Source organism: Giraffa tippelskirchi, chromosome 9 (genome assembly GCF_054371585.1).
Source record: "Giraffa tippelskirchi isolate mGirTip1 chromosome 9, T2T-mGirTip1v1.2.pri, whole genome shotgun sequence".
In the NCBI taxonomy this organism is placed as follows: domain Eukaryota; kingdom Metazoa; phylum Chordata; class Mammalia; order Artiodactyla; family Giraffidae; genus Giraffa; species Giraffa tippelskirchi.
The window spans coordinates 86,390,808-86,462,896 of record NC_137283.1 but is presented as its reverse complement, the minus strand read 5'-3'; the positions used below and the strand labels follow the sequence as shown (position 1 = coordinate 86,462,896).

General features: G+C 37.9%; 1 long non-coding RNA gene across 1 annotated transcript; it reads left to right on the top strand.

Moving 5' to 3' along the window:
* The first annotated feature begins 21,615 nt into the window (after positions 1-21,615).
* On the top strand, positions 21,616-63,036 carry LOC145521098 (uncharacterized). Its single transcript, XR_014065106.1, has 5 exons — positions 21,616-21,810; positions 22,757-22,831; positions 24,310-24,410; positions 59,268-59,366; positions 60,277-63,036. It is a non-coding gene; the product is annotated as an uncharacterized LOC145521098 (long non-coding RNA).
* Positions 63,037-72,089: the final 9,053 nt, after the last annotated feature.

Genomic DNA, 72,089 nt, shown 5'->3' with positions numbered 1-72,089 from the left:
AGCTGCTATTAATTCTGTATACACTCTCCCTGGTAAATCTTGTCTATCCCCAGTTCTTTCAAGTGATATTCATATGCTCATGTATCCTAAATTTGGAGCTCCAGTTCAGACCTTTATTATTGAAGTCACCTTAACATTGGACAGCTTCAAAGCCATTGCTGTCAAAGCCACTTCACATACAAGTACTTACGATTAAAGTCTTATCTTTCCGCCTCCTCCCCCAAACATCTATTCCAGTATTATATATCCTGGGAATCAGCAGATCATCCATTGTGTTATTCAAATGAGAAGCCAGAGGTATTCCTTGATTCTACCTCAGTACTAGCAATTTTTCTCTATCTCTGCCACCACACAAAACTAGGTAGGCATCTATTCTCATAAGGAACATTCAAAGAGCCTACCAGTTGGTTTCCTATTTTTCTCTGTCTCCAGTCTGTTTTCCAAATAGCAGCTTAAGTGATCTTTTGAAGCTGAGTATTACTGCCTCAGTCATGTCCTACTCTTTGTGACCCCATGGACTGTAGCCCGTCAGGCTCCTCTGTCCATGGGATTCTCCAGGTAAGAATACTGGAGTGGGTTGCCATTCCTTTCACCAGGGGGTCTTCCCAATTCAGGGATTGAACCCAGGTCTCTTGCATTCAGACAGATTGATTACCATCTGAGCCACCAGGGAAGCCCTTTGAAGATGAAATCAGATCATATTACCCCTGCTTAAAATTCTTCCTTGGCTTCTCATTGTACTGAGAACAATATCCAACCTTTAGGGTGACCTAAACATCCCGAGTGTTTCTTCCACTTAATCTCCCTTGTCTACCCTGTTGACTGTACACAAGCTTAATTGGCCTCATTGCAGTTCATCACACACGTCCCTTCCCATTTTAGAAGCATGCACTGTTCCTTTTGCTGGTATGCTCTCCCGTCAAATCCTCAAAAGACTTCTCATGAGTTCAGTCTGACTTTAAATATTACATCCTCAAAGCACCATTTGTTCTGTTCTCCCTTACTAATTTTACATTTAGCATTCATCTGTTTGTACTCACACGCTTAGATGACTATTAACTCTTTCCCTCCCTAGACTTAAGATCTGTGTCTGTCTCATATATCCCTACCTGCATGAGTGATCAGTTGCTAAGTAGTGTCCGACCCTTTGCAACCTCAAGGACGGTGGCCCTCCAGGCTCCTCTGTCCGTGGGATCTCCCAGGCAAGAATACGGAGTGGGTTGCCATTTCTTTCTCCAATATCACTATCTACATAGTGTCAAACATAGTGTCTCACCCAAAGCAGATGGCTCACAAGTGTTTGTTGATTGATGAATGTAAGATGAGACAGTTAACGGTATTCAGGAGAAGTATCACACATCTATGAAAAATTTCCATTGCTTTGCAAAAAGAGTGGCTCATTAGAATAGCTATTTAATGCCTTTTATAAAAACTGTCGTTCAATTGACAAAATATAATCACTTGAAAAGCACAGAGGAAGAAAATCAAGACACACATTTCAGATCCCATTAGTAGCTGTTTGATGAATTATTTCCAGAGTTACTCTGTTCTCCTAGCCATCTGCTTTAGATGATAAATGAGCAAAGACTACTTCGGACTGAAGACTACTTCCTGTGGCCTCTGAAAATAGGGCCAAAATTATTAGGGCATGTGTAAGGGTAACCCTTCTTTACCCCATTCTCCTTCCCACTCTCGCCTTCTTTTCTCAAATCTAGCTGAGGCAAAGAAACACTCTTCCATTGTTTGTAACAGTAGAGTATGCTCATCGGCCAGAAACCCAGAGTCCACAATTGAGCAGGTGCCTGTCTAAAGGTACTATATTCCTTATAGCACACTTCACTTAGTAAAACTACAGAACATGCAATCAGAGGGTCTATACATTAGGTGTTCAGCACCAGGTTCCTGCAGTCCTGTGTTTCGGCCTCTCTGACATTCTCCTAGTGGCTCAAGTTTGAAGAGTTAGACTTATTATTACCATTCTCTCTCCTTTAGTTGTTATAGCTAATGAATCCCCAAGTCTCTCTGAAATAATATTCAAGTGTGTTTTCATTTACAAGACATTTCTGATGTGTGGTTTAGAACAAGGAGGATTTCATTAAGAGAGGAGAAAAAATGATAGAAAACACATTTGAATATTATTTCAAAGAGACTTGGGGATTCATTAGGTATAACAGCTAAAGGAGAGAGAATGGTAATGATGAGTCTAACTCTTCAAGCTTGAGCCCCTAGGAGAATGTCAGAGAGGCTGAAACACAGGACTGTAGGAACCTAATGCTGAACACCTAATGTATACTTAATATAGACCCTTTGATTGCATGTTCTGTAGTTTTACTAAGTGAAGTGAAGGTTGCTCAGTCATGTCCAACTCTTTTCAACCCCATGGATGATACAGCCCATAGAATTCTCGAGGCCAGAATACTGGAGTGGGTAGTCTTTCCCTTCTCCAGGGGATCTTCTCAACCCAAGGATTGAACCCAGGTCTCCCACATTGTAGGCGGATTCTTTACCAGCCGAGTCACAAGGGAAGTGCTTAGTTTTACTAAGGTGATGTTGTACTCTTCTCTAGTTGTTACATGGGGAAGGAAAGTCAGGGACATAAATAGTGGTGCCCCAAATGAACTCTTAATGTAGGAAGCAAAAATGAACCTGAGTGTCAGGACAGAGGAAAATTTTTCTGCTTTAGGCACCACATCAAAATTACATTCATGGGGAAAAAATTCAGTTCAGTTCAGTCGCTCAGTCGTGTCCGACTCTCTGCGACCCCATGAATTGCAGCACGCCAGGCCTCTCTGTCCATCACCAACTCCCGGAGTCTACCCAAACCCATGTTCATCGAGTCGGTGATGCCATCCAACCATCTCATCCTCTGTCGTCCCCTTCTCCTCCCGCCCCCAATCCTACCCAGCATTAGGGTCTTTTCCAATGAGTCAACCCTTCGCATGAGGTGGCCAAAGTATTGGAGCTTCAGCTTCAACATCAGACCTTCCAATGAACACCCAGGATTGATCTCTTTTAGGATGGATTGATTGGATCTCCTTGCAGTCCAAGGGACTCTCAAGAGTCTTCTCCAACACCACAGTTCAAAAGCATCAATTCTGCGGCGCTCAGCTTTCTTCACCGTCCAACTCTCACATTCATACATGACCACTGGAAAAACCATAGCTTTGACTAGACGGACTTTGGGGAAAAAATTACATTCCTCTTATTCAAGGAATAAGAGGAAGTTCCACTGCCATGGATCTTTACTAAATGCAATGATATCATGTGGCTTATCCTGATGAAAATTGAGTTTCACTAAATATGCACTTTAGGGGAAAAACTTAAAAACAAAACTATTTGACAAAATGTGAAGAGCCTTTCTTGTCAGAGTGTTATAATCTAGTTTTTAGATTTAGCTGAATGTCATAAGAAAACCAAAAAAACAGTCTACTGATATTAGCAGCAATGGCAGGAAGCTCAAATCATGAGAAATGAGTTTCTCTCTTTATTGTAGCTTTAGGAATTAACACTGACATATCCATTTTTCTGTATTACTTCAACATCTGGCTTACAGGAAACATCATGATTTGTCAGTGCTGCCAGCAGACACAGCTCATCAGTAATTTAAAACTGGTGAAGGAGAAACTTTGAAATATCACAAGGGTCTTCCACTTTCAATAATGCCTCTCATGACTTCTAAAACCAACTTTTCTTTTATGCTTTATTGTATGAAACATATAGATTCATGTGAGATATGCTTATGCTGTTACAAAATGCATTTTTATTATGTGTAATCTACAGTTGAATTCATAGATTAATTCATGTCTCAAAGATCTCTGTGTCTCAAGTGACTTGGATTCCATTCTTGGAATTTATTACATTTCTCTTAGCTTAATCCCTAAACTTTTGGCAATTGTGTGCTCCCCCTTTGCAAGTATTGGAAGACCAAATCACCAAGAAACTTTTTTTTTTGTAATTTCATTTTTTAAAGTTTTTATTGAAGTATAGTTTCTTTATAATGTTGTATTAGTTTCTACTGTACAGCAAACTTAATCAGCTATATGTATACATATATCCCCTCTTTTTTGGATTTCTTTCCCATTTTGGTCACCAAAAAGCATTGAGTAGAGTTCCCTGAGCTATACAGTAGGTTCTCATTAGTTTTTTATTTTATACATAGTACCAACAGTGTATATATGTCAATCCCAATCTCCCAATTCATTCCACCTACCCCCTATTTCCACCAAAGATGTTTTAAAGTCCAAGATTATATTGAACTCTATGTAAATCCTTGGCAATGGCAGTAGGTTATTCTCTGCAATTCCTTCCCACCAACTTGGCTTTTGTTTCTGAAATAATTGGTGTGGTCTTAGAATTCATTTAGAAATCAGGTGACCATAGGTTCTCAGTTTGTTCTAGAAGTCTATCCATATATGTCCTGTCTGGAGTCCTGTTTAGTTAGTGATTTTCTTTTTTTTTCTTCTCAAAAGTGTCCCTGCTTGGGTAATAAGACATATATGGTCACTCTATTGGTAGCTGAGTAGGTGAAGATAGAACCCTTGCTGAATTCTCTTCTTCCCAAATCTGCATCTCTTGTGTTGCCTTCTTTCAAATGTATTGTTTTAAAATCTCTGTTCCTTCTCTTTGTCAGAAGCTGGGAGCCAGATACACTGAAGTTGGGGTTACTTAGGCCTGAGAATTAAATTGGAAAGTTCTCAGCCAAGGCAACCAGTGAAGTGAAAAATGAAGAAAAAAGAACTAAAGTTGTACAGGAAAGCTAAGATACATAGAGTCAACAGCGGAGTGTTGAAGACATAGAAAACCAAAACTCTAGCTGAAATTAGAGTCAGTAATCCAGAATTTGGTCCTAGAGAGGAAAACAAATGCAAAACAGATGGCAATTTTCATGGTCTTTGGCTAGAAGTAATGTTATACTTGAGGCATCTTTTTAAATGACTCTGACAGTGTGTCACTCAGGGCTTCATTTTTACTTAAAAGGTGGGAATGTTTGAGGGATGTTTGTCTTAAATGAATCATTTCCCTGGTAATTTCAAGTCTTCTTTACAAGCCTACAGGCTTTTTTTCTTGTAAACCTTTCTCAGTGGGCCTCATTTTCCAAAGTCTTCTTCTGTATGTTTATTTAAGCTAAAATTTAGTTTAACACCTTTGTTATATTTTTTAGTTATCCTCAGACAGAGAATATAGTCGTCAGAACTAAGAATAAAAAAATTCTACTTAGATGGCACTAGTGGTAAAGAACCTGCCTGCCAATGCAGGAGACATAAGAGACACGAGCTCGATCCCTGGGTTGGGAAGATCCCCTGGAGAAGGGCATGGCAACCTACTCCAGTATTCAAGCCTGGAGAATCCCATGAACTGAGGAGTCTGGCAGGATACAGTCCATAGAGTTGCAAAGAGTCGGACACGACTGAAACAACTTAGCACATGTACACATGCTCTTATAGAAGTCCTTCTCATTTTGATGTTCATTGTGGGTCAATGAACATGATTATTATCTAAATCTATTGACCTATCCTGCCTTCACCACTCCATGTCATATTTCTAGTCTCGCTTGGTCTTAGCTCACCTATACAAGGTCCTGGAACTTGTAACACGGAAGGATGTGAGGAACTGTTTCTGAATGCCTCCACTGTCCTCGGTATATTTCTTGGCTTTCATAATTACTCCCCCAAACTTCAGTTTTCTTCCTTTCTCCTTTATTTCTTTTTGAAATATTTTTTAGAATTCTAGATTGAATATTTTTCAACCTCATATTGTTTAGGTTAGCTAGAATTAAAAATTATCTCCTATGAGTATAAAACAAGGGTCAGGGTTTGTATACAGCCATCGTGCTTTCTTTTAGCTTCTTTGCCTGCACTATAAGCATGCTTTCCTTGATCACTTATGCAGATTTTCTCCGTTTTGTTTCCTTCACGAACATCCAGTACTTAGAGAATACTCTTAAAGTATATAAGGTATTTTCAGTGGGTACAGATTTTTGATGGCTAGTTTTATTTCTAACTCCTCCCATAAATAAATATAAGTGCTAGAACTTTTACATAAGCTCTCTCAACCTCTACCCAACCAACAAATAATTACTCCTCTCCCAGACAATAGAACTGTTTTCTGAGTTTTGTTACAATGAAAACTATAACTGAATTTTTGAGATTAGCTTTGAAAGCATGGTTTTATCTGAAGCATAAATGCAACGTTGTACCTAGAATATAAAAATAATCCAGCAGCTGGAATGAGAAAGATCTTTACATAAATATCCTATTGGCTTAAAATATATAAACTTTCTAACTCAGATTCTAAACCTTCATTCTACTGAATTTCAATAATGATATGGTTCAGTAGAGCGTGGTGAGCTCACTAAACTCTTTCTCAAGATGTATTACAAATAGAATTTATGAAATTTAGAATTCCTATTTCTATACGATGTTTTTGTAACCAACATTTAACATAATTTGTTTGTACAAGGACTAGTTGAAAGTGCAAGTATAATTTCTCAGTCAATGGGAGTAAACACAAGAAAATACAAATTTCGACTAATTGGTATTCTTATTGGTTAAAGTGTCACAGAAAATTGTGTAATATTTGTCTTCTACACATACTGTGTTTATAAACCAACTTGAGGACAAACAATAAGCTGGATATGGTCGTTTGATAGCTTGAAAATTTACCAGGCCTCTATCATGAAAGTGACCCAAATCTACCCTGAAGACAGAACTTATTTTGCTATTTATTAAACATATAACTTAATCACTATTTCTGCCTATTTATTAGTTAATTCAGCAAGTAGAGAATAAAGAAAAAAAATTGATTTCTCTGTTCTCTGCAGTGTTTTGGCAAATGTCAATTTAGTTGCCATAAGAAAAGGAAAATTTTTATTTTGTGTCCAGCTGAAAGATCTGATCAAGGTTAATGGTCGAGGAAATATTAACTCAAAATGGATTAAAGACTTAAAACTGGAAACCATAAAACCTTGAAGAAAACAGGGAAAACTTCTTAAGACTGATCTTCACAATGATTTCTTGGATATGATACCAATGCAAAACTAGATGAAAAGGACTACTTCAGATGTAAAGATTCCACACAGCAAAAGAAATAATAACATGAAAAGACAATCTATAGATGGGGGAAATAAATTTGCAAATCATATAACTGGCTAGGAATTAATTTTCAAAATACATAAGGACCTCATGCAACTCAAAAGCAAAAAAAAAAAAAAAACAAAAACCCAAAAACAAATAACCTGATCTAAAATAAAAAGGAAAAGGACTTATATAGATATTTTTCCAAAGAAAACACACCAAACCCACAGATATTAGAGAACATCACTAAACATCAGTTCAGTTCAGTTTAGTCTCTCAATTGTGTCTGACTCTTATCGACCCCATGAATCGCAGCATGCCAGGCCTCCCTGTCCATCACCAACCCCTGGAGTTTACTCAAACTCATGTCCATTGAGTCAGTGATGCCATCCAACCATCTCATCCTCTGTCGTCCCCTTCTCCTCCTTTCCTCAATCTTTCACAGCATCAGGGTCTTTTCCATTGAGTCAGTTCTTCGCATGAGGTGGCCAAAGTATTGGAGTTTCAGCTTCATCATCAGACCTTCCAATGAATATTCAGGACTGATTTCCTTTAGGATGGACTGGTTGGACCTCCTTGTAGTCCAAGGGATTCTCAAGAGTCTTCACCGACACCACAGTTCAAAAGCATCAATTCTTCGGTGCTCAGCTTTCTTTATAGTCCAACTCTCACATCCATACATGACCACTGGAAAAACCATAGCCTTGACTAGACAGACCTTTGTTGGCGAAGTAATGTCTCTGCTTTTTAATATGCTGTCTAGGTTGGTCATAGTTTTTCTTCCAAGGAGGAAGCATCTTTTAATTTCATGGCTGCAGTTACCATCTGCAGTGATTTTGGAGCCCCCCAAAATAAAGTCTGTCACTGTTTCCACTGTTTCCCCATCTGTTTGCCATGAAGTGATAGGCCACATGCCACGATCTTAGTTTTCTGAATGTTGAGCTTTAAGCAAACTTTTTCACTAAACATCAGGGAAATGCAAATCAAGACCAAGTGTAGTATCGTCTCACACCTATTAGGATAGCTATTATCAAGAGAGCAATATGAAAGAAATATTGATGAGGTTATGGAGATGTTAGAATTTTTGTGCAGTATCGATGAGAATGTGAAATGGTGCAGCCACTTGAAGAACAGTGTGGATGTTCTAAAAAAAGTTAGAAATAAAATTACCATGTGATCCAGCAATGCCACTTCTGGATATATACTCAGAAAAATTGAAGTCAAGATCTTGAAGAGGTATCTGTATTCCTATGTTTATTATAGCATTATTCACAATAGCCAAGATATGGAAATAATCCAAATGTCCATTGACAAATGCATGGATATGAAAAATGGAATTTATTTAACCTTAAAAGAGAAGGAAATCATGCCATTTATAATAATATGGATTGACCTGGAAGACATTCGCTAAATGAATTAAATCAGTTACAGAAGGGCAATTACTGAATGATTCTGCTTATATGAGGCATCTAAAATGGTCAGACCTATAGAAATAGACAATAGAGTGATGATTAACAGAGGATGGAGGGAGAGAGGTAAGGGAATTGTTTTTCAGTGGTTGTAAAGTTATAGGATACAAGATGGTAAGTTCCTGAAATCTGCTGTACAATATAGTGCTTGTAGTCAGCAATAAGGTTAAACTTTTAAGAGGATGGATATTGTTTTAAATGTCCTTACCAAAACAAAACAAATAAACAAACTTGGAGGAAACTTGGAGTTGATATATATATTTGTTACCTTGGTTATGATAACACAAGTGTATACATATGCCCAAACTCACCAAAAGGGCTTCCCTTGTGGCTCATCTGGTAAAGAATCTGCCTGCAATGTGGGAGACCTGGGTTCGATCCCTGGGTTGGGAAGAACCCCTGGAGAAGGGAAAGGCTACCCACTCCAGTATTCTGGCCTAGAGAATTCCCATGGACTCTATAGTCCATGGGGTCACAAAGAGTTGGACACGACTGAACAACATTCTCTTTCACCAAATTGAGTATATTAATTATGTGCAGTTTTTAGTATATTTCAATAAAGCTGGGGGTAGGGGAGAAAAGGTCAAGGGAAGTTGCAAATGCTTGGAAAGAAAGGGTTATTTGCCTAAATAAGTGGCATAATTAATTGTATTTTTTTGAAGATTGGCATACTTCTCTCTGCGACACTGTGAACTGTAGCCTGCCAGGCTCCTCTTTCTATGGGATTCTCCAGGCAAGAATACTGGAGTAAGTTGCCATGCCCTCCTCCAAGGGATCTTACCAACACAGGGACAGAACCTGCATCTCCTGTGACTCCTGCATTGCAGGTGGATTCTATGCTGCTGAGCCACCACGGAAGCCTTGCTTCTTACATAGGTTAGTTTAAGTGCTTAAACTATACATTCAATGAGCTATTAAATGATAAAACATTATCTGTCCTTTATATGAGACCGTAAGTAAATGTTACTTGCTCAGTCATGTCTGACTCTTTGCGACTCCCTGAACTCTAGCCTGCCAGGCTCCTCTGTCAATGCAACTTTCCAGGCAAGAATACTGGAGTGAGTAGACATTCCCTTCTTCAGGGGATCTTCCTGACCTAGGGACTGAACCCAGGTCTCCTGACTGCAGGCAGATTATTACTGTCTAAGCCACCAGGGAAGCCCCATATGAGACTATAGGTAAAAATGATTGGAAGATTATTAAAGTGAAAGAAAATCTTAAAAGGTCATATAGAATCTTTTGGACTTTCACTCTCCACTGAAGCACAAGAATATGTATGATCTTAAACTGCCTTCTGGACTTGGAGAGCAGATGCCTTCTTGACAAAAATTCATGCCTTTATTGAAAGGTATTCCTAACCTTCTGCTTTACCATTTTCAGGATCATAATATAGAAAGTATTGAAAGATTTTCAGAATAATGTTTGTTTTGCTAATTATATATGGAGAGCAAGGTTTAAGACAAATTTTTCAGGAAGAACTTAATAAAAGGAAATGTTAGATTCAGTTACATCCATTTGCTGAATACAGCTAAAGGAGTAATTTTAACTGGTCATTAGTTTGAATTGCTCAAGGGCTGCTCTTCATCGAAATAATGAATCTTCAAAATTAATCCTTTGTCCTCTCCACCTCCCACCCCGTGATCATAAAGTCCTTTTGATAGAAGCTGGATAAGGATGTCTTGTTGTGAATACTAATTAACATATTAAGTTGTCAAATATTCACTTCATGTAGAAAGATTTCATTATTATTGTCATTATCTGCTTAATCTCAATTTAAATTAAAGATACTTTTCTCATCCTTTGAAAAAAAAATCCAGATGATTAACTTAGAGTTCATTGACTAAGTCAAAAATTAAAACAAAACGAAACAAAAAAACTATTACAGAATAGTATTAGCCTCTCAAAATAAATAAAATCCTACCGGAAAAAAAAAAAGAGATCTCAGTATTTCTAAACTAAAAACAGTACTTACTGAAACATAGCCATTAGAGCATATCAGGGGCTTTTCTGATAGTTCAGTTGGTAAAGAATCCACCCGCAGTGCAGGAGACCCCGGTTCAATTCCTGGGATGGGAAGATCCACTGGAGAAGGGATAGGCTACCCACTACAGTATTCTTGGGCTTCCTTTGTGGCTCAGCTAGTAAAGAATTCGCCCGCAATGCGGGAGACCTGGGTTTGATCCCTGGGTTGGGAAGATCTCCTGGAGTTAGGGAAAGTCTACCCACTCCAGTATTCTGGCCTGGAGAATTCCATGGACTATACAGTCCATGGAGTTGCAAAGAGCTGGACATTTCTGAGCAAGCTGACTTTCATTTCAGAGTGTATCAGAGGTTGGGTTCTTTTCATTGTGTTGAATATAATTAGTGTGTGTGTGCTCAGTCTTCCTTTATTTTAATAATATTAAATGTGGAACACAGTCATCAAAATCAAGTTTCAGATGTGATGCCTCTAATGCATTTATTTACAATATGAAAATTGTTATCTGCTGAGACTTTCATGTATGTTCATTTTGTGTTATATATATTTGCTAGAAAAATGGGGGAATGTAGCACCCTGAATTTATACATCCTGCCTCCAAAAATTTATATCACGAATTTTTAACAAAATGAAGCTGATGTCTGCATTTTATAAGCCAATGAGTCTGGAAAAATCACAAGTCGTTAATTAGAATTTTCAGTCTGAGTTTTAGACTATCACTTTGAATTATGTGGTGTTAATACAAATTTTTCGTCCTTATTAGATTATTAGCCTCAGTAACTTTAATTTAATAACAGGTAAATTGCTTGGTAGTGCCACACAGATGTTTAATGCTCTTGTATAAATTCATGCTAACAATTTTTATTAATTGAATCATTTTGGTTTTTTTATAAATCACGTAAAGAAATGCTTGGGCAAGTAGAGAGAACAGATTTAGAGACAGGAAGCAAACAGGTAGGATAAGAAGAATTTAAGTGTTTGCAGTGAGATACTTCAGGGATGGGAATGATGGTTTATAGTACATTGTTATAAAAAGGTCCAAAAGAGAAAGTACACAATGAAAACTTAAACTTGTAAATAACTGTTCAAAATGATTAGGGCATACGTTAGGGTGAATAAGCATTTGATAGAAAAAGTTTGTAATTAGTTAATTTTTAATTTTTGGCTGGGCTGGGTCTTCCCTGCTGCACGTGGGCTTTCTCTAGTTGTGAGTGGGGGCTACTCTTTGTTGTGGTACATGGGTGTCTTCCTCTGTTGCAGAGCATGGGCTCTAGGTACATGGACTTCGGCAGTGTGGCACGCAGGGTTAGTTGCTCCGTGGCATATGAGATCCTCCCAGGTCAGGCAGTGAACCTCTGTCCTGAGCATTGGCTCAACCACTGACCACCAGGGAAGTCCTGATGGACAAAGCTTTATGCCAGTAAAAATGCATATGTTTGGAGAACAATCCAATCCAAACACATGAGGAATTCTCTGGTGTCTGTGCTTACCATCTTCATTAGTTTTCCAAGGCTGCCATAGCAAAGTATCACAAGCTGGCTAGCTTAAAAGAACAGAAATTAATATTCTGAAAACCAGAAGTCGAAGACCAAGATTTCAGCAGAGTTGGTTCATTCTGAGGCCTCTGAGAGAGAATTGGTTCCATACCTTTCTCCTAGTTTCTTGTGAGGGCCAGCAATCTTTGGAGTTCTTTGACGTATAGTTGCATTGCTACAATCTCAGATGGCCTCCAACTGGTATTCTCTGTTTCTTCACACAAGCAGCTCAACACGACTGGGAAAATCACTTGTTCCATACAGATGAACTCCTAAATTCATGATGAAATGTAAAGAGGTCTTTAGTGCTACCCATCAATCCTACCACTTTCCTCTAATCAGCTCACTTTTCCACTTTTCTTGACACTTAATTCACACTTTCTCCTCTGTCCTCAAATCTCCAACTCCACTTCTACTCCCTGTCTCTCACTTAATAACTTTGTTATTTCACTGAAAAACCAAATGCAGAGAAAAGGAAGTTCCATCTCCTATCACTCCATCCAATTACGTACTTTTTCATTGTTCTACTTTTCATAAGCTTTATCTTTATTTTTATTAGAAATATTATATGTACAAGTTGAAAGCCTATTTGAATAAGAGAAAAAAGTCTCCAAAGCAAGAAATCCTTCTTAAGAATATATAAGTGGGACCTCCCTGCTGGTCCAGTGGTTAAGATTTTGCCTTCTGATGCAGGGGTGTGGGTTCAATCTTGGGTGGGGAACTATGATCCCACATGCCTTGTGGTCAAAATCAAAGCATAAAACAGAAACAATATTGTAAAAAGTTTAATAAAGACTTTAAAAATGGTCCACATCAAAAAAAAATATGTGAGTGATATCTTAAAATATCCTTTGACCTCAAATATGCAAATAATATTAAGACATTACTTTTCTTGGAGCTGTGCTACAAGGAAAGTGGTTAAAATATAGACTTGTAGTTATCATAATTTTGGTAAGGGACAAGTCTAAGTAAGGGGATACTAAGCCATGAAGGAGGACTAGAGAAATCTCAGATGTTGCCTTCCTTTCCATCCTTAATATGATATGAACCATTTTTTTTCATAAAAAACAAATTTTATAATCATGTCTTTGTCTCTTACATATCTCTGCGCATGGTGATGTTGGGTCATAGTGGTTTGAGAGGCAAGGCTTGGGAATCAGAGCTGTAGATTTAGTTTCTGCTCCACCAGTTAACCCAGATGACCGGCAGAAAGTCCCCTAATTTCTCATATTCAGTTAACACACCTAAAAGTTGAGATACTAACAGAACTTACTAGGGTAGTGATGTCCACAAGAAGTCTCCAGACTCTCCTGTTCCCCAGGAAGACATGGATCCAACAATACACAGAGCAATTCCTTTTGTGAGAAATCCAGATACCAGTAAATAGACTCCAGCAGCTGCACCCCATTTGAGTGCAAAGCCAGCCAGATCAAAGGCAATAGGAAAATGTGTGGCAATTGCTTACCGTAGTACCTCTCCCCAGCTCAATGCAGTGTGGTCACAAGAAAAATCTCAGCTTCTTGCATCTTGCTGTATAGGGAAGGGGAAGACTGAAATATACATCAAGCTTGCAAACATTTTAAGGGGTTGCTGAGGGACTGGTTTTTATCTTGCCTGAATCTAAATGCTGACAGGAAAGGGCAACAAATTTTGGGTCACAGAGAACAAATTTGGACAAACACACACTCTCTTGCCATAGTCACCTCCCACAGTGCAGCATGGAGCAAGTAGAAGAAACCCTGAACTTGCAGCTTCTCCCTGGGGAGGGAAAGTGTTGGATCATGTATTTAACGTTCTAATTTTTTGAGGAAAGTGAAAGTGAAAGTTGCTCAGTTGTGTCCGACTCTTTGCGACCCCATGGACTATATAATCCATTGAATTCTCCAGGCCAGAACATCGGAGTGAGTAGCCTTTCCCTTCTCCAGGGGATCTTCCCAACCCAGGGAATTTTTTGAGGGGGCTACCCCAAAGGGACTGGTTTGTGTCTCCCCTGTGTTTGAATCCTGATGAAACTTGGCATAATCTAGATGCTTCAGAGCTGCTGAGAATGAAAGCTGGCTGAATATTTTGCTGTTACTCTAGTGGACGATATACCTTGGCAGTGTCCCCCTCAGAAAGGGATTGAAGAATGGTGCAAACATTAAACTTTCAAGGATGTCAGTGGTCTGTCTAAGGGATCGGTTTCTGTCCTGCCTGACTTGGAGCGCTGGATGGAATCTGGCTGCTGGAGACAAGAGAGCAGAGTGGTTTGAGGCAGTTACGGAGAACCTGCAGTATCACAGACCCCAGAGTGAGCAAGAGCTGTGAGCTCCAGAAAACAAAAACACCAAATCCCTCTAAATAGGGATGTGAAATCACTTTTTCTTAACATAGGTGTTTATTGCTATGAACTTTCCTCTTAGAACTTCTTTTCCTGCATCTCATAAGTTGTGGTGTGTTGTATTTCCATTTTCATGGGTCTCAAAATATTTTTTGATTCTCTTTTGATTTCTTTTTTGACCCTTTGGTTGTTCAGAAACATATTGTTTAATCTTCACATATTTGTGAATTGTCCAGTTTTCTTCTTGAAATTGATTTCTAGCTTCATACCATTGTGGTTGGAAAATATACCTGATCTGATTTCAATGTTTTAAAATTTATTGACCTGTTTTGTGGCCCAATACATAATTTGTCATGGGTAGAACTTGAGAGAAATATTTATTCTATTGCTTTGGGTGGATTGTTTTGTACATGTCTGTTGAGTTCATTTGGTTTATAGTGTAATTCAAGTCTGCTGTTTCCTTATTAATTTTCTGTCTGGATAATAGATCCATTGATACAAGTAGGGTATTAAAATCTCTTACTATTATTGCATTTCTATCTGTTTTTCCCTATATGCTATATATATTTAGTGCTCCAATGTTGGATGCATGTATATTTACATTTGTCTAATCATCTTGAAGAATTAGCTCCTTTATCATTATATAGTACCCTTTCAGGGATCACAGCCTTGTTGTGGTGAAGGGGCTTGTGTGATTCACTGAAGCTATGAGCCTTGCCATGAAGGGCCACCCAAGATGAATGGGTCATAGTGAAGAGTCCTAAGAAAACATGGTTCATGGGACAAGGAAATGGTAACTCACTCCATGGATAGTATGAAAAGGCAAAATGATATGACACTGAAGGATGAGCTCCCCAGGTTGGAAGGTATCCATTATGGTACTGAGGAAAAGCAGAGGGCAGTAAGAATGAAGTGACAGGGCCAAAGTGGGAACAATGTTCAGCTGTGGATGTGTCTAGTGGTGAAAGTAAAGTTCGATGCTGTAAAGAACAGCATTACATAGGAAAATGGAATGCTAGGTCCATGAATCAAAGTAAATTGGATGTGGTCAAACAAGAGATGGCAAGAGTGAACATCGATATCTTAGGAATCAGTGAACTAAAATGGATAGGAATGGGCAAATTCAATTCAGATGACCATTATATCTACTACTGTGGGCAAGAATTCCTTAGAAGAAATGGAGTAGCCCTCATAGTCAACAGAAGAGTCTAAAATGCAGTACTTGGGTGCAATCTCAAAAACAACAGAATGATCTTGGTCCATTTCCAAGGCAGATTATTCAATAGTACAGTAATCAAAGTTTATGCCTCAACCACTGACTCCAGAGAAGCTGAAGGTGCCAGTTCTTTGAAGACCTAAAACACCTTCTGAAATAATACCAAAAGAAGATGTCCTTTTCATCATAGGGGATTGGAAATCAGAAGTCAGAAGTCAAGAGATACTCACATAACAGGCAAGTGTTGCCTTGGAGTACAAAATGAAACAAGGCAAAAGCTAACAGAGTTTGTCAAGAGAACATGGTGATCTTACCAAACACATTTTTCCAAAGATACAAGAATTGATTCTACAAATGGACATCACCAGATGATCAATACCAAAATCAGGTTGATTATGTTCCTTGCAGCCAGAGATGGAGGAGCTCTATACAGTCAGTAAAAATAAGACCCGGAGCTGACTGTGCCTTAGATCATGAGCTCTTTATTGCAAAATTCTGGCTTAAATTGAAGAAAGTATGGAAAACCATTAGGCCATTAAGGTATGACTTAAATCAAATCCCTTATGATTATACAGTGCAAGTGATGAATAGATTCAAGGCATTAGAACTGGAAGATAGAGTACCTGAAGAACTATGGACAAGTTCATAACATTGTACAGGAGGCAGTGACCAAAACCATCCCAAAGAAAAAGAAATGTAATAAGGCAGATCCCTGAGGAGGCATTATAAATAACTGAGGACAGAAGAGAAGCAAACTACAAGGGAGAAAGGGAAAGATATACCAAAATGAATGCAGAGTTACAGAGAATAGCAAGGAGGGATAAGAAGACATTTTTAAGTGGACAGTGCAAAGAAATAGAGGGAAAAAATAGAATGGGAAAGATTAGAGATCTGTTCAAGAAAATTGGAGATATCAAGGGAACATTTCATGCAAAGATGAACACAATAAAGGACAGAAATGGCAAGGACCTAACAGAAGCAGAAGAGATTAAGAAGAGGTTGCAAGAATACACAGAAGAACTGTACAAAAAAGGTCTTAATGACCCAGATAACCTCGATGGTATAATCACTCACCTAGAGCTGGACATCCTGGGTTGTGAGCCTTCAAGTGGGCCTTAGAAAGCATTACTATGAATGAAGCTAATAGAAAGAGTGGACTTTCAGCTAAGCTATTTAAAATCCTAAAAGATGATGCTATGAAAGTGCTGCATTCAATATGTCAGCCAATCTGGAAAACTCAGCAGTGTCCATATAACTGGAAAAGGTCAGTTTTCATTCCAATCCCAAAGAAGGTCAATGCCAAAGAATATTCAAACTACTATAAAATTGCACTAATTTTACATGTTAGCAAGGTTATGCTTAAAATCCTTCAAGCTAGGCTTCAGCAGTACGTGAGGCGGGAACTTCCAGATGTACAAACTGGGTTTTGAAGAGGCAGAGGAATCAGAGTTCAAATTTCCGTCATTTGTTGGATCATGGGGAAAACAAAGGAATTCCAGAAAAACATTTACTTCTGCTTCATTGAGTATTCTCAAACCTTTGACTATGTGGATCACAAAATCTGTGGAGAATTCTTAAAGAGATGGGAATACCAGAGCACCTTGCCTGTCTCCTGGGAAACCTGTATGCAGATCAAGAAACAACAGTTGGAACCAAACATGAAAAAACTGACTTTTTCACAATTTGGAAAAGAGTACAACAAGGCTGTATAATGTCACCCTTCTTATTTAACTTATATGTAGAATATGTCATGTGAAATGCCAGGCTGGATGAATCACAGGCTGAAATTAAGATCGCCAGGAGAAATATCAACAACTTCAGATATGCAGATGATACCACTCTAATAGAAAAAAAGCAAAGAGGAACTAATGAGCCTCTTGATGAAGGTAAAAGAGGAGAGTAAAAAAAATCTGGCTTAAAACTCAATATTCAAAGAACTAAGATCGTGACATCTGGTCCCATCACTTCATGGAGAATAGAAGGGGAAAAAGTGGAAGCAGTGAGAGTTTTTGTTTTCTTGAGCTCCAAAATCACTGCAAATGGAGCAGCCATGAAATTAAAAGATGCTTGAGCTTTGGAAGAAAAGCTATGACAAACCTAGACAGCATATTAAAAACAGAGACATCACGTTGCTGACAAAGGTCTGTATAGTCAAAGATATTTTATCAGTAGTCACATATGGATGGTAGAATTGGACCATAAAGAAAGCTGAGCACCAAAGAACTGATACTTTCAAAGTGTGGTGCTGGAGAAGACTCTTGAGAGTCCCTTGGACTGCAAGGAGATCTAACCCATCAACCCTAAAGGAGATCAGTCCTGGGTGTTCATTGGAAGGACTGATGCTGAAGCTGAAACTCCAATACTTTGGCCACCTGATGCGAAGAACCGACTCATTGGGAAAGACCCTGATCCTGGGAAAAACTGAAAGCCAAAGAGGAAGAGAGCAGTGGAGGATGAAATGGTTAGATGGCATCACCGACTCAGTGGACATCAATTTGAGCAAACTCCAGGTGATCCTGAAGGACAGAAGAGCCTGGTGTGCTACAGTCCATGTGGTCACAAAGAGTAAGACATGACTCTTTTATATATATTTATATAAATATGTTTATATATATTTGGGCTATAGTTATTTCTAATACTTCATCTTTTAACTTTTATACTAGAGCTAAATATGATTCACATACCACAATTTTGGTATTAAAAATTCTGAATTTGACTATATATTTAAATTTACCAGTGAATTTTATAATTTTGTATGTTTTCATGTTGTTACATCATTTTGTCTCAACTTAAGGAATTCCCTTTAGCATTTCCTCTAAGTCTAATGTAGTGATGTGAACACTTTCAGCTTCTGCTTGTCTTGGATGTCTGTTTTATCCTTAATTTTTGAAGGACAGCTCTGCCAGATATAGTATTCTTTGTTGTATTTTCTTGTTTGAGCACTTTGAAGGCATTTTTCATTCCCTCCTGTCTTCTAAGTTTTCTCCTGAGTACACTGATAGCCTACTAGAGTTTCTGTGTATATGATTAATCTCTTTTCTCTTGTAGTTTTCAAAATTCTCCTTTGACTTCTGCAAATTTGAATATAAGCTATCTCTGGGTAATCTTTTGGTAGATATTTCTTTGGGTCCTTTGAGCTTCATATACCTAGATGTCCATATCTCATCTAAGATTTGGGAAGTTTTTAGCCTTTATGTCTTTAAATAAGCTTTATTCCCCTTTTCTCTCTCTCTCTTCACTTTCTGGAATTCTCATAATACATATACTTATCTATTCATCTATGTCCTACAGGTCCCATATGGTTTCTTTATCATTTCACCCCCTTTTGTTCATCTGACTAATATAAAATACCCTGTTTTCAAGTTCACTTTGATCATTCTGCATGATCAAGTCTGTTGTTGAAGATTTCTACTGATATTTTGTTATTATTTTATTTATTTATTTATTTTAGTTCTGTTATAATCTTCAGTTCTGGGATTCCTATTTGGCTTTTTTGCATGGGTTCCTGGTTTTTTTAATCAAATTTCTTATTCTATTCATGAATTGCTTCCTGATTTCATTCAGTTGTCTGTCTGTGTTCTCTTGTATCTTGTGTAGTGTCTTTAAGATGATTGTTTTGAATTTTTTATCAGCCATATCATATCATAGATCTCCATTTCTTTGGGATAAATTACTAGAGCTTTGTTAGTTTTTCTTAGGGTTGATATGTTTGTGAGATTCTCCATGATCTGTGTAGTGTTTTGTTGATGTCTGTGAATTTGAAGAAGCAAACACCTCTTCCAATTTTTTACAGACTGATTTTGGCAGTAAAGATTTTCTACTAACAGATATTATCTTAAGGATCACAGTTGAGCAAGGTTGGAGCTGGGTCAGGTGACAGTGCTAGGTCTACAGTGGAGTTCACAGTTCGTGGGCCTGTTGATTAGATGGGATAAATCCTGTTTGCTCCCTATGTAGACAGGACTACCTCTAGCAGCTGCATCAGTAGGGTTGGTGCTGGAACAAGAGTTCACTTCAGGGTCCACATGAGGTAGACTATTAACAGATGCTCAGATGGGTGTGGTGCCCTTTGTATCCATGGAGGGCTTTTAACAGGTCTGTGGATGGTGCCCAGGTATAAGGAATCAGCACTGGAACATAGCTGAGAGTGGCTGGAAGCAACCCAGAAAGCTGTTTCAGGTTCTGTAGCTATGACTGAGGTCTACGTTTCTCCTGATGGGAGCATGGATGGGCATGCCTTCTGCTGGGTTCCTCAATGGGCAGGACTGCCTTTGAGCCACAGCTGAGTCAGGATGGTTCACAGAGCTGTTTCAAGGTCCATATTTGGAATATGACCAGTGGAATGCCTCCAGGGGCTTGAGTGGGAATTTATCCTTCTGGGTCCAAAATGGACAGAACCACTCTTGGGCAGTGACTAGAAGGTGTTGGAGCTAGGTTATGGGACTGCCTCAAAATCGGTAATCAGAACAAGTTTACCAGGCCTACTTGGGGGGACACAGACAGGCATATCTCCTGGTGGACTCTTTATTTGCAAGAGTGTCCTTAGTCCTTGGCTGAGAGTGACTGGAGCCTAGTTACAGGACCATTTCAGGATCTGCAGTTGAACTGAGATTAAAAGGACTCTTTAATAATTTCCATTGATTGATGTGTCTGTTTCCATGCAACACTATACTGCTTTGATTATTGTAGCTTCGTAGTATGGTTTGAAATCAAGGTGAATGATATCTTTAAATTTGTTTTTCTTTCTCAAGTATGTTTAGCTTTCAAGGTCTTTTGTGGCTCCATCCAAATTTTAGGATTCTTTTGTTCTATTTCTATGACAAATATGATTGGGATTTTGGTAAGGTTTGCAATGAATCTGTAAATTGCTTTAGGGTATATGGCCATTTTTACAATGTTAATTTTTCCAATCCATGAGCACAAAGTATTTTTCCATTTATTTGTTTCTTCTTTGATTTCTTTCAATAATGTCTTACGGTGTACAGGGTTTTCACACCCTTGGTTAAATTTATTAATAGGTATTTTATTTTTTTTGGAAGTGTTAATGGGGATTGCTTTTTTAATCAGATTGACCTCTCAAGATTTTTCACATCCTAAACAAGCACCGCAAACCTCAGTGGGGATTTTGGAATGATGCATTTTACAATCACATTTGATCTAGAGCTTCTTTTCATTAAGCCTTTAATGGTACCACTGGGCAGGATGAGTCCACTGGGAAACTTTGGTGTAGAAACACTGTCAATAAACAATGATGGCAGCTAGCAACATAAGTACCAAGACATGACTCAGTTTATAGTATGGTTTATCAGTTTCTGAAATATAGAGTGCTTGCAATATTTGAGGCATTTCTGGCCTGACTTATTTCCCAAGTGTTTCACTCACTAAGATCCACTATCTTCAGCCTTCTTACTGTTATTATGTGGTCTGATATCTCTTTGGGCTTTCCTGGTGGCTCAGACAGTAAAGAATCTGCCTGCAACACAGGACACACGGCTACGATCCCTTCGTGAATAAGATCCCCTGGAGAAGGGAATAGCTACCCGCTCCCTCAATGCTGAAGAATATCAAGACTTATGATCATCAGAAACCCTGAACAGTTTATGATGCGGGTAAAGGAAAATAATCTACAGGATTATTATATTTTCACCTAGTAAAATTACTGAAATGTCACTATGACAAAGACTGTCATCTTAAAACATATGCTTCCCCCCACCCAAGGATTTTATATCTATAATATACTTCATTCAAAAGCACTGAAAATAAATGATGGTTACTTTGCAGTTGGTAGTAGATTTTGTTAAGGAGGTACCCATACCTCCTTTTAGGATGAAGTGCTCATTTTCTGAATTGCCAGATTGCATTAACAGCTCACTGCTGAGGGCCTCCTCAGCAATTGTCCTTGGCAACAGTGAGCAGCCTCTCCCCAGAGGGCAATCCACACCCAGTGAATAGTGTTGCAGGATACAAAGGCCAGGCCCTACCTCAATTCTGGGCAACTCTAAAGACCAGTCTAGTTCAAATCTCCTTGTGAATTGAGCTGAGGCCTTTATTACAAGTTCATCATGATTTAACCTCTTCCTTTGTCCAACTGTGTTTCCTGCATTCTTCTTACAGGTGTTGGTCCTGCTCAGTAAACTTCCCGTACACAAATCTGGATCTCATAGACTGTTTTCTGATGGACCTGACTTAGGGCATACTTTTTTCCACAAGAATCTAGAAGTATGTAGAAGTATGGACCTGAGCCTGTATCTATTAATATTTGAGTCTATTGAGGCTGATATCTGTAGTCTAAATATCTAAAAGTGGTATCCACCTGAATTGTAGCAAAAAAAATGTTGTATACACATAGTCATCATGACCTTCCATAGGAAACTGAACTTTGCTCAAATTGTGAGTCATTTTCAGTCATTCAATACTAGTCCTAAACCAGCTGTGGAGAAGAAGTGAAACTAGCTTGACTCCTTCAATGTGGCCTGCATTTCTAAATGAAACATTTGGACATTTAGAATCTGCCAAATTCTTTACCACCTATCAGGTTAAGTCTAGAGCTATAAATCTAGAGAGATTCTAGAGAGATTCTTCTGGTTTTGAGAAACAATGCTACATAGAGAAGGGCTATACTTGAGAAAATGAGGTAATTTTAGTGAAAAGGAAGTGAATTAGAGTTGAGGGGAGGAAATGGGATCATTTGACTTTAAATAGTAACTCCTGGGTTATAATAATCACCTCCTTTCCCACCTCTTCTTTTGTTTACCTGACATGATTATGTGTCAGACACAGTGTATTTTTATCTAGCCCTGTGAGGTAGGCTTTTTACCCCCATTTAAAGATGAACAAACTAATGTTCACAAAATCAAGTACGTCAAAGTCACCTAGCTATTCCTAAAACTACATTCTTTCCATTATATGTGCATAATGGAAAATGTGTTTTGTGCCCCTTTGATCAAAAGAATTAACTATTATTTGTATTCAAAAAGTTTCAATGGTTTAATCCAACAGAATTGTGAACTACTCTCAACACACTAGTTAGGTTGAATTTTGTCTAAGGTATCTATAAGCAGATAATTTCATATTTGGAGCTATAACTAAGAGGAGTAATGGCAAAAGCAATAAAAATTTCAAAGGGAATTTTTACCCTTTTAATGAAAACTTTTTTTCCCTGTAGAGTACCTAAGCATCTTGGAAAGAAAAATGCAAGTGCTCATAGAATGCATTTACTTGTAAATGGAAAAGAAAAAAGGTACCATAATTATACCATTAGATATAATGAAAACACTATTTATCAAGTTGATTATTCAAGATTAGTTAAATTAAATTGGCTACCACAGTCACTGAGTTTTTTGTTGGTCATTATTTTTAGAGTTGAGAGGTTTGGAAAAACTCAGAATTATTGTGAAAACTATTTCTCTAGAGTTAGAATATAACTGCCTATGGGAATAGAAGGAAAACTCTATTATTATCTCATCTCTACATCATTTCTAGGGCTATCTCAGGGGAGAAAAAGAGTTGTATCAAAAGAGAATGAAGAAAGTAGAAATTTAAGAAATATAACTGTTCCCTTGATATGTACAATGAAGCCAATCAGAATTTAAGATAAAGTTTTAAAAAAACTCAGGCTTACACATATTCAGTCTAGGATGAATTTGGAATTGTAAATTAGGCTTATTTTATGCTGATGCATTTTATAGAAGTAACTATATTAAATATTAATGCTATTGCTAAATTAGGTAGTAAAATTAGCAAAATGGAAATCAGGAAAACTGAAGATGTTTATCACTGAATCACTGATTTTTAAATATAATGTAAATATTATGTAAGTTTACATGAACTTTATAATGATAGGATAATCTTAAAAGTATACCTAGATTTAATAATTCAACAGGATAATTAATATTATTTATGGTATACATTTTTAAATATGCTGAAATAAGGGATATCTTGGCAGTGTAGCAGCAGAATCTCAATAATCATAGACTGGGATAAGTCAGCAAGAACATTTCAGTAAAATGGATTTTCCATTTTCACATTTTAATATGGTTGTAATTAAGAAATAGGATACTGATAAACCCATTTTGAAAAGAGATTTGAAAGTATTAGTAAATTTGAAAGTATTAGTAAATTTTTAGTGAATTTAGTAATTTAGTAAATTTGAAAGTATTAGTAAATTTTTGTTATATTTTAAATGCACTAATAAAGAGACTAGTCAAAGGAAACCGATGGTAGTCTCTCAGTAAAATAAATCCATTTAAGATGTGAAAATTACTTTATGAAATTATGTTTAACTTTTCCTATAAATTAACTTAAAATGAAGCATACTATTTGATTATGATAATTTCTTGGAAGTTTTCAATGATTAATGTGTGCACAGATGAGTAAAAACGTTGCTATTTTATACATTAATATTGCAATGACTCTATCAGATATTTTCATTCAAACATATAATAGGTACAACTTTTTTCCTCTGAGAATAAGAATAAGCATTCCAATGTGATAAGGTTTTATTTTTCATGTTACCTACAGTGATGGTGATTGACTTATAGTTGACATTCTCTGAAACATGCTTATTTCAGCCATTGCTCTGGAAATTATGCTTTGTGGATGCAGTTGCTTGCCAGTATAATTAATTATTTGTTGACTAATGATTCAAAAGCAATTTTTTTTTTTTAATGTTCCTCATTCAGTTTCAAACTAATAAAGTCATAGTTACTTACTTAACAGGTTACTTTCAAATGTCAGCTCTAACAACAAGGGAAAAGATAGAATTTGGTTGCATGGAAACCATGAAGAACTAAAATGAACTTGAGATACAACCCATTTTGGTATAATTTTGTTTCTTTATTCTTTAACAGTAAAAATAATATATGTTGCATTCAGTGTATATATTGAATAGTTTAAATATACTTCATTTTAAATTTTTTTAAACTTTATTTTATTACTAATTCATTTGGATAGAATGGCAGAAAAAAAATAAGAAACATCGTTTTTCTCACTTATCAGAATGAGAATGGAATCTCATTTTATTCTAAAAAATATCTATGGCTTAGAGCATAATATTGGGTATTATTTGAGTAAATCTTTAAATAAGACAAAAAGTTTTCTCAGACCCCTTTCCTCTTTAAGAGATATTATGCAGATCATGTTTTTTTTTAAAGGAAGAAACTAATAAAAATCCATTTGCATAACTGCCTGCAAAAGCAAGCTGTAAGTACTGACTGCAGAAGTATTAGCTTGTGGTGGCAGGCATGAACTCTCCTCCCATGGAATCTTCCAAGAGAAGCACAGAACCTGGAAGGAGAGAAATGGGCCTTTACCTAACAAATCATAGGAAGATTGAACGAGTAGAGAATTAGGTTTTTCAAATCATTTTTCCTGCTAAAATTTCACGCTGTCTCCAGAGCAACTCTGTGATTTAATCAGGACAGCTTTTTTTTTTTAACACTGATGTTACATATTTCTCTTTCATCTCTAATAATCTTGTCGTGCTTATGATCATCACCTTGGCTCAAGACTGCGTTACTCTGCACACTGGTCATGGGAATGTGATCCTTTCTGGGGCTACATGTTATGATCTTTCCTCATTGCTCTCACAGCAATCTTAACCGAGGGCACTGAGTATGGCTTCCATTTTCTTCAAAATATTTACTAATCTTGTTGTCATTTGCATATTTGCAAAGTTATTTATGTGCTTTTGATACACATTCTGATTTACTAAGTGTTATAGTTTAAAATATTCAAAATTCACTAGATCCATTGGTTGCCTGTGCAAATGAGGCCAAGAAAAGGAACAAAGAAATATAGATTATTTAAAGAAACAAAACATAATGTAATATTTTATTAAAAAATCATTATAAGAGCATTTCATATTTAATGAAGGGCTTGCCAGCATATCTCTAGTTAAAGAAATTTAGAAGTAAAATATTCAGTAATGAAAAGATTGTTTTAGAATGTTGGTTTACAGGTCTTGACCTGCTAAAGAAATTCACACAACATTTTAATGAATTATAACTGATAAAATGTGAACAATGATATATAGAGTTAAATGAAATGGAACAGATTACATGGGAGATAGGGTTAAACTTCACATAAAAGACATCTGGAGACAAAGTCATTATCAAGTAATTATGTAGTACATTATGTTTCTTTATCTTTGCCAGTGGGAAAACTCTCTGTTTCCTGATTAGCTTTAAACTTTGTTAAAAAAACTTTCAATAAAGTTAATAAGTCCATCAAAAACAGATATGATATACCAGAAGAATGAGGATGGATTTATTAATTATCCTAATTCAACTTTTGTAAGTTTCAACCTCCACAGTTAATTTGGTTCCTGCATGATTTTACAATTTGAAAACATAAAGAAACTGATCTGTCAGTGCCTTAGCCAAGGATTTTGCATTTCTAAGGCCTGGCAATGATTCTCATTCATTCTCTCTCCCTCTCTCTGCCTCCCCCTTCCCCACATATCTTACACATTATATAAATTTTTATAATATTTCACAGTTGGGGAAGAGTGAACCTGAGAAAGCCAAATGCTAGGATCAGTGATTTCAATTATACGTATATTCACCAGGATCCTCATTCAGCAGGATCCTTACTCATATTCCTCCTTATTTCCCCAACTACAATCACCCTCAGATATCTGTTAGCCGATGCGGATCCAATTGTTCGTTTTCTTTAATTCCATTCCCAAGCTGTGAAGTAGTGCTCAACAAATTTCCAAGCTAAGCCAATAAACTTCCCAAAGACTTTGTGCTTTCTAACTCCATTGGGAAGATCCCCTGGAGAAGGAAATGGAAACCCACTCCAGTATTCTTGCCTGGGAAATCCCACAGACAGAATAGCCTGGTAGGCTACAGTCCATGGGGTCCAAGAGTCGGACACGACTTAGCAACTAAAGCAACTCCATTCGAAGCACCCCCCATGCTTGTTCATGGTCTCTTCATTTGTTTCTAGTTATTTTTTTTTGGGGGGGGAACATACTCAGTAGCTTTTCCAAAATTCATTCTTCTTATCAATGGTGTACTTCACCTTTTCAATGCCGCCAAGAAGAAAATATAACCATCAGACAGGACTAGTTCCTGATTTTGCCCCTGTACTTATATATGGCATCATCCATTTTGGCCTCCTTTTCTGCTCTTGAAATAAGAGGGGTTGATTGTCCCTTCCCAGTTTAATCTTTCTACCCCTAGGAAATGTGGTAGATAAAATACTGGTCCTCGACAAATGTTGATATCTTAATATCTGGCACTTGTGAATATATTACCTCATATGGCAAGAGAGTCCCTTCATGGATCACAGCCTTGTCATGGTGAAGGGGCTTCTGTAACTCAGTGAAGCTATGAGCCACGTCTTGCAGGGCCACCCAAGACAGATGGGTCATACTAAAGTGTTCTGACAAAATGTGGTCCACTGGAAGAATGAAAGGCAAACCACTAGAGTTTTTTTTTGCCACGAGAACCTCATGAGCAGTATGAAAGGCGAAAAGATATGACACCAGAGGATGAACCTCCCAGGTGGGAAGGTGTCCACTATGCCACTGGGCAAGAGCAGAAATGGCACTCAATCGTGGATGAGTCTGGTGGTGAAAGTAAGTCTGATGCTGTAAAAAAAAATATTACATAAGAACCTGGAATGTTAGGTCCATGAATAAAGGTAAATTGGACATGGTCAAACAAGAGATGGCAAGCGTGAACATCGACATCTTAGGAATCAGTGGACTTAAATGGACAGGAACGGGCAAATTTAATTCAGATGACTGTTATTATCTACTACTTCCCTTGTGGCTCAGCCAGGAGAAGCAATGCAGGAGACCCGGGTTCGATCCCTGGGTTGGGAAGATCCCCTGGAGAAGGAAATGGCAACCCACTCCATTATTCTTGCCTGGAAAATCCCATAGACAGAGGAGCCTGACAGGATACAGTTCATGGGATTGCAAAGAGTCGGACATGACTGAGCGACTTCACTTCACTTCACTTCACGGTGGGTAAGAATTGTTTAGAAGAAATGGAGTCTTAACAAAGAGTCTGAAATGCGGTACTTGGGTGCAGTCTCAAAAAATGACAGAATGATCTCTGTTTGTTTCCAAGTCAAACTATTCAACATCACAGTAATCCAAATCTATGCACTAAACACTGATGCCAAAGAAGCCAAAGTTGAGCAGTTCTATGAAGACCTACAAGACCTTCTAGAACTAACAGCAAAAAAAAGATGTCCTTTTCATCATAGGGAATTGGAATGCAAAAGTAGGAAGCCAAGAGATACCTGGAGTAACAGGCAAGTTTGGCCTTGGAGCACAAAATGAAGCAGGGAAAAGGCTGACAGAGTTTTGTCAGGGAACACACTGGTCATAGCAAACACCCTTTTCCAACAACACAACAACGACTCTACACCTGGACATCACCAAATGGTCAGTACTGAAATGAAATTGATTGTATTCTTTACAGCTGAAGTTGGAGAAGCTCTATACAGTTAGCAAAAATAAGACCTGGAGCTGACTGATATTCAGATCATGAACTCCTTATTGCAAAATTCAGGCTCAAATTGAAGAAAGTAGGGAAAACCACTAGGCCATTCAGTTCAGTTCAGTTCAGTCGCTCAGTCATATCTGACTCTTTGCGACCCCATGAACCACAGCACACCAGGCCTCCCTGTCCATCACCAACTCCCTGAATCCACCCAAACCCATGTCCATCGAGTCGGTGATGCCATCCAGCCATCTCATCCTCTGTCATCCCCTTCTCCTCCTGCCCTCAATCTTTCCCAGCATCAGGGTCTTTCCAGATGAGTCAGCTCTTCACATCAGGTGGCCAAAGTATTGGAGTTTCAGCTTCAACATCAGTCCTTCCAATGAACACCCAGGACTGATCTCCTTTAGGATGGACTGGTTGGATCTCCTTGCAGTCCAAGGGACTCTCAAGAGTCTTCTCCAACACCACAGTTCAGCAGCATCAATTCTTTGGCACTCAGCTTTCCTTATAGTCCAACTCTCATGTCCACACATGACCACTGGAAAAACCATAGCCTTGACTAGATGGACCTTTGTTGGCAAAGTAATGTCTCTGCTTTTTAATACTCTTTCTAGGTTGGTCATAGCTTTCCTTCCAAGGAGTAAGCATCTTTTAATTTCATGGCTGCAGTCACCATCTGCAGTGACTTTGGAACCCAGAAGAATAAAATCAGCCACTGTTTCCACTGTTTCCCCATCTATTTTCCATGAAGTGATGGGACCAGATGCCATGATCTTAGTTTTCTGAATGTTGATCTTTTAGCCAACTTTTTCACTCTCCTCTTTCACTTTCATCAAGAGGCTCTTTTTTAGTTCTTCTTCACTTTCTGCCATAAGGGTGGTGTCATCTGCATATCTGAGGTTATTGATATATTGATATATTTGAATAAACCTTGGGTGATGCCATCTACTGTCATTGTTTTACCACTTATAAATGAACAACTTCTAGTCAGCCAGTCCCAACTTTACTCTTGAATTTCAGATATACTTATTTACTAGACATTTCTGCCTGAATTTTGTTGGGATCCCAAACATTATTTAAATAGAGAGATCTTTTTCATTTTCACTGTCTTATAGAAGAAATGGGGATCACATTTAACCCCCTCATAGTACTTTTCATTCCATTGTGCTTGGTTGAGTCTATTTTACTAACATCAACCAAATTAATCTTTGTACCCCCAAATTTCTACACATTAGAAAGATCATCTCATATTTTCTCTAAAAGATTTTAAAACCTCCTAATTTGTCATTCTGCCACAGACTTTTTACACTTTCAAATGCATCTTTATTCTGAACCATCATTCCTAAAGAGAACTCTGATGATGTCTTTGCTTTGTTTAAATATTTCTTCTAGATTCTTGTTGGCAAAATAAAGTACACATTTCTTAACATCGTCTCTAAAGTCTGTTTTGTACCTCTAGCTAACTTTCCAACCTCCTTCCTCTCCATCTCAGATACTGTGGGCTCCAAATTCAGAGAGTTGCTCCTTATTCAGTATATCTGCTTGGTTCTTTTTAAATTATGTCTTTGTACACAGTCTTTAAAAAAAATTTCTTCTTGCCTAGTTGTTAAGAGCAAACATGCCCTTTTCTTTTAATCTTTTGTCAAGTAGCCAGAATTAGTCACTAATGTATGTTTCCAGATTTCTCCGTTCCTATCTATATAATAGCACTTATTGCATTGCATTAATTAATAAGTATTTATTAGTTTTTGCATTTTGTCTGACTTGTCATTGAATTATTTAAGGACAGTCTGTGTCTCATGTTTATAAGAGACCTAGTACCTAGCACCATGCTTGTGTGTGCTTGCGTACTCAGTCGTGTCTGACTCTTTGCAACCCCAAGGACTGTGGGCCACCAGACTCCTCTGTCCATGGAATTTTCCAGGCAAGAATAAGGCAATGGGTTGCCATTTCCTGCTCCAAGGGGTCTTTCTGACCCAGGGATGTAACCCGTGTTTTGCATGTCCTTCATTGGCAGATGGATTCTTTACCACTTGGGAAGCCCCCATGCTTGACAGATGAGAAACAGTAAGTATAGCTTGGACTAGTGAACATCATAAACTGGTGTAAAGAAAAGATCATATAATGATTTTCTGAAAACAGTCAGAAAGTCTTCAAGTAAAACTAGGGGAAGTTGTTGTCAATGGTAAAAATGTTGCCTGCCACGTCACCAAACAAAAGATGTTGCAGCCATTAAGCCGACACATCACAGCTGTCCCTACTGTGAGCCCTGAGGGAACTCAGGATAGAAATAGGATGCCTGCCATCAAGCCATCAGTCACCACAGCCATCCCCACAGTGGTGCACCCAGGATGAGAAAGCACAGGATACTGGCCCCGGATTGCTTAGGTGCACATTGAAGGGATGATATCAGGGACCCCAGACTCTTATATCTTCCCATTCATAGACAAGTGCTAAATTCCTTCAGCTATCTAGTTTTTGTTTGTTTGCTTGTTTGTTTATTAACAGTAACCTTTTGTTCTGAGCACCTGGTCTTTGTCGCAAAAGTTCCCATGTTTCCTGGCTCTATCCTTACCTCTTCGGAGCAGTTCCTCAAAACTATCTGAGAGGCTTCCTCCCTGGCTTAAAGTCCTTAGAAAATCACCAAATAAAACATAACGCTCAACTTTTAGGATGCTCTTTTTTTTTTTTTTCTTCAGCTGACACTGAAAGAAGTGATTATCAAAGGAAGCATATTTGGGTTGATATGGTCATGGAAACAATAGTTCAAAGATTTGATGTTCCTTATGAGGAAGGTCCACTGCTTTTCCTTAGGTGGCACACACAGATGAATAGGATGGTATCTGTGCTTTCAAGAGATTACAGTCTGTAAAGAAAAACAGTTATGTGAGCAGTTTGGCGGAATAAGGGAATATAAAAGCTATGATAGGTGTGTATGCTGGATACTAGGATTGTACAAAATGGGTGCAGTGAGTTCTTTATGAGGTTAGATAAGACTTCCTAGAATAAGTAATTAAATAACAAAAGTAACATTTTTGAGGGAAAAAGGCAAATATTAATATCAGAAATTGTATTAATACACTGTCAAATGGACAATGCTTTAAATAGAAACTTGGTTTTTGCACTCGTCCTGTAAGCCAGTTAAACACCTTATATTCATGTACATTCATATATTCAAAAGCTGTATTCTGATTGAAAATTTTGCTTATTACTAATTGGTGTATCTCACTGATTTTATTAAGCAACCATACTGAATTTATATGAGTGGAGAAATCAAAATATTTTATTACAAACACTGATCTAATTATGGTGGAAAGAGATCAAAGTACAGAGTCAGGTGAAGGGATAGAGCTCATGTTGGGCCGGGCATCATTTCACAGAAAGTTCAAACTTTGTTCTTATTCCCATGTTCTTTAAAAATGTGATCAAAGGCATTTAGGTCTCTAAAGCCACACAGTTTGAAACTTACCTCATAGAACAGACTCTGAAAAGTCTATGGGGACAGAATAATAACACCAGTCAATTATTGCCCTAAATTAAACAAATATCTCTGATAACAATCATTAAAATTCATGCAGATCATTAATTTAATAACTTTACTCTGTAGCTTAGTCCCACTGAGAGAAAATTAAGTTACATGCTAACAGTATTTTTAATAGCTATTTGTTTCAATTTTGATACACAATGAGGCTAAGATGTCCACATGCATTTGATATTGAATTTTTTCCCCAGAAGAATACACGTGCTTAAGGAGAAAAGTAATCATGATACATGATGAAGATCAGATTGTTTTGTTTTGAACTTTACTATGTCTGGTTAAGACAAATTCCCAAAACGTATTTGTATTCTTTGTTAGGATTGTCTTAGCGGTTATTAGGATTTTTTACATTAATATTAACTTCATAATCAGCTGGTGAAGTTTCTTTGAAACTTTTAAGTTTCTTATTGAAATTACATTTAATCTATACATTAATTTAAGAGAACTGAAATTTTATGTCAGTTGATGAACATGGTATCTATTTGTCTCTGTTGTCTCAATAAGCTTTTAAATTTTTCTGCAGAAAAGTCTTATATAGTTTTTTGTTAAATTTATTCCTAGCTATCTATTTGTATTGTTGTTATTGTTATTACTGTAAGTGGTATCTTAACTTTCTTCATTCTCACCCTTGAAAAACCTGCCTAAGAATTTTCTAGCATCATTATTTTAATTATATTAAGGACTGAAATTAAGCATTAACTGACCAGAGAAAACATCAATAGTGCTGTATACACATGATATAATATTGTATGTAATTTAAAGTAGGTAGAGAACAGTTTACACAAGAACACAACTGAATCTTAGGAACAAAATGCTTTTTGGAGGAAAAAAAAGAATTTCAGAGGGCTGCATATATGCAAAAAGAAACCAATTGAGTGCTAATAATGCCTTAGCAATATTCATATATATGTTAGATATGTTTCAATAACCAGAATTATAAGCTCAAAATTCATGATAGGATTTTTACATTTCAGGGTAGTAAAATGGAAGATAGGTAGGATTAGGGAAGAACAAAAAGCACTTTCAGAAGGAGAGGTAATAGTCTGATCTCAAACTTGGATGGTGGTTCATGTGTGTCCGTGAACTATGAACTTACCTGACCACCTTACTTGCCTCCCGAAAAATCTGTATGCAGGTCAAGAAGCAACAGTTAGAACTGGACATGGAACAACAGACTGGTTCCTAAATGGGAAAGGAATACATCAAGGCTATATATTATCATCCTGCTTACTTAACTTTTATGCGAAATGCTGGGCTGGATGAAGCACAAGCTGGAAGGACAAGTTGGTAGAAACATCAATAATCTCAGATACACAGATGACATCACCCTTATGGTAGAAAGTGAAGAAGAATTAAAGAGCCTCTTGATGAAAGTGAAAGAGGAGAGCGAAAAAGCTGACTTAAAACTCAACATTCAGAAAACTAAGATCATGGCATCCGGTCTTATCACTTCGTGGCAAATGGATGGGGAAACAGTGGAAACAGTGGCTGACTTTATTTTTCTGGGCTCCAAAATCACTGCAGATGGTGACTGCAGCCATGAAATTAAAAGACTCTTGCTCCTTGGAAGAAAATCTATGACCAACCTAGACAGCATATTAACAAGCAGAAACATTACTTTGCTGACAAAGTTCCATCTAGTCAAGGCTATGGTTTTTCCAGTAGTCATGTATGGATGTGAGAGTTGGATTATAAAGAAAACTGAGCACCAAAAAATTGATGCTTTTGAAGTGTGGTGTTGGAAAAGACTCTTGAGAGTCCCTTGGACTGCAAGGAGATCCAACAAGTCCATCCTAAAGGAGATCAGTCCTGAATATTCATTGGAAGGACTGATGCTGAAGCTGAAACTCCAATACTTTGGCCACCTGATGCAAAGAACTGACTCGTTGGAAAAGTCCCTGATGGTGGGAAAGATTGAAGGTGGGAGGAGAAGGGGATGACAGAGGATGAGATTGTTGGATGGCATCACTGACTCAATGGACATGAGTTTGAGCAAGCTCCGGGAGTTGGTGATGGACAGGGAGGCCTGGCATGCTGCAGTCCATGGGGTCTCAAAGAATCGGACACGACTGAATGACTGAATGGAACTAAATTCATGTATGTCCACTTTATTATTACACTTTAATAAGTTTCATATATCTTACATCCATTATTTTGTATGCGTTAAATAATGGTTCGGTTCAGTTCAGTTCAGTCTCTCAGTCGCGTCCGACTCTGTCCGGACACAACCAAAGTGATTTACCATGCATTCGTGCAATGGCCTATCTTTCCTTTCTTTTTCCTTTAGCCATTACTTATATGTTGGTAAATGACTCAAGGTCTAGTCTTTTTCTTTCTTTAATTTTTGCTTCCGAATAAACCTTCAGTTCAGTTCAGTCGCTCAGTCGTGTCCGACTCTTTGAGACCCCATGAATCACAGCACGCCAGGCCTCCCTGTCTATCACCAACTCCCGGAGTTTACCCAAACCCATGTCTATCGAGTCGGTGATGCCATCCAATCATTTCATTCTCTGTTGTCCCCTTCTCCTCCTGCCCCCAATCCTTCCCAGCATCAGGGTCTTTTTCAGTGAGTCAGCTCTTCGCATGAGGTGGTCGAAGTATTGGAGTTTCAGCTTCAACATCAGTCCTTCCAAAGAACACCCAGGACTGACCTCCTTTAGGATGGACTGGTTGGATCTCCTTGCAATCCAAGGGACTCTCAAGAGTCTTCTCCAACACCACAGTTCAAAAGCATCAATCCTTAGGTGCTCACCTTTCTTTATAGTCCAACTCTCACATCCATACATGACCACTAAAAAAACCATAGCCTTGACTAGATGGAACTTTGTTGGCAAAGTAATGTCTCTGCTTTTTAATATGCTCTCTAGGTTGGTCATAACCTTCCTTCCAAGGAGTAAGAGTCTTTTAATTTCATGGCTGCAGTCACCATCTGCAGTGATTTTGGAGCCCAGAAAAATAAAGTCAGCCACTGTTTCCACTGTTTCCCCATCTATCTGCCATGAAATGATGGGACTGGATGCCATGATCTTAGTTTTCTGAATGTTGAGCTTTAAGCCAACTTTTTCACTCTCCTCTTTCACTTTCATCAAGAGTTAGTTCTTCTTCACTTTCTGCCATAAGGGTGGTGTCTTCTGCATATCCGAGGTTACTGATATTTCTCACAGCAATCTTGATCCCAGCTTGTGTTTCATCCAGCCCAGCATTTCTCATGAGGTACTTTGCATATAAGTTAAATAAGCAGGGTGACAATATACAGCCTTGACGTACTCCTTTTCCTATTTGGAACCAGTCTGTTGTTCCATGTCCAGTTCTAACTGTTGCTTCCTAACCTGCATACAGGTTTCTCAAAAGGCAGGTCAGGTGGTCTGGTATGCCTATCTCTTTCAGAATTTTCCACAGTTTATTGTGATCCACACAGTCAAAGGCTTTGGCATAGTCAATAAAGCAAAAATAGATGTTTTTCTGGAACTCTGTTGCTTTTTTGATGATTTTTCGGATGTTGGCAATTTGATCTCTGGTTCCTCTGCCTTTTCTAAAAGCAGCTTGAGCATCTGGAAGTTCATGGTTCACGTATTGCCGAAGTCTGGCTTGGAGAATTTTGAGCATTACTTTACTAGCATGTGAGATGAGTGCAATTGTGCGGTAGTTAGAATTCACAAATAAATAACAGATCATTAAGAATTACTGTAAGTCCTTATAGTATTAACTTCTAAACCCCTTATACAAGATTTGTGAACACCAAATCCTTGGAAAGAGGCTTTTATGAGCTTTTTATGTAGCCCTAGACATAATAAGAAATGTGTTTTTTAATATATTAAATTGAGTCTGTGATTGAAAATATGATACTCTTCGAAACAGAATATGACAGTATATTATTAGAATATCAATATTATAATATTACTTTCTTCATGTCTTTACAAAGCTATCATTTTTTCCAATGAGGTGTACTCTGACTACTTTATTTATTACTGTAAACTTCTTTCCCTATCCCCTAACCCTTATCTTCTTTTTCTTTCTTCTTATTCATAACACTTAACATCTTTGATCAGTCTGTTTAGTTTGCTTATGATATTTAGTGTTTAGTATATATTTCCTCTCACTAGAAGGCAAGCTAGCTTCTGAAATTGTCAACTATGCACCACTTCTCCTGGTATTTTTGTCTTGGTGTAGTACTTACCCATTTTGAATCATGGGTGGCCTTTGCGACAGACTGAATACTGTAGAAGTGGTTTTGTATGATTCCCAAGATTAGGCCATAAAAGAATTTCAATTTTTAACTTGCCCTCTCTCGGATCATTTACTCTGGGGAAATCCATCTGTCATATAATGGGACATTCAAATAACCTTGTTGGAAGAGTCACATGGGGATGAACCGAGACTTCCTGCCAGCAAACAAAAACAACTTGCCAGCCATTTAAATGATTCACTTTGAGAGTAGATTTTTCCAGCCCCAGTCATGCCTTCAGATGATGCATCTGGCCCGCATTTTGACCACAACCTTAAGAGAGATGCTTAAGCAGAATCACCCAGGGCACCTGTAAATATTAGACCCACAAGGAACTACGAGAAATGACAATGGCCTATTTTTTAAGCCAGAAAATTGTGGTTTAAAAATAAAGCCATAAATGTAATTATAAAATCCTCTGTTAAAACCTCAGAAAGATATAAGATAGTAACTCAAAGAACCATTCAGTTAAACAGCTGGGCTTTGTTCTCACAGCTTCCACATAACCTGAAGGTAGAAAGCATGCTATCTTGAAGATGCTTATTGGCGTAGCTTTGTCAAATGAAATGAACCCCAATAAGATTCATAAGAGAGCAAAGCAATTTTGTGAGTCATATAGACAGAAACACTGCTAGCTTGATCTGTAAAGGGCAGAGACAGTAAGAATAAAAAGAGAAATTTGAATCTTCAGTCATTTTACATACATGAAGCAAACATAAAAATTACTCAGCTTTGAACACAAGCTGCATTTTCTGACAAGGAAGAATGATTGGAAAGGCAGAACTAAGGAACCAGAGTATGGAGCAAAGAATCTGGCCTTCAGTCCTAATGAAGGACTGACAACATGCCTTGTGGAATTTCAGAATTGCTGTGGGCCAGTGAAACTTACATGCCTCCTATTGTTTGAATTTCTCAATGAGAAAGCCTATAGTGTTTATCCTTTGCCTCTCCAAAAATTGTTTGCTGGGAGTGTGGGGTATAGATACCTTGTCTATTTAGTTCACAGGTCTTCATATTGAGAACTTAGAACCAGATTCAAGGAGTTTTATTTGCACTTGATCTGATTTAGATGGTAAATTTGGGTCTTTTACTGATGCTATAAGGTATTGAGATTTTTGAGGGGTTTGGGAGGAAATGATCATTTTGTATATGGGAGGAATGTGAATTGTTGTAAGCCACGGGGCAAACTGAGATGTTTAGTCTACAAATTTGCTCACAATATTATTCATATTCTAGTAATCATGTCTTGTGGAATCCCACCCAAACTGAATCATGGCTAGCCTATGTAATCATTGTTGATGTTCAGTAACTCATTCATGTCCGACTCTTTGCGATCCCATGGACTGCAACATGCCAGGCTTCCCTGTCCATCACTATCTCCTATGACTTTCCTCAAACTCATGTCCATTGAGTCAGTGATGCCATCCAACCATCTCATCCTCTGTCACCCCCTTCTTCTCTTGCCTTCAATCTTTCCCAGCATCATGGTCTTTTCCAGTGAGTCATTTCTTCCCATCAGGTGGCCAAAGAATTGAAACTTCAGCTTCAGCATCAGTCCTTCCAATGAATATTCAGGACTGATTTCCTTTAGAATTGACTGGTTGGATCTCCTTGCTGTCCAAGGGACTCTCAAGAGTCTTCTCCAGCATTACAGTTAGAAAGTGTCAATTCTTCAGCACTCAGTTTTCTTTATAGTCCAACTCTCACATCCATACATGACTACTGGAAAAACCATAGCTTTGACTAGACAGACCTTTGTCAGCATAGTGATGTCTCTGCTTTTTAATATGCTTTCTAGGTTTGTCATAGGTTTTCTTCCAAGGAGCAAGCGTCTTTTAATTTCATGGTTGGAGTCACCATCTGTAGTGACTTTTGTGCCCCCCAAAATAAAATCTGCCACTGTTTCCACTTTTCCCCCATCTATTTGCCATGAAGTAATGGGAAAAGGTGCCATGATCTTTGTTTTTTGAATGCTGAGTTTTAAGCGAGCTTTTTAACTCTCCTCTTTCACCCTCATCAAGAGGCTCTTCAGTTCCTCTTTGCTTTATTAAAGCAACGAATGGTTTTATGACTTCTGATGTAGGCAAGCAACTTTGTTTGCCAATTTTAATCTCAGGTTCTTGTTACATAGCAGACATTCAATAGAATTTTACTTAAAATAAAAAATAAACACTGATGACATATATTTTGTTCACAATAATAGATTATTTTGAAATAGTTTCTACTTTGTTACTCTTTATTCATTCTATCTGTGAATTTTAGTCATTGTCCATTGGCAGTAAGAGAACTTTAAAGTACTTTTACCTTCAGGGAGGAGACAAACAGCTCTTTTGATGATACAGACTGATGATCATGTCTGTATCATTGGTATAACTTACTTTCTAATATACAATCATCTCTTCTATTTTCAGCTACCACTTGTATGTATCTATCTCCTACATTTACTGCAACTGAAGCTTTCTGTTTTATTTAATTACCTTACTTAACTATGTGCTAATTAGATACAGACTCTTGTTAAATACACAACTGCATTATGATACAGCTACTACCCCTGCCGGCCAACTATTGAGCATTTTCTATGTGTTGTTTATTGTCATATTTAATCCTTAAAATTCTAGGAGTTCCATACTAAGAAATGGAGGAAAATGGGACCTAAAGAAGTTTGAAAGATTGACAATAAGAGGTAGAATGTGAACAAAGGCAATTAGACTCCAAACACTATGTTCAATGAACATCAATTCACTGTGCTATCCTGCCTTCGATTTTGAATCTAACACCTAATTTCAGATGGATGACCTTTAAATGCATGAATCCAAGAAAAATCTCTGAGGCATACTTCTTGAAGAAGTAATTATCTTTCACATCCTTTGGCATGTTATTAAGAAGAAACTTTGACTTTAAAATAGAATACCCGTCTTTTAAATAGAATGCCTACTAATATTTTATAAAAATGCAGATATTTTAATATTACATACAATCGATGACAAAAAGTAATCCTGATGTGCCAATTAGCTCTGAATAAATTTCTCTTTTTTTACTCATAAATATATATCAAGAGAGTTTAGCTTTTATGGAGATACCACTTTACTTGGGTAGTAGCCAATTTTAATAATGTTGCCATTGATCAGAAGCACAGGTCAAACCAGGCCTTTGCTATATTGCTATGGGGCCAGGAAGAGAAAATTTCTAAAATCCTTCACTAACAGAAGCTTTTATTAAACCCAGTCAACAAAATGTGTTTTAGCATGCAAATTAAAAAAATTAAACAAACAGTAAAGCCAGTCTTGACTTCCAAATGGCTGGTCATTGAACTTGGTTAGTTTAGCTTATATGTCTAGACTTAATAGGCAGTACGATTTATTGAGAAAAACAATTGAGCAGACTCATCTGATTTCATTGCTAGTTTTCTATAGAAAAATAGGTATATTCACTAAATTAAGACTTAATAACTGCCATATTAGAAGTACAAAACAAGGCAAAACAAAATTTCAAAGACAACACAAAAAAAGATTCTTTTGTATGCTTCATGTCTCACACAGGTCTATGGGAATTGTGGGGATTTCTGATTGACAAAGTCACTCAGTGACCCAGGTTGATGGAGACTATACCTCCTGTAGATGCAACATTTGGACACAAGAGAAGAGGGATTCAGAAGGCACAGTAGTGTTACCTGCTTGGACTCATTAGAAAACACATGGCACTAGTACAAAGGAAACATAGAGATATACGTGCATCACCCATCAACTAACTTCAACTAGATTCTGGGCACAGTCAGTGCCACATTGTAGCTCTGAAACAATCTCAGTCTATCTCAAGCTCACGTGTGCTCCTATGGAGTTTTCAAGTTGGAGTCTGGTGTAGTCTATGTAGGTCTTCTCCGTAATTAAGGAACCAAGCTCTAATTTTTGTTTTAGGTTTTTCCTTAATTAGGGAGAAGACCTACATAGACTACACCAGACTCCTACTTGAAAACCCCATAGGACAGCACTATGGCACTGTCCAATAACTTTTCCTTCTTCTCCCAAATAGAAAACAGAGAACTCCTCTTTGAGACAACCCAAGATTCCAACAAGCCACTAAGTCAAATTCCAATCTGTAATCTCCAAGAGACATAGTGTTGCATTATGAGTCATCTTGAGCTGGAGATGTATGAACTAAAAAGACATGTTACCTACTCACTGCTCACCTCAGATTACAAAGATGGAACGGGAACAGGATAAATGTAATAAACAGTCCCACTTGGAAAAAGAAGACTGTAAAGCAGCCACTGATCTGTAAGAAATTCCGGAGGCCCATTTGACAGACGTTTTAAGACCTCCTACCCTGAGGTGGCAGAGGTTCTTTGATTAAGTTTCTTATTCTGCTCTGGAAGACTTCTTATATCTATTGTTCTCCCCACTGTTTGGCTCTGCCATCTGTTTCTTTTGTTCTATTGTTCTTGGCTTAGCTGAAGCAGGAATTGAAAACTATGTCCAATTAAAAGCTTTCTTAACTCATTCCTCCTCATAATTTTGAGGATACACAGCGCTTTCTTGCTTGCTTATTTAGTCTGGAATAATCCAATGTATTTATTTACCAAAGTTATGGTAAGCATTCCATTGAAAATTTGGTAACTGAAAGTTGCTTAGTCATGTCTGACTCTTTGTGACCCCATAGACTGTAGCCCACCAGGCTCCTTTGTCCATGGAATTACCCAGGCAAGAATGCTGGAATGGGTAGCCTTTCCCTTCTCCAGGGATATTCCCTACCCAGAAATTCAACCGGGTCTCCTGCATTGCAGGTGACTTGCAGGAAAATTCAGTAAGCATCAGATTTATTTGTTTTCAGTTAATTCCATGAGTCTGGATTCTGCTTTATTGTTTTGTTTTCTTCTTCCAGGTGTTTCTCCTCAAATGTTAGAAGCTGTCTTGAGGTTCTCCAGAACATATCTGTCATCTGCACCTGTAATATAATCTTTTCCCTCTTTCATTTTATCCAGTAGAAAATATATACATACTGGCCTTTGTCTCTAAGCCAATTTTAATCCATTCTCTTAATGTTTGAGTCTGTTGGTTTTTTCAATCATACAAGGCCCGAATTTCTGATTGCAAGATGACTGATTCTCCCTGTGGTAATCACTTTCTTAAAATTTACTGTTGAACATAGCCAATGGCAAATAGCATACATTGTTTCCCTGTAACTACTGCTGATCGCAAATTGGCTCACATACACAGAAGGTAAGAAGAAACTGAAGAAAGAGACAGACCAGATTGGCAGGTGGCAGTTTAACAAGGAGGGCTTCCCTCATAGCTCAGTTGGTAAATCATCTGCCTGCAATGAAGACGACCAGGGTTCAATTCCTGGGTCGGGAAGATCCCCTAGAGAAGGAAATGGCAACCCGCTCCAGTATTCTTGCCTGGAGAATCCCATGGACAGAGGAGCCTGACAGGCTACAGTCTATAGGATCACAAGAGTCGGACACGGCTTAGCGACTAAACCACCATCACCAGTTTAATAAGCAAGGGAACTTATAAGTCTTGTTTTGGGCAGCTGCAAGACGGGTAGATCTCTGAACCCACCTGCAGAATCTTAAAGTTTAAGATAAACGCTGTGACTGGGTTCAGTCATATATTCCACATAGATGATCTCAACAACACAGTGCTCTTTCAAGGCTGTGTCCTTAAAAATGGCTTCCACTGTGGGAACAGTGGGCAAAACATACATTCCAAGGACTGGGGGAGATGGAGTGAGGAACCTTTGACTGGCCAGATCCTGCTCATGTCTTTTAGATGAACTCCTCTGACAGCTACAAGTTCAGTAGTACATCATCTTTTTCTTACTTTATCAGCATTGCAAATATATAGCCTCTGGGTAATCATATCTTCCATCTTTATAGCTCCTGATGTTGGTTACTTTGCCTATGACCACAGGTCAGTGTAGAATAGTCTACGCCTTGTTACGCCAGGAACACATTTCATGTTATATGTATATAGAATGTAGATGAGATGAACTTTTAGGTCCTCCTAGCTAAACAAGGGGAGAAGGCAATGGCACCCCACTCCAATACTCTTGCCTGGAAAATCCCATGGACGGAGGAGCCTGGTAGGCTGTAGTCTATGGGGTCGCTAAGAGTCGGACACGACTGAGCGACTTTACTTTCAGTTTTCACTTTCATACATTGGAGAAGGAAATGGAAACCCACTCCAATGTTCTTTACTGGAGAATCCCAGGGACAGGGAAGCCTGGTGGGCTGCAATCTATGGGGTCGCACAGAGTCGGACACAACTGAAGCGCCTTAGCAGCAGCAGCAGCAGCTGAACAAGGACTATGCTAAACTATGACTCTGTGCTTAAACAGTAATTTATGCTTTAACCATTTCCTTAATAGATAATAGCTTCAGAATATTAGGGGAAACATGATTTGTCCAATACAGATACCTATTCCATTTTAGAGCAATGAAAACTTCTCTCCCTGCCCTCTGCCGAAAATATCTCTCACAATTCTATTACATACTTAAGCATTTACTCCAATATTTAGACTGCACAGAAAGAGATGGGAGTACCAGACCACCTGACCTGCCTCCTGAGAAATCTGTATGCAGGTCAAGAAGCAACAGTTAGAACTGGACATGGAACAACAGACTGATTCCAAATAGGGAAAGGAGTACATCAAAGCCTTATATTGTCACCCTGCTTATTTAACTTACATGCAGAGTACATCATGAAAAATGCCAGGCTGGATGAAGCACAAGCTGGAATCAAAGTTGCCGGGAAAAATATCAATAACCTCAGATACGCAGATGACACCACCCTTATGGCAGAAAGCAAAGAACTAAAGAGCCTCTTGATGAAAGTGAAAGAGGAGAGTGAAAAAGTTGGCTTAAAACTCAACATTCAGAAATCTAAGATCATGGCATCTGGTCCAATCACTTCACAGAAAATAGATGGGGAAACAATGACAGACTTTATTTTCTTGGGCTCCAAAATCACTGCTGATGGTGATTGCAGCCATGAAATTAAAAGACTCTTACTCCTTGGAAGGAAAGTTATGATCAACCTAGACAGCATATTAAAAAGCAGAGACATTACTTTACCAACAAAGGTCCATCTAGTCAAAGCTATGGTTTCTCCAGTAGCCAAGTGTGGATGTGAGAATTGGACTATCAAGAAAGCTGAGTGCGGAAGAATTGATGCTTTTGAACTGTGGTGTTGGAGAAGACTCTTGAGAGTCCCTTGGACTGCAAGGAGATCCAACCAGTCCATCCTGAAGGAAATCAGTCCTGAATGTTCATGGGAAGGACTGATGCTGAAGCTGACACTCCATTATTTTGGCCACCTGATGTGAAGAACTGACTCATTGGAAAAGACCCTGATGCTGGGAAAGATTGAAGGCAGGAGGAGAAGGGGACGACAGAGGATGAGATGGTTGGATGGCATCACCGACTCGACGCACATGGGTTTGGGTGGACTCTGGGAGTTGGTGATGGAGAGGAAAGCCTGGCATGCTGCAGTCCATGGGGTTGCAAAGAGTCAGACACAACTGAGCGACTGAACTGAATTGACATTTCTAACATGTATTGCTTATGCAGACAGTGAAGCAGGTTAGATTAAGAGCAAATGAAACAAAATGGCCAACTATTTTCCCCACATTTTTGAAAAAAATGCAAGTAGCAGCCAATATAATAGAATTTTTATGAATTCAGGGACTATAATTTCTTCATTAAACCTCTGGGTTATGTTTACATTTTAATCAAAATTGTTCAGTTGAGGAAAGAGTAAGATTGATTGCCACTGTTATAAGAAATGCTAATTTAAATATCCTTTATTTTTTTCCTGATGTTATATTGATATTAAAGAACATTTTCTCAGTTAAAATGCAACATTTTGTTTTTCTCTACAGAATTCAGACATTCATTTTGTATTCTGTAGCTGGTGTCTTAAACTATATTTACTTTGTCTGTCTTGTGGTGGTAAAATTTTTTCTGTGTAGTTTAAAAGTGTTTGGAGATTAAAGTGGGAAGGAAGGGAAACTTGCCTGCTAATGTTTTATGCAGTTTGTACAACTTTGGTTCGGTAACAAAGAAGGCAATTTCCAATTGATTGTGTGTGTGTTTGTGTGTGTGTGTATGTGTGTGTGTGTGTGTGAGTGAGAGAGAAAGGCTGAAATATTACCTACAAGTAAACAATATTCATTTCTAAATGAGTAAGAACAGAATATAAGTGAAATATTTTTTCTGGACATGGGACACATGGCTGTTATGAGTCATACTATTATTTGTTTAAAAATATTTTTAAAACATAGAAATTCCTGTGTACAGTTTTGTAAGTCATATGGAAAATTTGAAGAATTACTTTATTAAAGGGAAAGTCCAAGATAGTGGATGTGTTTATCATCTACAGAATAAAGTCCAGATAACTCAGAAGGATGCGTTCTGGCTACCTCCCTCCCCAACCCCATTTCCAGCTTCTCATGAGACTCAGACCTCTGTGCTGGCATTACTAAATTGTTTGCATGTCCAACAAAATGCCACATTTCATCAGAATGCCATCATGTCTGTCTGGAACTGGTTTTCGTCTTTTTTTGTGTAATGTGGGAAGCATGTTCATTACATTATGCATATTCATTCAGTTTATTGTCATATATGTATCAGTGTGATTGTTTGGTCCATGACTGTTTCCCCAAGTAGACTGTGAACTCTCTGTCATCAAGGACATCACTGAGTCCCTGCATGTGCTATGATACTTTCCACATGATTTTGTTGTTGTTCAGTTGCTATATACAGTCTGACTCCTTGTGACTGCATGGGCTGCAGGAAGCAGGCTCCCCTAGACAGAGGAGTCCCCTGTCTCCTGGAGTTTGCCCAGATTTATGTCCATTGCGTTGACGATGCTATCTAACCATCTCATCCTCTGCACCCCTGCTTCTCCTTTCGACTTCAGTCTTTCCCAGCCTCAGGGTCTTTTCCAATGCATCTTCCCTGGTGGCTCAGCTGGTAAAGATTCTGCCTGCAATGTGGGAGACTTGGGTTCAGTCCCTGGGTTGGGGAGAGCCTCTGGAGAAGGGAACAGCTACCCACTCCAGTATTCTGGCCTGGAGAATTCCATGGACTTTTAGTGTGTCTGTATTTAAACTTTCACTTTACATCAGGTGACCAAAGTATTGGAGCTTCAGCTTCAGCATCAGTGAATATTCAGGGTTAATTTCCTTTAGGATTAACTGGCTTGGTCTCCCTGCAATTCAAGGGACTCTCAAAAGTCTTCTCCAGCACCACAATTTGAAAGCATCAATTCTTCAGTGAACAGCTTCTTTATGGTCCAACTCTCACATCAGTACATGATGACTGGAAAAACAAAACAAAACATAGCTTTGATTATATGGACCTTTGTCAGAAAAGAGATATCTCTGCTTTTTAATATTCTGTCTAGGTTTGTCACAACTTTTTTTCCAAGGAGCAAATGTCTTTTAATTTCATGGCTGCAGTCACCATCTGCAGTGATTTCAGAGGCCAGGAAAATAAAATCTGACACTGTTTCCACTTTTCCCCCATCTATTTGCCATGAAATGATGGGACTAGATGCCATCATCTCAGTTGTTTGAATTTTGAATTTCAAGTCAGTTTTTGCACTCTCTTCTTTCACCCTTGTCGAAAGGGTCTTTAGTTCCTATTCACTTTCTGCCATTAGAGTGATATCATCTGCATGTCTAGATTGTTGATATTTCTCCTGGTAATCTTGACTCCAGCTTGTGACTCATCCAGCCTGGCATTTCCCATGTATAAAATTTAAATAAGCAAGGTGACAATATAGAGCCTTGACGTATTCCTTTCCCAATTTGGAACCAGTCCTTTGTTCCATATCTTAACTGTTGTTCCATGTTCTAACTGTTTCTTCTTGACCTGCATACAGGTTTCTCAGGAGACAGGAAAAGCGGTCTGATATTTTCATCTCTTTAAGAATTTTCCAGTTTGTTTAAGCACCCAGTAATTGTCTAAAGATCAAAAGAATGAACTTCTTTTGTTATCTGTCTTTGAGTATAGGCAATGAAGCTTTTAAATGAAGATTACTATGAGATAGTTGTCAGTCTTTGAGGGATCTTTTCCTAGTGTTTTGTTTTTTGCTTTTCCAAATAAACGGGAGAGACAGCATTGTTTATTGAATAGTCACTATGTGAAAAATATTGAACTATGTTTGCACAGATGCATGATGATTAGTTTTACCTTTTCTTTTGGGAAAATTACAGTTCAAACTGACTAGAATTAAAAACATGAAAAATACAGAAGATAAACATAATTTTCCAAAGACTGAATTTGTCTTAATGCTAAGACTAGTAATTCAATTACTTAATGCTTACACTAGTAACTCAGAATGGTTTTTTTCCATTGGGTTTTGACTCTATTTTTCATTCCCTAAAAGCATTTTATGGTACCTATGTGGAATGGTTTACTCTAAAGATTAATTGGGAAATGTAGCTTCATTTCTGCCTCATTCAATGAGTGAGAAATCCAAAACATGTAGCAATGATGAGGAAAGAATATAGCGGAAAAACAGTCACCAGGAGAGCTTCAGAAGATAATTACCCCTGATTCTAGATGGATCTCCTGCCAAGTCAAGCCTCACCATATCTTTCCTCTCCTTCTCACCTTCTACAGGATAGCAGGTCCAATATCAGCACTTACTGTCACCTTAGTGCTACTTTGTGAACTGATTTTTATTTTCTTATCTGAATATTCCTTCAGTGAAAGTGAAAAAAAAAGGTAGGTAGAAAATGGTGAGTGAAAATGAAGACTTTGACCACTTTCCCCCAACTATGCCCATAATTGCAGTTTTGCAAAATTTGACCAAGGATTACTGATCCTTTCCAGTGTTGGATAGTATGATTTGTTCAAAAACAAATATTTTTAGAGTAACTGCTAAATACTGGAACTATTCTAGGGAATGGAGTTGTAGCATTGTCAATCAATCATTCCTACCTTCACAGAGATTACATTGCAGTAGAGAATCTTGAGAATTGTAACAGTGGGGGCTTCCCTGGTGGCTCAGTGGTAAACAGTTCACCTACCAATGCAGGAGACATGGGTTTGATCCCTGGGTCAGGAAGATCCCCTGGAGAAGGAAACGGCAGCTCACTTCAATATTCTTGCTTGCGAAATCCCATGGACAGAGGAGCTTGGCCGGCTAGTCCATGGGGTTGCAAAGAGTGGGACATGACATAGTGACTAAACAACAACAGAGAATCTTACTTTCCATCATCTACTTTTCACATTGCTGTAAAACTTACTTTTCATGTAACACCCACTCTTACGTATGCTTTGCAGCAAACTTCTATAGTAGCCTGGTGGGCACAAGAGGACCTAAAAAGTTTAGCCTCTACTACCTCTCTAACTTTATATCAGTTTTTTGAAAATAATACAAATTTATTTCATAGTTCTGTAGTTACAAATTCCAGGTTAGCTCAGTTACTTTCTTTGCTCTGGATTTCACAAGATTGAAATCAAGATGTCAGTCACCTTGGGCTCTCTTCCAGGCTCAGTGTCCAAGCTCATTCAGGTTGCTGGCTTCAGTCAGTTCCTTGGGGTTGTAGGATTGAGGTGCCTGTTCCTTGCTCACTGTCAATCGATGATGCCCTTAACTTCTATAGCCACATGCCTTGCTTTCTGACCCCCTCAAAACCAACAATATGGGATTGAGGTCTTCTCATGAATTGAATTTTTCTGATTTCCCCCTCTTTCTTCATCTAGCCATAATTCTCAGCCTTTAAGGATTCATGTGATTAGATCAGGCTCACCCAGATAACCCCAGAGAATCATTTTACTTTAAGGTCAATAACTTGGTTTTTTAGCAAAACGTTTTTCCTTGCAATTTAACACATTTCTGTGTTCTGGGTATGAGGTAATGGATATTTTGGGGGCCATTATTCTAACTACTACAAACTTCAATATGGTTATAATCTATTCTTCCTCCTTACACTCCTATTGTCCCTCATAAAAATGTTCTTTCAGACACTATAAATCTCTAATCAGGTTAAATAAACTTCTTATAATGATTAAGAGTCTGTCTCTCTCTTTTTTAACTCCCATACTCTACATTCTTTTAATTTGTATATCTCCTATATATGTTTCCTCCACGTCTCAGATAGAAGTACTTTCTTTATGGAGTCTATAGTAACTCTCCTGGATCTTTCATAATAACTTTGAGCCTTATCTAAGCATATGTATTATAATTACCTTCTAAATTACCTCTTTCAGTAGGACAGTGGTTCTGTATTGTAGAAGAGGAAATTATCTAAGTCTAGCACTCAGCCCAGTGCCTGAAATAAATTAGTCAAGAACTATTCGTTGAATAAAAATATGACTAAGTACTATTTTGTAACCCCGTATTTATTTATTTCTTGAATTGGTTTTAAATTCCATAAGGAAATGATTTCTTCTTAAGTGTTTGCTGCCTACCAGTGTTTACAACTGTAGTAGTTCAATAAAAATTTTGACTGGTTGAGTGCAGCCAACAGAACCCTTGATTCTTCACGGAATAATCAAATAGTAAATCAACTGTCATCAATTTATAGACCATGTTAATTAGTAAAATTATAAATCAAACATTATGAATGTTTGTTTAGAGTCTGTGAAACTAAATTCAACTCATCTAGAGTGTTTATGGGCTTTCCTGGTGGCGCAGTGGTAAAGAATCCACCTGCCAATGCAGCATTTGATCAATGCAGGTTTGATGCCTGGGTTGGGAAGATTCCCTGGAGAAGGAAATGGTTACTTCACTGCAGTATTCTTACCTGGAAAATCCTATGGACAGAAGTGCCTGGCGGGCTACAGTCCAAGGAGTCACAGAAGTGTCAGACACAACTTAGCAACTAAACGACTACAGTACAAGAGAGTTTATAGGCTTAAGCTTCCACTTTATTATTAACTCAACTCTTTGCTTCTGGGTGTAACTTTTATTTCCTTCCAGTTAGTAAGTCTGTTTCTATTCAGATTTGTTACACTTTCAGTCATTTGTTATAAATTTGTACTCACATTTCCTTGCAGAAAGGATTTTAAGTTGGCTCACTTGTTTTATCTGAGTTAAAATGTCAAGCAATGCACAATGGATTCATTCAATTATAGAGTTCTGTCTCAACCAAATTGCTCACATCTCACACTACATGTTTTGTGGTTCTTGGAGTTACTCTATTTATTTATAGAGTAAACTTTCTGTTATTCTGCTTGAACTTAACTTTAACTAATACCTCCGTATGTTTGTTAGTTACAGTTATTAAAGCCATCAATAATTCTGCATTTACTCTGAACGACTAACAAAATGAGAATTTTGCATAATCAATATTTATTATGTCTGTATTATATCTACTTGGTGAAAATTAGAGAGCCATATAGTATGCAGGTTATGTGAACTCTAGATTAATAAAACTCTGTACTTAAATTGCACTAGTGGCAAAGAATCCACCTGCCAATGCAAGAGACACAAGAGGTGAAGTTTTGATTCCTGGTTCAGGAAGATTCCCTGGAGGAGGAAATGGCAACCCACTCCAGTATTCTTGCCTAAAAACCTCCATGGACAGAGGAGCTTGATGGGCTACAGTCCATGGGGTCACAAAGAGTCAGACACGGCTGAGTGGCTGAACACACATACTTAAATAGCATACCTCATTTGCTAGTTATATGGGATAGCAGAGTTTGCTATGTGCATTTTTTAAAAAAATAGTGTCATTGGGTCATTTTAATGGCTCTTCCTATTTATCAGAAATTCTACCTTCAATGCCTCCAGATTTAGTAAGAAGAAACTGCTCACACTGAATTCAGAATACAAGCATCCTTAGAGATGGCTCATATTTTCTTCCTGCTTGGCCACTGTGTGCTCATTGCCTCAGGAATGGCACCCAGTAGCAGAAAGGAAAGGGAAATGAGAGTCTTTCAAGGGGTCTGTTTCACTAGCCCAGTAGGAATGGAAATAGTGCAGAAAATAACTGAGAATTAAGGGGAAAATATCATGGGTAAGAGCTGAGCTTCCTCATATCTAGCCTAGGCAACATTTTACCCTTTGGGGGAGGGAGAGACATTAGGAGGCACACATTTTGGTGGATCTGAGGGAGTTTTCTATGCTCTGCCCCTGGATCAAACTCCAAGAGGGGTCAAATGACAGGAATCTGAGGTTGCTGAGAGCAAAGAGTTCCTGGGTAGAGGTCCCGTAAGCTATGAGACCTCAGTGGAAAAAAAAGGCCTGTAAGGGAGATTTCCTAGGGTTCACCGGCCCACTGTGGCTGAGAACAGAACAGTGATTTCATCTAACCCTGAAGAGAATGGAAATGGGCAACAGCCCCTGGACTAGAGACAGTCACGTGGATATGAAGAAATGAGGTGTTACAGCCAGCAAGGAGGACTAGCTCACAGGGACGCACATTTACAAGCCAGTGAGAGTAATTTCAAGACAATTTTTGGCCAGCTTACATCAAGTTTCTGATGAATCCTGTGACTGACAGTGTCTGTGTCCCTCCCAAATACATGTGTTGAACCCTAACCCCCAATGTGATAGTGTTTGGAGGAGGAGCCTTTGGGAAGTGATTGATTCACGAAGGCAGAAAACACTCATAAGTGGGATTAGTTCCCTTATATATTGGAAAAAAAAAGCCCAGAGAGCTCCCACACTCTTTCTGCCTTGTCAGCATACAGCCATTTATGAACCATGAGACAGGTTTTCACCAGACTCCAAATCTGCTGGAAGGATGATCTTGGACTTTCCTACCTCCAGAGCTGTGAAATATAAATTTCTGTTGTTTACAAGCCATCCATTCCACGGCATTTTGTTATAGCTCAAATGGACTATAGCTTAATTCAAATGGACTAAGACACACTTCCATATCATGCCTTCTCCCAAATCACACCACACCACACACACACACACACACACACACACACACACACACACACACACAGACATACTCTTCAGGACTTGATCTATGTGAGACTTTCAAAGTTTAGATGCAACCTTGGGAGCATTAAGAGGGGAATATACAAATACACTGAGGCCAAATTTTCACTTATCCAGTGGCATAGAAATTAAGTTGATTTAAAATAAACTAATACATAATATTATATTTCTAAACACAATACATCTGAAGACTTTGATTTTTACTCCCTGTATTTAAAAAATGTTATCCAAAGGGCTTATGTAATGTGTTCAATGCTATGCTGCAGAGTAGAGTCTGGCAAGAATCTAAATGTCTGACTTTCATTTTAATACTTTTTCCCCAACTGACACAATTGCTAACTGTGAAGGTTGAGTTTAGTTTTTAACTGTAATATAGCCAACTCTTTGATACTTGTAGAGTGACTGTCTGCTCTTAGTCTCATGTGTACTGAATATTTTTAATCTTAGTTTATGCATCTAATATTAAAAGTCCGATCTACTGACAGTCCATTTTAGAATAGAGCCAAGAATACAGAGCTTCCCAGCTGGCTCAATGGTAAAGAATCCACCTTCCAGTGTAGGAGCCACAGGAGATGTGAGTTCAATCCCTGGTTTGGGAAGATCTTCTGGAGAAGGCAATGGCAACCTACTTTAGTATTTTTGCCTGGAGAATCTCCTGGACAGAGGAGCCAAGCAGGCTACAGTCCATAGGATCATAAAGAGTTGGACATGACTGAGTGATTGAACATACCAGAATACAGTCTACATTTAATATTTACTTTTCTAGATGTAACCAGAGAAGTAGAGCGGATACTTGACTTCATTAAGCTGATAGTTATATATGTCTATTTATAAAAAACATTGCTAACCTGTTAGCTTTTTGTTTCCATTTGTACTTTGTGGTTTATTTTCTCAGGATAAGTTACCAGTCAGTAGGACATACATGGCTACCACAGGATGTGAAGAGAGATCCTTTCTCATTAAGCTACCTGGACTTTTGTTGGCCGGGAAAAATGTAGCTCCAGATAACTGCTTCAGTGAAAGATTCCTGCTCTCAAAGATCTGTGTCCTGTTATGACCGTTCTACAGTGTTCCCAGAAAGTTTAATTGGAACTTGATACCATGTGCGGCAGGTCTGAAGTTGTTATATTGGTTTCAGATTATTTTGATAACAAGAAAGGCAGAACATTAAAAAAAAAAGACAAAACCTACTGTTTTCATTTCCATTAAGGATATTGTTCAGAAGAGTTCTTCCTACATTTAAATTATTACCTGAATGGGTTAGATTTTGAAGTATTTGGAGGCAGAGAAGAGTGATTCCATAGGGATCACAGCTCAAAATAAAAACCATAAACTCCTTGACAGCTAAGGTGAAACTGTGCCTGGAATTTCTAAGGCGTATTCAGTTATCACTTGTACTCACCCATATAGCATTCAGTCTCTTCCTTTAAACTCGCAAAGCCAGATTTCTTGGCTTTCTTCTAATGTGGATTTCTCTTGACATCTGACAAAATTAACAGTACAGTATACAGGCTGTCACGGGCTTCCCTAGTGGCTCCGTGGTCAAGAATCCACCTGCCAATGCAGGAGACTTGAGTTCAATCCCTGGATTGGGAATATCCCCTGGGGAAAGAAACGGCAACCCACTTCAGTATTCTTGCCTGGGAAATCCCATGGACAGAGGAGCCTGTCCATGGTCTCAAAAAAGACAGACATGATTTAGTGACTAAATAACAACAACAAATACAGGCTATCTCCACACTAGGTGCCTCCAAAGGCAAAGTGGATCAAACATCCTGTGCAGTAATTTTGGAAGAGTTGAGTTTAGCAGCCACTTGTCTTCCTGTTGATGCAAAGAGGCAACTTTGATCAGTCAGTCAGCAGTCTCTTTCAATGTGCTTCGATCCTTCCTGAGTGTGTGTGTGTGTGTGTATGGAGGCAGATTTGAGAAGTGTAATGCCTGACTCTATATTCCCACGATATTTGCACTGTCCCTGTGGTCACAAGACTATCACACTTAAAAGCATTATCCTCACAGTCACACCATTGACCAGCGGTGAGCTTTGTCTATCTGGAAAGGGTTAAAGCAACGTGTTGGTAAACGTTTAAAAAAAAAAGTGGAAAGTATTTTTTCTCCTTTCTCATACCATTACTTTTTAGTTTAGTATTCTGATCATACACTATTTAAAGAAATGGATCAGAAGTATATTGCCTGTCCATGTCTTGCCAATATATGGCAAGTGCTATAAAAATATGAGCTGATGTTATTATTATTTTTGATGTTATTATTAATGAAAATGATTTGTTTCATGCTTGAACTCCTTAAATAGCTTTATATTTATTAGAATAAAATTTAAGTTTCTAGTTGGAGCCTACACATCTCCCTACCACCTGACGTTTGCCTCTGAGAATGCAAGTGGGGCCACTCTGCTCAGTCTTTCTCTGCTTTCAGATTCTTAAACATGCCAGGTTTTTTTCCTCCCTCAGTGCTTTGTTCACTGCCTTTTCTTCTGCCTGGAAAGCTTGACTACTCATTCTGAATTCCTCTCTAAGTCTGGTTCTGTCTCTTCAAATCTTAGCCTAAATCTCTCACCAGACAGACCTTCACCATACTCAAATCAGAGCCCTTGTTCTCCTCTGACAGAGTTCTCTGCTTACTGCTTTATAGGGATAATCTAGTATATGCTTATGTGAGCCAACACTTGTATGCTTATAGTCTCCTCCGACCCGAAAGTCCCATGAAAACTGGGATTTGATTTTACGCTGAAGGTGACCCAGTGCCTAGGACAGTGTCTGATACACTGTGGACTCCTACTTTTGTTGCTGTTTTACTTTTGTTTTCTTCCAATTTTATTGAGATATAACTGACATATAGCACTGTATAACGTTAAGGTGCACATCCTGATGACTAATGTTTGCTGAGTGAAAAAAAAAGAGAGAGAAAGATGATGGAAAGAAATAAGGAAAGAAAAGGGAGAAGGGAAAGAAAAGACTACTTCTTTTTCAAGATATGGCATGAAATAGAAACGAGGAAGGAAATGTTCTTAATTACACAAGGCTGTTTTTATTCTTTTTCATATTTGTATTCCCAGCACTGTGCCTAGCACTTAATGATGTCACACAAAATGTTTGTAAAAAATATGAATGAATCCAAAAAAGGGGAGATATATGTAAACATATGGCACATATAATTCACTTTGCTGTACAATGGAAACTAACACAACGTTATAAAGCAACTATACTCCAGTAGAAAATAATTAATAAAAGAAAGTATAAATGAAAGAATGAACAACTATATTGCTATTTAGTATCTGTCTAAAGCAAATACTATCTAAAAAAACAGACATCTCTCAAAAAGAAATTCTGAGTAACTAATAGGAAGTGGCTTTAGGATGGCAGGCCTCAAGATAAGAACCCCTGGAGCAATTTACACTAGTATTGGAAGCTGTGAAGTTGAAATAGCTTTAGTTTCAATGAAAACTAGGCAAAGCTATGCTATAAGTGTCTGTGACTTTGGGAGCTAGTTCTATCTAAATGTAGATTTTCCATTTTCTGTTTAATCTCTGTGTGTATAAGTCTATTGTGATTATGCCAAAATGAAAAAAAATATATATATACATTTAAATTGAACCCGTTTGGGGGAAAACAAAACTTTTGAAAAAACATTTTGTCAATCTGAGGCGGCTTCAACTTTGTTTATCTTTAAATAACTAAAAATATGGACACACTAAAAAAAGATGTAAAGAATTACTCAGATTGTACTTGAAATTTAGTCTTGGTTCTTGGTCTCTGTATGTTAGTTCACCATGGGAAACTCTAAATGGCATTTAGACAAGACATGTTTAAGTTCTTTTGGTCTCAAGGGTTACTATGTCTTCTATCTGTACACTATTCCTGTTTGTTAGTTGCTCAGTCGTGTCTGACTCTTTTGTGACCCCATGGACTGTAGCCTGCCAGGCTCCTCTGTCTATGGAATTCTCCAGGCAAGAATACTGGAGTGGGTTGCCATTTCTTACTCCAAGGCATCTTCCTGACCCAGGAATCGAACCCGAGTTTTCTACATTGCAGGCAGATTCTTTTACCGTCTGAGCCACTAGGGAAGCCCAAAGTGTTAGTCACTCAGTTGTGTTTGACTCTTTGCGACCCCATGAACTCTGAGCCCATCAGGCTACTCTGTCTATGGAATTCTCCAGGCAATAATACTGGAGTGGGCAACACGTAAATTGGTGTCTGTTTATGAGAGAATTACTTGAGTTGTTTTGCTTATTGTTTTAGAAAAACGAACTATTTTAGCTGAGTGAAACAACATCCTAGACATCTCCTGTGGACTGACTGGCGTTAGAAATGTTCATGGCACAGATAGACAGCCCTGATTCCTTTGTGGAGGTCTTGCATGTTGTTCTTTGCCCCATTCAGAGGCTGACAGAAATCTCATCTGATAATCCTGTGAGCTGAAAATTTTGAAAGAAAAGATGTTTCAGTAAAATAAAAACAAAATCCAAAAAATTCATTTTTAAAATCCTATAATACCCCACGGCAATATTTTTCAGTCTCTTTACAAATCCTGCCATGCTTTCATGTCTAGGTCTTCTGAGGACAAATAAAGTTATCTCGTTCTCATGGAGTCTAGATATTAGCAAGGGGAGCTTGGACACCTTGTTGCTTGATTTGGTTGGAGACTGCTTTGCTCACTTCAGAGGACCATACTTTTATAGGAATATGGCAGATCTAATTCCTTCTCTTAGAAGCTATCTAACCACTATGGTCAACAAGAATGGATGATAGCATTAAAACAAGGAAAAGCATTGCATGATGAACAGTTCTGTGCAACGGGTATGGGCAAAGGTGCTGGGTTGGGATGGAGTTGTGATCAAATGAGGAACGTTGTTTATTTTTTATTTATGGCTGTATTTCGTCTTTGCTTGTGCACTTCTCTCTAGTGATGGTGAGCAGGGCCACTTTCTAGTTGTGGCCCTTGGGCTTCTCATTGCAGTGTCTTCTCTCACTGGAGAGCACGCACTGTAGGGCTTTAGTAGTTGCAGCTCATGGGCTTTGTTGTCCTGTGGCATGCGGAATCCTCCTGGAGCAGGATTAAATCCATGTCCCCTGCATCAGCAGGCAGAGTCTTAACCACTAGATCACCTGGGAAGTCCTTGTTTCTCTTTTAAACAGAATAGCTCTGGAGCTGCTGGTTCTGAAGAAGTCATAAGGAAACATAGAGACAGATAACAAAGTATTTCCAGAAAAAAAAAAACTGCATAAAGAAATAGAAATTTTTCACAGTTAATAAAAAAAACTGCCCAGGTCAGGAAAATCTCCTGGAGTAGGAAATGGCAACCCGCTCCAGGATTCTTGCCTGGAGGAGTCCATGGACAGAAGAACCTGGTGAGCTACAGTCCATGGGGTTGCAAAGAGTCGAACACGACTGAGTTACTGAACACACAATAAAAAACGGCAGATATTGGAGAAAAAGTCTACCAAATAATGAACTTCTGGCAGCTGCAAACAGAAGCAAGCTGATTTCAGATTAGTTACAAATGCCTTAGATAAAAGAGGTGACCCTTTCATAAGAGGATAGCCTGTAGGAAGAAAAGGTGGGATGTGGGAAGGTCAGTTGAACAGGATCATCTAGCTCTGTTTGGATAAACGAGGCTAACAACTGGTGGTCCTCTACTCAGAGATGTGCAGTTTGACCACCACAGGTTTCATAAATCTTGAAAATGGATGCTTTTGTGTGATGCTAATACTCCTAGTTTATTATATCATTTTCCACTGTCTTGTATTTGTCCCATTTATATGCTTATGTTACCAGTACAGCTCCTATGTGCATCTGAACTTGAGACACAAGAAATTACATCTTCATATGTTCTCAGAGAGGAGAGATGGGATGCTTAGATCAAAGTCTCACTGATAGGTTTTGCAGTTTATTCTATGGAATTTTGCTTAGATAATCATATCAATAATGAACAGTGTATGTGTGCCTGCTTGCATGCTTAGTCACTTCAGTCGTGTCCAACTCTATGCAACCCTATGGACCATGGCCCGCCAGGCTCCTCTGTCCATGGGATTCTCCAGGCAAGAACACTGGAGTGTGTTGCCATTTCCTTCTCTAGTGATAAAGTATGAAGTGAGTGAAGTGAAGTTGCTCAGTCGTGTCTGACTGTTTGCAACCCTATGGACTGTAGCCTACCAGGCTCCTCCGTCCAGGGGATTTTCCAGACAAGAGTACTGGAGTGGGTTGCCATTTCCTTCTCTGATGAACAGTGTATAGTTCTTATTGAATAGACATTTTCGTACATGCTTTTGTTGTTTTATAAAGGCTCCAGTTCAAACTCTCTTCAGACATCGTTGTATACCTGGATTGGGTAGACATCAATGGTCACAGAAGTTGAAATACCTTCAAGTACTCCTCAGTCACAAAATGCTGTCTCAGTATGGTTTGTGTAGGCTTCATTATGCTGCAGGTAGTATTCTTGCCTGGAAAATTCCATGGACAGAGGAGCCTAGTGCGCTACAGTCCATGAGATCACAAAGAGTTGGACGTGACTGAGTGAGCACACACACACACACAATACTGCCTGTGTTTCTTCTTTCCTGCCTTACCCCAAACCCCCCTCCTGGAGTCCAGCTTCTTCCCTGCGCTAACTGTCACCAATATATTTTCTATTTTTCATCAGAACTAAAGTCATTTCTCTCCAACCATGGTGACCATCTTGTCCCTCTCAACAGGCTGAACATCCCTTCCTCAAAGAATAATTTGTTCAGAGTAATTCCAATTTTTTGTTCACTAACTCTATCATGACTCACTGAACACTTCTTTATGAAATGTCTCCTGAGAGGACACAAGTACATCCACAAACATATACACATAAATATAAGTGTACATAGATGTACACACATATATGTGTGAGTATCTATGTGTGTTTGTATTTTCCCCTGCATACGCACCTGTTAAAGATAAAGGTAATCAATAGGAACCTACACTCCAGGACTTTTGTCTAATTAATCCTCAACCACAGTCCTATCGGTGAGGTATTTTAAGTTTTAAAAATAATTTTATAATTGAGGAACAAAAGGTTAGAACATATTCAATTCAGTTATTCAATTCAACATTTCTATTTCTCCATGTTATTTCACATTGATTTCTAGGACAGACACTAGGATGGTTCAGATTTCACTTCTCTTTACCTTACACTGACAAAAACAGAAAACACTGTATTTGATTATATATGTATATACATTTTACTATGCAAACAAAGACATAAAAACTCAGAAAACACTCTATTTGATTATGTATGTATGTATATATATATGTATATATATATGTGTGTATATATATGTATGAAGCATGAGAAAGTGTTAGTCACACAGTTATGTCTGACTCCTTGTGATCCCATGGACTGTAGTCTGCCAGGCTCCTCTGTCCTTGGAATTCTCCAGGCAAGAACACTAGTGGGTTGCCTGCCATTCCCTTCTCCAGGGGATTGTCCTGACTCAGGGATCAAACAGGGGTCTCCTGCATTGCAGGTGGATTCTTTTACCATCTGTGCCACCAAGGAAGCCCATAATTTATATTATACATATATGTGTTATATGATAACATGATAAAATTTATATAAATTTATATTTATAAATATAAAATACATTTATATATAACATATAATATACATTTATATACATTTAAATATTTATAATTTATTTATGTTATATATAATATATATCATATATTTACAAATAAATAATATAATATGATATATAGCATATAAAACATAATTATACTTTATGTATATATTATATTTATCATATATATTTATGAATAAATAAATATGATATATAAAACATAAAAATACTTGTATATAATATTTTATATATTATATTATATATTAAATATTATCTATAAAATATATCATAAATACATTATATATTAATATATTGTTATATATATATATTATGTATATTTATATACATAATATATATATTATATTATAATATATAATATATATAATATATAATAATATAATATAATGTAATAATATAATATCTTATAATATAATTTAATATCTTATAATATAATCTAATGTAATATCTTATATAATATCTTATAATAATAATATCTTATAATATAAACATATCTTATAATATATATCATATATAATATATATAATATTAGATATATAATATGTAGTATATATTATATATTATAATATTATGAAATATATTTTATAATATATAATTATATATTATATATATCATATATATAATATTATACATAATATTATATATGAGAACATATTATATTATATGGTATATTATATAATATTATATATTATGTATTATGTTATATTAGAATAGATACTATATATCATATTATTATAATTATATATAATTATAATTTTATAATTTTATATATTATATCAAAGTATCATATATTATATACCATATATTATTTATTATATAAATATAAATATATAATTTATATAAAATATAATTATATATATATAACTATGTATACAAAGAAAAACTCTTCTAATCTTTGTTGTTGTTGTCATGAATGCAATCAGAAGAGTGTCTAGGTATTTTGGATGATTTCTGCTTAGTTTTCACAGGGAATGAAGTGAGAAGCCACACCTGCTAAGGAAGAGAAATGATCTTACACTGAAGTGAGTATTGAAAGTCATTTAGAGTAGCGATTCCTTGTCGTTCTCTGGACTTGTTCTGTCAATCACCACCATCAGTAGCGTTCGTCCTGTCACTGTGATTGAAGGTAACATAGCTTGCTTGATGGAAATGCTTCCTCTTGAGGAGAAAATTGATAACGGAGTTGGTTTCTTCGTCCCTGTAAACAAGAGGAACACACTTGTCATCTTTTATCATGGCAAAGTATTGAAATATCTTTTTTTTTTTTTTTTTTGAAATATCTTAATTGAAAGTAACAGAGAGCAAAGTCGTTTTAACGATTGTGAATTTTGCACTGATGAGAGAATCCCTGTGGAGTCATTCTGCTGATTTTATTTTGGAGACTAGGCTTTTTGAATTCAGAACAGAAGTAAAACTATTGTTAATTTACCTTAGCTTGTTTTACTTATTTTTATATCAAATATATTAACATTCATATTTGTGACCTGGTTCTGTTGCTTGACATACATGCAATATATAAATTATGTTACAAAATAATAGAATGATACCATTATTCTCTTTCTTATCCCCATGCCAAGAAATGAAAGGGAAGAGCAGAGTACATGAGTCAAGCATAGGAGCCTAATCTTTCCTCCATTTTACATTCAGAAGGAACAGATTTCTGTCACGTGCATCTATTTATCTTTAATCTCTATCTTTGTGTTATACATAAGGTTGCAGATTTGTGCTTTCAGCAATTCAACCTAGAAATATTTCTGTTACAAAACACCCAACATGCTAAAAAGAAACAAAGCAACAGCATGCAACATTTAAAATACAAATCTGTTTCTGAAAGAAAAAAAAGAAAGTCTCAGAGAGTGAATAAGATTGTTGTTGTTTTGTTGTTGCTTAGTCTTTAAGTCATGTCTGACTGCTTATTTAACTTCTATGCAGAGTACATCATGAGAAATGCTAGGCTGGAGGAAGCATAAGCTGGAATCAAGATTGCTGTGAGAAATATCAATAACCTCAGATATGCAGATAACACCATCCTTATGACAGAAAGTGAAGAAGAACTAAAGAGCCTCTTGATGAAAGTGAAAGAGGAGAGTGAAAAAGTTGGCTTAACAACATTCAGAAAACTAAGATCATGGCAACTGGTCCCATCATTTCATGGCAGATCGATGGGGAAACAGTGGAAACAGTGGCTGACTTTATTTTTCTGGGCTCCAAAATCACTGCAGATGGTGATTGCAGCCATGAAATTAAAAGACGCTTACTCCTTGGAAGGAAAGCTATGACCAACCTAGAAAGAATATTAAAAAGCAGAGACATTACTTTGCCAACAAAGGTCCATCTAGTCAAGGCTACGTTTTTTCCAGTGGTCATGTATGGATGTGAGAGTTGGACGGTGAAGAAAGCTGAGCGCTGAAAAATTAATGCTTTTGAACTGTGGTGTTGAAGAAAACTCTTGAGAGTCCCTTGGACTGCAAGGAGATCCAACCAGTCCATCCTAAAGGAGATCAGGCCTTGGTGTTCATTGGTAGGGCTAATTCTGAAGCTGAAACTCCAATACTTTGGCCACCTGATATGAAGAGCTGACTCATTTGGAAAGACCCTGATGTTGGAAAAGATTGAGGGCAGGAGGAGAAAGGGACGACAGAGGATGAGATGGTTGAATGGCATCACCGACTCAATGGACATGGGTTTGGGTGGACTCAGGGAGTTGGTGATGGACAGGAGGCCTGGTGTGCAGTGGTTCATGGGGTTGCAAAGAGTTGGACATGACTGAGCGACTGAACTGAACTGAACTCTTTTAGGATCCCATGGACTGTAGCCCGCCAGGCTTTTCTGTCCATGGGATTTCTCAGGCAAGAATACTGGAGCTGATTGCCATTTCCTTCTCCAGGGGATCTTCCCAACTCAGGGATCGAACTCACATCTGCTGCACTGCAGGCAGATTCTTTACCCCTGAGTCAACTGGGGCTTGCGTAAGACTGGACAGCTACAAAGTACTTTCAAAATCACAAGCTAATGCTGGGTTACCTTGAGGATATTTGGTGATAGCAGGGACTTAGATCTTTGGGTGTTAAAGTCTTTGAAGAAAACATAAAAAAAAAAATTGGACCCAAGCAAGTGAGGGGAAGGCAACCCTTACTTTATGTTGTTTATAGCCAAAGTCTACGACTTAGTGAAACTGAGAAAAATATCCAGCAAATAACAAAGGCACATAATAACAGAACTTGTCCGGACTGGACTTGGTCCAAGTGGAGAAAAGCATAACCTGAGGCTTGCACTCACGTAACCAAGACAAAACTTTGTCTCCCTGTGTGACACACAAATCTCACTGTGAGAAATTTTTCAGAGTGCTCCTACTTTGCTAAAACTCTGATAAGCCTGGTGAAATCTACCTTTTTTTGGAGAAATTTACACTCAACTCTGGCCTTTCTTGGTTATCATACTTTAAAGCCATGAAACAGATTCGAAAATAATTCACCATAAGCAAGAGTGAGAAATAACAAACAACGGAAAAACAATGTTTAAATAATTGGAAGTGATCAGATTTAAAACATGAAATGACTGTGATTAAAATATTTAAACAAAGGAGAAACTTAAAATATAATCAAAGAGAGGCAGGCTAACAAAACTTATTGGAAATTTATTCGAGAGAACTAAATATATTATTGACTAATAATAGTGGTGAACAAAAGATTGATAAATGTGGTTATATTTAAATAAATATTTTTGTATAAAAACAGTAATGTTCTACATTTTCAGAGCTAAAAAGCTAAAGAACAAAATTGTTCGAATAAGAAGGTAAATTTGAAATTGAAACTTTTGTGTTGCCAAGAAGAAAGCTGAGATTTTCATCATTAACTTTGGACTTTTTGTGAAATATCTATGCATTAAAAGTTAAGAAATTACTGAAAGAAAAGAAGTAGCATGTAGCATTTCCATTATAGCAGTAAATAGGGCTGTGGCAAAAGAATTAAATAATCCAAAATTAACTAACTAAACGTAGTAAATGGAGCACAAATAGAAGAACATGTGAAAAAGACAATTTCAAATATATAATAATTGTAATGATTGCAAATGGATTAAATATCTCCATCTATTAAAAAATCTCAGATTGGATACTTTGAAATCCAGCTCCATGCTATTTCATGAAGATAAATATAAGCATGTAAAACGTAAGGACAGAGAAAGGCAGAATGTACAACTGTAGAACAAATGTACTTAGGAACTATTACCAAAAATAAATATATTTAGATTAATATCAGGCAAAATATGCTTTATTTTAAAAATTATTTTTAAGGAGGAAAGAATCAATTTGTCAAGAATATAAGCTATTCATAAACGTAGATGTACCTAACCCAGCCTCAAAATATAAGAATCAAAAATTGGCTGATCTCCTATGGGGATCTTATAAATCCACCAAGGGAAAGCAGTTTTTAATGCAAGTCTTTCAGTGACTGATCAAGCAATAAAGTAGCAATAAGGAAAAATATCATAAATATGAGCATTTTTTCCCTTTTTCCAGATAATAACTAATCTTGAAATTCCTCAAGGACAGAACTTTAGTCTCTACCTAAATTGCACCTCCTCGGAGGTGTAACCCACCGTATCTGATCTTCCCTTCCCACACTCATCATTCTGTATTCTCTATCCCAAATTGTTCATATAGAACTTTTATTAAATGACCAATTGCCAAATATTTATTTGTATATGGCCTTTCTCCTTTACTCCTTATGTCCCAAATGCCCAGATCACATCCTGGTACATTGCAGTTGTTTAATAAATATTTGTTGAACAAACAAACTTAGGGTCTTGGCAATGTTCTCTTTATGGTTAAATTCTTCCCTCCCTCTTCTTCCCTTTTCCTGGAAAACTCCTAATTGTGTTCTTGGCATTTGGATTTCAGATTGCTCAAGAAATCTTGTTCCCTTAGCCTCTGTTTCATTCTTTCATAGCATCTTTTCTTTTTACAAAAATAATCTACATTTGCTTCAGCTCAGGTCAGTCCTGTCCGACTCTTTGTGACCCCATGGACTGCAGCACTCCAGGCCTCCCTGTCCATCTCCAAGTCCCAGAGTTTACCCAAACTCATGTCCACTGAATCGGTGATACCATCCAACCATCTCACCCTCTGTCATCCCCTTCTCCTCCCGCCTTCAATCTTTCCCAGAGTCAGGATCTTTTCCAATGAGTCAGTTTTTCGCATCAGGTGGCCAAAGTATTGCTTATTATTATTTACATTATTATTTACTCATTATTATATTTGCTTATTATTTTTTAATTTTTTTATTAGAGTATGGTTGCTTTACGATGCTGTGTTAGTTTCTACTGTACAGCAAGGTGAATCAGCTATACATATACAGATATCCCCTATTCTTGGATTCCATTCCAGTTTAGGTCACCACAGAGCACTGAATAGAGTTCCCTGTGTTATACAGTAGCTTCTCATGAGCTGCCTGTCTTATATGTAGTATCAATAGTGTATATATGTCCATCCCAATCTCCCAGTTCCTCCCATGCCCTCTTCCTCCTTGGCATCTTATAATGCTCTTTTATAAACTCAATCAGTCTCTCAAATATTTATTGAGTACCTAGTATTTTCCAACCCCTGTTCTAGGCCCTAGGGATAAAGTAGTGAACACAACAGACACAATTTAAATTCTTGGAAGTTTATTCTAGCGGGATGGAAGTGGAGCGAAGACAAGAAGAAAGTAAACTGGTCAGTACATGTTACTTCCTATGGTTATAAGTAGCAGAAGAAAACAGGAAATAGGGTTAGAGAGATGAGAGCCAAGGTAATAATAGAAGGGCTCTTTAAGTCGAGGACCAGGACAGTCCTTACTCATTCAATTTTTTTAAGGAGAATCTATGAGTAAATGAGAGGTTGGTCATGAGGATAATGGGAAAGTGGGCCAGTCAGAGGAAGCAACAAGTATAAATGCCTTAAGGCAATAATGTTCTTTTAAAAAAATTAATGATTTACAATGTTGTGTTAGATGCAGGTGTCCAGCAAAGTGAATCGGTTATACATATACACATGTCGTACATTGCTCAGGCGCTCAGTCATGTCAGACTCTTTGCGACCCATGTACTGTAGCCCACCAGGCTCCTCTGTCCCTGGGATTTTCCCAATAAGAATCCTGGAGTTGGTTGCCATTTCCTCATCCAGGGATCTTCCTGACCCAGGGATAGAACCCGTATTTCCAAAACCACATCTCCTTCATTGCAGTCAGATTCTTAACCTCTGAGCCACCTAGGAAGTCCACCGCACCTGGACCCACTCTTTTAGATTCTTTTTCCCATGTAGGCCATTGCAGAGTATTGATTAGAGGCCAATAATGTTCTTAATGGGTTCTAGGAACATCAGTGAGCCCAGTGTGGCTGAAGCAGCATGAACAAGGGAAAGGACAGAGAGCGTTAAAGTCAAAGGGAGATTTTTTTTTTGGACAAGCGATGTCATTTTAGTTTTTGCCTTTACTCCTGGGATGGGCTGGGGGAAGGGGGAAGGGGCTGGCTGTGGGTTCTGGCCAGATCCTGCAGGTACAGTCTCAGGAATGGCCACGAGGTGGCGCCACAAGGCACAGGGTGTGCCTAGTGTGTGGTTCAGGGCTGGCAGCTGAAAGTCTTAGGGAGACAGGCATGATTTCGATTCTTGGAAGTTGATTCTAGTGAGATGGTAGTGGAGCGCAGACAAGAAGAAGGTAAACTGGCAAGTGCATTTACTTCCTATGGTTATAAGTAGCATGGTTATAAGAGCGCACGGACTGATGAGGTGAGACTTGCTATTTAAGGACTTTGGCTTTACTCTAAGATACTAAAGCCAGAGGAAGGATTCCCTCTGCTATGTCGACCGAAGTAGGTAAAGGGTAGACAGGGAGATGAGTTAGAAAGGGACTAAAAGAATCAGATCTGAAAAGATGGTGGTTGGGATCAGGCAGGAACAAGAAAGGTAGTGATAAGCAGTCAAATTCTGGACACATCAGGGAGTCTTAAGTCAGCAGGATTTGGTGAAAGAGTGACTACAGGGTGTGAGAGAAACAAGCAGTCCACAGTAGTCTGAGGTCTGGCCTGTGTGTCTGGAAAGATGAAGTTTCGCTTTCCTGGGATTGGGAAGACTATAGAAGAGCAGAGGGGGAGTGACTATGTCCACGAGGAATACAGACTTTGGACACGTTGAAATGTCTACTAGACACCCAAGTGAAGAATTTGAGTTGGCAAGTGTATATAAAATTCTGGACCGCAAGGAAATTGTCCAGAATGGAGATGTAAATGAAATTATCAACATGTAGATGGTATTTAGGGGCTTCCCAGGTGGTGCTGGTGGTGCAGAAAACGCCTGCCAAAGGAGGAGACACAAGAGACACAGGTTCGATCCCTGGGTCAGGAAGAGCCCCTGCAGGAGGGCACAGCAACCCATTCCAGTATTCTTGCCTGGAAAATTCCATGGATAGAGAAGTCTTGAAGGCTACAATCCATAGGGTTACAAAGAGTCACACATGACTGAAGCGGCTTAGCATGCACATGCGTAGATGGTATTTAAAACCATCTGGAGGATGAGAAGACGTGAAGTTTGATGACTCAGCTCAGCTCTGGGTAATTTCAACAGTTAAAGGTCGAGGATAAAAAAAGAAAGAAAGAAAGAAAGAATTACATGCTGGGGGATAAAGAAAGATAAGGAAGCACCAGCCAGGCAGGAAACCTAAAAAGAGTGGTGATCAGAGTTGAGTAAATGAGTGCTTTAAGAAGATGGGAAGGATCGGTGTGAAATGCTAGTAAATGAGATACGATCATCTGGGGATGACCAGGGCGTCTAGCTGTGGGGAGGTCATTGGTGGTCCCAACATTACTGAAGTAACAGGGAAAAGCTTCTTTGGAGTAGGTACAACATGGGGTGGGAGCAGATATTTTAACGACCATAGGAACAACTGCTTTCAGAAATGTTGCTTTCAAAGGAAGCAGAGAAATAGTATAGTAGCCAGAGGGAGATGTAGCCCTCAACATGCTCGAAACCTCTGCGTCTGTGAGAACGAAGAACTCCGCACTGTGATAACAACTATGTCCATCTCGTTGACTGCTTTTTGTCTAATGCACTGGTTGACCCAAAGCAAATGCACAATTAAATTTTTCTTGAGTAAGTGTCATTTCACTTAAAATTATAACTGATAATTCTTAAAGCTTAGTAAGTTTCAATGAATTTTGCTTTTTCTTTTAAATTGTTAGAACAAGAATATGCATCTTCTTACCAATTCCCCAGTTGACTCACTTATGCTAAGCACCACAAATCACCTTTATTAAAATAAAATATGAATATGACAAATTAATTTGTTAAAAATACTTAGTTCAGGTAGCTTTATTATCTATAGCACAGTTTTTCAAGTGATGGGGAAAAGAAGATAAAGTTACTTTTCCTCAGCAAAGTAGACTTTGATCTAAATTTTGAGAGTATCATTGTTGTTGTTTAGTTGCTAAGCCATGTCCAACTCTTTTGCAACCCCCAGGACTGTAGCCCACCAGGCTCCTCTGTCCATGGAATTCTCCAGGCAAGAATACTGGAGTGGATTGCCATTTCCTTCTCCAGGGGATCTTCTTGACCCAGGGATTGAACCCATGTCTCCTGCATTGCAGGCAGATTCTTTACCACTGAGCCAACTGGGAAGTCCTTGGAGAGCATCAGGAAACCATTAAGTCTTTTTACCTGTAAACATCTTTATTTTATTTAAATTTTTTATTATTAAAAAAAAAAATTGGGGGCTGCTCCATGCGGCTTGTGGGATCTTAGTTCCCAGATCAGAGATTGAACCCTGGGCCCAGAAAAGTGAATGCTCCAAGTCATAACCACTGGATTGCCAGGGAATTCCCTTAAATTTCTCTTTTAAACTTGAGACATATTTAACATATCAGTTCAGTTCAGTAGCTCAGTCGTGTCCGACTCTTTGTGACCCCATGAGTCGCAGCACGCCAGGCCTCCCTGTCCATCACCAACTCCCGGAGCTTACCCAAACCCATGTCCATCAAGTCAGTGATGCCATCCAGCCATCTCATCCTCTGTTGTCCCCTTCTCCTCCTGCCCCCAATCCTTCCCAGCATTAGGGTCTTTTCCAATGAATCAACTCTTCGCATGAGGTGGCCAAAGTATTGGAGTTTCAGCTTCACCATCTGTCCTTCCAATGAACACCCAGGACTGATCTCCTTTAGGATGGACTGGTTGGATCTCCTTGCAGTCCAAGGGACTCTCAAGAGTCTTCTCCAACACCACAGTTCAAAGGCATCAATTCTTCGGCGCTCAGCTTTCTTCACCATCCAACTCTCATATCCATACATGATCACTGGAAAAACCATGGCCTTGACTAGACAGACCTTTGTTGGCAAAGTAATGTCTCTGCTTTTAACTGTATTATTAAACATAATGATTCAATATTTGTATGTATTGAGAAATAATCACCATGATAAGTTTAATTAACATCTGTCACCATGCATGGTTACAGTTTTTCCTGTGATGAGAATTTTTCAGATTACTCTCCGTACTGTGCTTAGTCGCTCAGTCGTGTTGGACTCTTTGTGACCCCATGGACTATAGCCTGCCTCGCTCCTCTGTCCATGGGATTTTCCAGGCAAGAACACTGGAGTGGGTTGCCATGCCCTCCTCCAGGGGATCTTCCTGACCCAGGGATCGATCCCAGGTCTCCCTCATTGCAGGAGGATTCTTTACCGTCTGAGCCATCAGGGAAGCTCTCTAAGCAACTTCAAATATGTAATACATACTGTACATTACCTCCTATGACATCAATTTTATAACTGTAAGTTTTTATCCTTTGACTCCCTTTACCCATTTCACTGACCTTCTAACCCTCACCTCTGGCAGCAACCATCTGTTCTCTGTATCTATAAGCTTGGTTTTCTTTCTTTCTTTCTTTTTTTAGATTCCACATTTAAGTGAGATCATACAGTATTTGGGAATTCCCAGGTGACACTAGTGATAAAGAATCCTCCTGCTGATGAGGGAAATGAAAGAGATGCAAGTTCGATTCCTAGGTCAGGAAGATCCCCTGAGTAGTTAATGGCAATCCACTCCAGTATTCTTGCCTGGAAGATTCCATGGACACAGGAGCCTGGCAGGCTATAGTCCATGGGGCTGCAAAGAGTCATGTGTGACTGAACACACACACATACAGTACTTATCTTTCACTGACTTATTTCACTTAACATGGTGCCCTCGAGGTCCATCTACGTTGTCACAAATGGTCATATGCTGAATGGATGAACTGTATTCCCTTGTGTGCGTGAGTGTATACCACTTCTGATTTATCGATTTACCTGTTGATAGATGCCTATGTTGCTTCCACATCTTGGCTATTGATACAGTACTGCAATAAACATTGGGGTGCATATATGTTTTCAATTTCCTATCTCATTTTCTCTTGGGGAAATGCCCAGAGTGTTATTGTTGGAACATATGGTAGTTCCATTCTTAATTTTTTGAAGACACTCCATATTGTAGTTGTTGCACCAATTTACATTCTCACCAACAATGCACTAAAGTTCCCTTTTCTCCAACCTTGCCAACATTTGCTGTTTCTTGTCTTTTTGATACTAGCCATTCTAACGCGTGAGGTGATATTTCACAGAGTTTTGTTTGCATTCCCCTGAAGATTAGAAATGCTGAGCATCTATCTTTTCATGTATCTGTTGACCGTCTGTATGTCTTCTTTGGGAAAATGTTTGTTCAGATATTTCTCATCTTTCAGTTGGATTATTTTGTTTACAATTCAGTTGTGTGAATTTTAAAGAATTTATTTTGGATATTAACTTCTTATCAGACATATGATTTGCAAATATTTTCTCCCTGTCAGTAGGCTGACTTTTCATTTTGTTAATCCCTTTGCTGTGCAAAAGCTTTCTAGTTTGATGCAGTGCTATTTTTAAATATTCACTTATATTAACTTTGCTTTTGGAGTCAGATCCAAAAAAAACCATTGTCAAGACCAATGTGGAGGAGTTTACCACGTATGTTTTTTTCTATGAGTTTTATGGTTTCAAGTTTTTAGTCCACTTTGAATTGTTTTTTGTGAATGTTTTAAGATACTGGTCCAGTTTCACTCTTTCCCATGTGACTGTCCAATTTTTCCAACACCATTTGTTGAAGAGATTGTTGTTTTCTCTGTACATTCTTGGCCGCTTTGTCATAAATGAATTGGCCACATATGGATAGTTTATTTCTAGGTTCTGTATTCTGTTCCATTGGTCTTTGTGTCTGTTTTTATTCCTATACTGTCATGTTGTGAATACTGTACCTTTGTAACAGTTTGAAATCAGAGAAAATGATACCTCCAACTTCATTAAATCTTTACCAAGATTGTTTCGGCTATTTGCAGTCTTTTTTGGTTCTGTACAAATTTTAGAATTCTACTTCTATGAAAAATGCCAGTGAAATTTTGATAGGGATAACACTGAATGTGTAGATTAGTTTGATTAGCTTGGATTCTTGAACAATAGTAATTCTTCCAATCAATGAGTGTGGAATATCTTTATTTGTGTCTTGTTCAGTTCTTTCATCAATGTCTTACTGTTTTCAGTGTACAGGTCTTTCATCTGCTTGATTAAATTTGTTCATAGGTATTTTATTCTTTTTGATGCAAAATTGTAAATGGGATTGTTTTCTTAATTTATCTTTCTGATAGCTTCTTAATCAGTGTATAGAAACATAACTAATTTTTATACATTCATTTTGTATCCTACAAATGTAATGAATGAATCTATTAGATCTACCAGTTTTTGATGGAGTTTTGGGGGTTTTCTATATGTATTAATAATATCATCTTTAAGTAGTGACAGTTTTATTCTTTCTTTCCAGGTTGGATGACTTTCTCTCTTGTTCTTGCCTAATTGCTCTGGCTAGTACTTCCAGTACTATGTTGGATAAAAGTGGCCACAGTGAACATACTTGTCTTTTTCCTAATCTTGAATATGATATTAGCTGTGGGCTCATTTTCCAGGCAAGAATACTGGAATGGGTGGCTCTTCCCTCTCCAGGGATCTTCACAACCCTGGGATCAAACCAGTGTCTCTTAGGTCTCCAGCATTTGCAGGCAGGTTCTTTACCACTGGTGCCACCTGGAAAGCCCTGGGTTCATTATATAAGGCATTTATTATGTTGAGTTAATTTCCCTCTATACACACTTTGTTGGGAGGTTTTTTTTTTTCTTAAATAGAATTTTGTCAAATGCTTTTTATGCATCTGTTGAGGCGATCATATGTGTTTTGTTCATATGGTATATCACATTTTGGCAGATGTTGGACTATCCTGCATCCTTAGATTAAATCCCACTTGATCATACCTTGTGATCTTTTTAATGCATTATTGAATTTAATTTGCTCAGATTTTGTTAAGGATGTTTGCATGAGTAACATTAATACATGCAAAAATTAGAGAAAAAACATTTTTCTCAAGCGTGAATGAATTGCTTATGAAAACTGACCATTTAACACTATATGAAGCAAGTTTCGATGCATTTTAAGAGATGAGTTTCAATCAATCAGTGATCACAAAGCATCTCAGTTATAAAACAAAAAGAAGACATAAGACAAAATAACAGTATAAACACATTTCTCAATAAATAATGAATAAAAAGAAATTATGATGTAAACTGTGAAATATTTAACATTGAATGATCACAAAATATAAAATAGCAATTAGGAAAAGAAAGAGTGTGCAGAATAAACTTCAGGTGATAGGACTATATTTTATGTCAATTTCTCACATCTGTGGGGTTATCTGTTCTTCCACATCAGTGAACATTTACTTGACAATTATTAGGAGTGAATCAGAGATGTAAAAACAAAGTTCAAGTATTGCTTTGGGTATTGTAAAGGAAACTAGGGACTTTCCAGATGGTGCTAGTGGTAAAGAGCCTGTCTGCCAATACAAGAGACACAAGAGACTCTGGTTCCATCCCTGGATTGGGAAGATCCCTTGGAGGAGGGCACAACAACCCACTCCAGTATTCCTGCCTGGAGAATCCTGTGGACAGAAGAGCCTGGTGGACTACAGTCCATAGGGTCGCAGAGAGTCGGACACACCTGAAGCAACTTCACAGCACAGCACAACAAAGGAAACTAGCCATAGTGTGAAAAATAAGTCAGTCAGACTTTGAACTGACGCAGAGACTGCTTTACCAATGTGGAAAGAGAAGACCAGAGCTTAGAGGTGTTGCAGGAAATCTCTCACAGAGGAAGCAGTGCTCACACAGTCCAGAATGGGACCGGATGCAGGCTCCTAATATGTGCTTTCTTCAGTGATAAAAGGGACTCATTTTTTATTGCAGAGAAACTGGCTTCCAAAACAGTGCCCTTCCAGTAGCTACACCATAATGACAAAACCTGAGAAACAGGGATGGGTATGAAGACCTGAAAGATGAATTGCTGTCCTTTGGGTGATCAACTAAATGTTCTTTAAGTGACAGTGAGCAGGATTAGGAGGCTGTGGAGTCAGAAAACAAGCAAGGGCAAGAACCAAACCATCCTATGGATGGATTTCCACAAGACAGAGTGGAATCTAACTGCCAATGTGTTCCCAGTCTCCAAATGGGAGTGATGTCTAGCTGCTTCATTATTTCACACAAAGTATTATTGAAATGGAGTATAAACAAGAAACCATTACATTTATGTTGAAAAAATGATTCATATTGTTGCATTTCACATTCATAGATGGTGCTACTGCTCACTTGTTATTTAGTCGCTAAGCTGTGTCTGAC